This window comes from Salmo trutta, chromosome 25, assembly GCF_901001165.1.
Source record: "Salmo trutta chromosome 25, fSalTru1.1, whole genome shotgun sequence".
Classification (NCBI taxonomy): domain Eukaryota; kingdom Metazoa; phylum Chordata; class Actinopteri; order Salmoniformes; family Salmonidae; genus Salmo; species Salmo trutta.
This window is the reverse complement of record NC_042981.1, coordinates 26,449,817-26,503,890: the sequence shown is the minus strand read 5'-3', so window position 1 is coordinate 26,503,890 and position 54,074 is coordinate 26,449,817. Positions and strand designations below refer to the sequence as shown.

The 54,074-nt window shown below is 44.1% G+C and overlaps 1 protein-coding gene and 1 long non-coding RNA gene across 3 annotated transcripts; one reads left to right on the top strand and one right to left on the bottom strand.

The window, feature by feature from the left end:
• The first annotated feature begins 2,009 nt into the window (after window positions 1-2,009).
• On the top strand, window positions 2,010-47,549 carry LOC115162269 (BTB/POZ domain-containing protein 7). The gene is made up of 11 exons (XM_029713419.1): window positions 2,010-2,396; window positions 21,391-21,623; window positions 23,232-24,368; window positions 41,240-41,448; window positions 42,054-42,129; window positions 42,398-42,558; window positions 42,721-42,864; window positions 42,994-43,183; window positions 43,285-43,463; window positions 43,616-44,011; window positions 44,141-47,549. The coding sequence occupies exons 2-11, from the start codon at window positions 21,542-21,544 to the stop codon at window positions 44,894-44,896; spliced, it is 3,330 nt and encodes a 1,109-aa protein (XP_029569279.1). The 5' UTR covers window positions 2,010-2,396; window positions 21,391-21,541; the 3' UTR covers window positions 44,897-47,549.
• A 492-nt stretch (window positions 47,550-48,041) lies between these two features.
• On the bottom strand, window positions 48,042-50,175 carry LOC115162270 (uncharacterized). Of its 2 annotated transcripts, none has more exons than XR_003869506.1 (2): window positions 49,014-50,175; window positions 48,042-48,724 (listed from the first exon to the last, which is right to left on the bottom strand). It is a non-coding gene; the product is annotated as an uncharacterized LOC115162270 (long non-coding RNA). The 2 variants fall into 2 exon arrangements; XR_003869507.1 differs by having other exon boundaries at window positions 49,711-50,175.
• Between the last annotated feature and the right edge of the window lie 3,899 nt (window positions 50,176-54,074).

Here is a 54,074-nt window from a genome sequence, read left to right as displayed (position 1 = left end):
CCTAAACCTTCCTCACCCTACAATTCTGACATTGGATGGTAATATAGTGTACCATGCACTTTAAAATATTTGCAGACAACAACAAAAAAAGAATGAAAAAGATGTAAATAAATTCTTAACATTGACATAACGAAATAAATGCCAAAAGAGACACTTCCAAAACAATGTTTTTTTGGTAATAAGATGACCTTTTATATATATAAAAGGTTAGACAGAGACATGGGAAGCTTTGTTTCCTACACCAGGCCCAATCTTGTCCTTTGGTGGCTTGCTGTAGATATTTGATCTGTGGTCCAGCAGAACCGCCTTTGTTCGAACAAGGAACCCAGTAAGTCCCCTAAAAAGAGCAAACATTGCTCTACTTAGTCCAATGTGGCTAACGTCAGGTTCTCTCAGCTTCTGGACAACAGACCCTTTCTTAGTAACATCTTAGTAACACAAACACTTTCCAGCAGCACATCCTGTGTGATAGAATCAGATAGACACTGGGCCTTTATCAAGACTTCCCATCATCATCATCCTCCAAAGTGAGGAGTCACTATGACAGGGCCCAGACTAAAAAACACACCATAGTCCAAAAAACATACTATACATGCAATCATATTGTGGACTGGTTTTATATAATTTTGTTTAATTGCAATCAAATGGTATCGAAAAAAATCCAATGAAATTTTTCACCTTAAAATGAAGCCTGCTTGCTTGACACCTTGAGAAAATAAACACTGACTGCAGCCCACTATGGCAATGGTTCACAGTTGATGAATTCTACATGAATATTTAGCTAGTGCAGAATGACCATATCACATTTGTAATGTATAATCAGATTACATGGGTCAACACAACAAAAATAACAGCAAGCTGTGTCATGTGTCATAGGTCGCTAGGAACCAGGAGATTGTGGGTATTACTGAAACATATGTTCGTCATTATGAGACTCTTAAAGAGTAAACATATAGCCTGGTAACTGTAAACATACTTATCTAAAGATCTAGATATGATGCACTCAAGTTAGAAAGCGCTATTCTCAGGGCATGTGCTACAATACAGTTTGTGCAGACAAACTCAGACATGTGACATCCATAACAACACATTTGACCAGATTGTATTGCTCTAAATGCACATTCATATTGTCATTCAGGAAATGTTATAGGATGTCAGCATGAATAGAAGAGTGCAGAAGAGAATGGATTTAGGAACGGATGGCCTGTGCCAACCACATGATAATCATTGTAAAAATGTAATATTTTATTCACCTAGGCTTTTTTGATAAGAAATGAACTTACGCAATCGGGAAGAATGCACATTTTCCTTTATAAAAGAAGTATAATTTTGAAAATAGTTACAGAAGCCGAATTCTCTTTCTCTGGAGAAGTCAGAATCCATTGTCAGGATGAATTTTATGTAACCGGTCGCCCTCATTTGGAGGATAGTGGTACTTCAGTGATGACTGTAAATTCCACACTGAAGACCATTAAGTGCAATCAACTATCATTGTGGCCTAGCCACTTATTTTGTAAGAATAGACATAAGACAAAACACACAAGTAAATAATGTATTAGGTATATAGCATATTATTGAATTACTTAGGCTTGTTTGATTGTTTAAAAGGTTCTGATCTACAATCTTCACACGGCAACTGCACAGGTGTCAGTCGGTAAAGAATCTGAAATCCCTAGAGAAGACGCAGGTGTATGTATGCACACTGTGTGGTCTTCATGGTAGCTCATTGTTGCTCTCATGGAATGCAATTCCCTGTCTACAAATAGGCCTATAACAGAGATATCCAGTGAAAGTGCATGTATAGCTGTCATTGCATGCATTTGCTCCATTATTAACATGTTGGTAACACACTCTTTGATTGTTTACAATTTTCCAGACTGTGGCTTTTAAATACTCATAAACTGCACTTTAAATATTTCATGAGTACTGGAGGCCTATTATATGACCTACCTATATTGCTCGCACATACAGCTAGACGGCGCTCGCAAACTGACAATTCCCGACTCATTACAGATTTGAACCAGTCAGCAAACAGCCTCCGGATAGGCCACACCACCCACCCAACCAAGCGCCGCGCAAGGATGGGTTTTTTTTTTCTCAGGAAAACAAATCCAAGCAAAGGGTCACGTCTTGAGTTTATTTTCTCGCAAAAAAAACATGCAATTTGTTGAAAAGTCGAGGCAAAGTGGATCTAAAGGCACATACTGCATTCTCTCGTTGGATATGGCGTCGATCTATGCGTGATGCTCGGTGTTACAAAGGGGATTTGTGCCGTTGACAAAAAAAAATCTAAAAGGAATTATCATAACTTGAGTCGGGAATCAACTTGAAAGGAAGAATAATTTCTGTAAGAAGAGAAGGAAAGGAAGGCTCGAGCATATTGAAGTCTGCTCAAGGTATGACATCTCAAACTATTCAATCAACGACCTATATTATTAATGAACATTTACAAAACTTGTCAAGTCTCCGCGCACTAGTCAAAGCGGACGTAGCAACCGACATGTAATTACAGGGTTATGAACGTGGCTAACAGGCTACCGAAATGTTTCTTTGCGTTTTTGCACTGAACTTGTTTACTTTAAAGGCCACTTTTACTGTGATTAATTTCCGATTCAGCCGAACCTATTCCACACGAGGAATGGGCATGCGAAGGTTTTAGCAGGAATAATCGAACTGCTGTCAGCAAGGCAACAGTAGCTCCGTATGGCTAATGGATTACGATAGTTTACTAACAAAGCCTTTCAACTGCATTATTCTGGCTTGTTATGTAGCCTTTTTGTAGGCAAAGTTGCAGCGACACAGAACGGTCTGATGCGTATGCTATTCCCCTAACTAGAACACCTCTTGTTAAATTGTGCATGCAAAAGAATAAAAATAAAGGCCTCTACTATTATTCAATAAAAAGTGAAACGTTGTTATTTATTGGTAGCCTATACATCGCCTCTTTACTGTTGAAGTGAAGGAAGCGGCGTTGCAATGAGTGGTGTCCCAATTTCGTCAACGTCAAACATTTAAATGTATTTTTTTTTCACGTTGGCAGATCAATGTATTAAACTTACATTTGACTCCAACAGTAACGCCATTTGAATAACCTATTTTCTTCTATGGCAACTTGAATGTAGTTTTTGGGCTTATCTCAGGTAGCAGAGTGTTTACTTGTCTGCTTTAGGATGTTTCGTGTATAGGAGGACCCTATGGAGTGTGAAATCCACCAGTATGTTATTGAGTTGCGTCACAATGTCTCACACAGGCATCTGATTAGATTATTATTATTTTTTATTTTAAATGTATTTCACCTTTATTTAACCAGGTAGCCTAGTTGAGAACAAGTTCTCATTTGCAACTGCGACCTGGCCAAGATAAAGCAAAGCAGTTCGACACATACAACGACACAGAGTTACACATGGAATAAACAAACATACAGTCAATAATACATTAGAAAAGTCTATATACAGTATGTGCAAATGAGGTAGGATAAGAGAGGTAAGGCAATAAATAGGCCATGGTGGCGAAGTAATTACAATATAGCAATTAAACACTGGAATGGTAGATGTGCAGAATATATATATATATATATATATATATATATGAATGTGCAAGTAGAGATACTGATGTGCAAAGGAGCAAGATAAATAAATACAGTATGGGGATGAGGTAGTTGGATGGGCTATTTACAGATGAGCTATGTACAGGTGCAGTGATCTGTGAGCTGCTCTGACAGCTGGTGCTTAAAGCTAGTGAGGGAGATATGAGTCTCCAGCTTCAGTGATTTTTGCAGTTCATTCCAGTCATTGGCAGCAGAGAACTGGATGGAAAGGTGGCCAAAGGAAGAATTGGCTTTGGGGGTGACCAGTGAGATATACCTGCTGGAGCGAGTGCTACGGGTGGGTGCTGCTATGGTGACCAGTGAGCTAAGGCGGGGCTTTACCTAACAAAGACTTGTAGATGACCTGGAGCCAGTGGGTTTGGTGACGAGTATGAAGCGAGGGCCACCCAACGAGGGTGTACAGGTCGCAGTGGTGGGTAGTATATGGGGCTTTGGTGACAAAACGGATGGCACTGTGATAGACTGCATCCAATTTGTTGAGTAGAGTGTTGGAGGCTATTTTGTAAATGACATCGCCAAAGTCGAGGATCGGTAGGATGGTCAGTTTTACGAGGGTATGTTTGGCAGCATGAGTGAAGGATGCGAGTGAAGGTTGCGAAATAAGAAGCCGATTCAAGATTTAATTTTGGATTGGAGATGCTTAATGTGATTCAGGAAGGAGAGTTTACAGTCTAACCAGACACCTAGGTATTTGTAGTTGTCCACATATTCTAAGTCCGAACCGTCCAGAGTAGAGGTCGACCGATTAATCGGAATTGCCGATTAATTAGGGCCGATTTCAAGTTTTCATAACAATCGGTAATCGGTATTTTTGGCCACCGATTTGCCTATTATTATTATTTGTTATTTTTTTATAATAATATTTTTTAACTAGGCAAGTCAGTTAAGAACACATTCTTATTTTCAATGACGGCCTAGGAATGGTGGGTTAACTGCCTTGTTCAGGGGCAGAACGACAGATTTTTACCTTGTCAGCTTGGGGATTCAATCTTGCAACCTTACGGTTAACTAGTCCAACGCTCTAACCACCTGCTTTACATTGCACTCCACGAGGAGCCTGCCTGTTACGCGAATGCAGTAAGAAGCCAAGGTAAGTTGCTAGCTAGCATTAAACTTATCTTATAAAAAACAATCAATCAATCATAATCACTAGTTAACTACACATGGTTGATGATATTACTAGTTTATCTAGCGTGTCCTGCGTTGCATATAATCGATGCGGTGCGCATTCGCGAAAAAGGACTGTCGTTGCTCCAACATGTACCTAACCATAAACATCAATGTCTTTCTTAAAATCAATACACAAGTATATATTTTTAAACCTGCATATTTAGTTAACAATGCCTGCTAACATGAATTTCTTTTAACTAGGGAAAATGTGTCACCTCTGCAACAGAGTCAGGGTATATGCAGCAGTTTGGGCCACCTGGCTCATTGCGAACTGTGTGAATACTATTTCTTCCTAACAAAGACAGCCTACTTCACCAAACGGGGGATGATTTAACAAAAGCGCATTTGCGAAAAAAGCACAATCGTTGCACGACTGTACCTAACCATAAACATCAATGCCTTTCTTAAAATCAATACACAGAAGTATATATTTTTAAACCTGCATATTTAGCTAAAAGAAATCCAGGTTAGCAGGCAATATTAACCAGGTGAAATTGTGTCATTTTGCTTTCATTGCACGCAGAGTCAGGGTATATGCAACAGTTTGGGCCGCCTGGCTTGTTGCGAACTAATTTGCCAGAATTTTACATAATTATGACTTAACATTGAAGGTTGTGCAATGTAACAGGAATATTTAGACTTAGGGATGCCACCCTTTAGATAAAATACGGAACGGTTCCGTATTTCACTGAAAAAATAAACGTTTTGTTTTCGAGATGATAGTTTCCGGATTCGACCATATTAATAATGACCTAAGGCTCGTATTTCTGTGTGTTTATTATATTATAATTAAGTCTATGATTTGATATCTGATAGAGCAGTCTGACTGAGCGGTGGTAGGCACCAGCATGCTCGTAAGCATTCATTCAAACAGCACTTTCGTGCTGCCAATTAAATAAAGGTCTAAAAAAAAAATATCGGCCAAATCGGCGTCCAAAAATACCGATTTCTGATTGTTATGAAAACTTGAAATCGGCCCTAATTAATCGTCCATTCCGATTAATTGGTCGACCTCTAGTTGCCATACCAAGCTGTGATACAGCCCGACAGGATGCTCTCTATTGTGCATCTGTAAAAGCTTGTCAGGGTTTTGGGTGACAAGCCAAATTTCTTCATCCTCCTGAGGTTGAAGAGGCGCTGTTACGCCTTCTTCACCACACTGTCTGTGTGAGTGGACCATTTCAGTTTGCCTGTGATGTATACACCGAGGAACTTCAAACTTTCCACCTTCTCCACTGCTGTCCCTTCGATGTGGATAGGGGGGTGCTCCCTCTGCTCTTTCCTGAAGTCCACGATCATCTCCTTTGTTTTGTTGATGTTGAGTGAGAGGTTGATTTCCTGACACCACACTCCGAGGGCCCTCACCTCGTCGTTGTTGGTAATCAAGCCCACTACTGTTGTGTCGTCTGCAAACTTGATGATTGAGTTGGAGGCGTGCATGGCCACGCAGTCACGGGTGAACAGGAAGTACAGGAGGGGGCTGAGCATGCACCCTTGTGGGGCCCCAGTGTTGAGGGTCAGCGAAGTGGTGATGTTGTTTCCTACCGTCAGAAAGTCCTGGACCCAATTACACAGGGCGGGGTTAAGACCCAGGGCCTCCAGCTTGATGATTACCTTGGAGGGTACTACGGTGTTGAATGCTGAGCTGTAGTCAATGAACAGCATTCTTACATAGGTATTGCTTTTGTCCAGATGGGATAGTGCAGTGTGATGGCGATTGCGTTGTCTATGGACCTGTTGGGTCGGTATGCAAACTGAAGTGGGTCTAGTGTGGCCGGTAAAGTAGAGGGGATGATATGATCCTTGACTAGTCTCTCGAAGCGCTTCATGATGACAGAAGTGAGTGCTATGGGGCAGTAGTCATTTTGTCCAATTATCTTTGCCTTCTTGGGTACAGGAACAATGGTAGCTGTCTTGAAGCATGTGAGGACAACAGACTGGGATAGGGAACGATTGAATATGTCCGTAAACACACCACAGGTGTGTGTCAAGTCTCAACTCAGCAGAAGTGTCAATGGTGAAACCACTTGCTCATTCTCCTGGAGCAGACAGCTGATCTACTGATGGTGAACCAGCTGTTTTAGTACATGCTCCGCAGCTGGCCTGGGGAGTGGGGATTTGGACTGTCTGCCATCCTGCCTGATATGATGCTGTGAAGTTAGAGTCCGGCTCATTAGTTAGCACAGTAGTAAAGCAAAGCTCTCAACGAGAATGACGCAGAGAGAGCCTACTTGTTATTCCCCCAGCACTCCCCTAGTCAACAATCAGCTGAGATGTGTTGGTAGAAGACCAGTACAGAGTTTCTCTTCTGAGGTTTGGTGTCCCAAACCTCCATTTCCAGGTCAGGGAGCCACACGTCCTGACTTTTTTGACAATAACTTGGGACAACATTGCTCTAAGATAATGCTAATTGGATGTTCGAGCAATGACCTGGTAGGGCACCTTAAATGATTAGAGAAGACCTTAGAAATCAATAGCCTTCTTCTACATCTTCATTGTAAGTAAATGAAGAGACAATCCCTGTGGGTTATGGAGCGCTAAAGCCTTATGAATGACTGAACTGTTATAGTGTACTATCAATTCAAGGCTTTGGTGTTTTTGTAACGAGTGTGCTGAGAGTCGGGAAGCAAGTTCAAGGAGTGAGTGGAGTCCAGGTGAGTGTCATGAGGCGCAGGTGCGTGAGACGATGGTGACAGGTGTGCGAGACGATGGTGACAGGTGTGTGGGATAATCAGCAGCCTGATGACCAGCTTCTAGAATAGTTTTATTGATGGCAGGGAAAATAATATAACCTAGCATAAATTTGATAAGGTGCTGAAAGAGAACCTTGTCTTTGACACTTTTTAATGAGGATAAAATGTGCTACTGGGTACCTTACAATGCAGTGAATGTATGTATTTTTCTACTGCTGGTGTTTGTCATCTGCTTTCTTTCTTTGTGTCAATGGCATGTTGATTGATCCTGAAGAGATTTTGAAGCTCTTTCAAAAGAGGAATATATGAAGTGATTTAATCCTCAATTTTATTCAGTGCAAATTCTGTATGGGTCAGGTGAGGTCACCAGCACACACATGTCTTTGACATATCCAAGCGTGTGGAGTGTTTATGCATGTGTGTGTGAAGAACACTGATTCAATGAGAAAATCTCAATGCGCAGTGCCTTTTGGTTTGTAGAACTAATTGGCACAGCAACCATATGAAGAACTAGACCAATCTGCAACTCTGGACTATCTGGGGCATTGCATAAACAGTAGTCGAATCGGCATTTGGCCTCTGCTTTAACTATAGAACACTTAGTAGGTCAAGTTATCCCAATTGTTACTGTCTACCTTATGCAAATTCATGGCTGTGTGCATGTGTGAGCTGTACTGTGGTGTGAGATGACAGTCACTGTCAATGATCTGATAAAGGTTGAACAGGAGGGTTTTGGGAGAGCTGAAATTTTAGGAGGATATGAATAGGACCTAGAGATCGCCCAGACACGAGACGTATGTGGAAGGGACTACAAAGTGAAAACCAGCCACTTCGCGGACACCGACGTCTTGCTTCCGGACAAGCTAAACACCTTCTTCGCCCGCTTTGAGGATAACACAGTGCCACCGACGCAGCCCGCTACCAAGGACTGTGGGCTCTTCTTCTCCGTGCCCGATGTGAGTAAGACATTAAAGCGTGTTAACCCTTGCAAGGCTGCCGGCCCAGACGGCATCCCTTGCCGTGTCCTCAGAGCATGCGCAGACCAGCTGGCTGGAGTGTTTAAGGAAATATTCAATCTCTCCCTATCCCAGTCTGCTGTCCCCACTTGCTTCAATATGTCCACCATTGTTCCTGTACCCAAGAAAGCAAAGGTAACTGAACTAACCTATCCCATCTGGACAAGAGGAATACCTATGTAAGAATGCTGTTCATTGAGTATAGCTTAGCATTCAACACCATAGTACCCTCCAAGATCATAATTAAGCTTGAGGCCCTGGGTATGAACACCGCCCTGTGCAACTGGGTCCTGGACTTCCTGACGGGCCGCCCCCAGGTGGTGAAGGTAGGAAACAAAACCTCCACTTCACTGATCCTCAACACAGGGGCCCCACAAGGGTGCGTGCTCAGCCCCCTCCTGTAATGCCGGTTCACCCATCTGCGTGGCCACGTACGTCTCCAACTCAATCATCAAGTTTGCAGACGACACAACAGTAGTAGGCTTGATTACCAACAACGACGAGACAGCCTACAGGGAGGAGGTGAGGGCCCTGGGAGAGTGGTGCCAGGAAAATAACCTCTTACTCAATGTCAACAAAACAAAGGAGCTGATTGTGGACTTCAGGAAATAGCAGAGGGAGCACGCCCCTATCCACATCGACGGGACCGCAGTGGAGAAGTTGGAAAACTTCAAGTTCCTCGGTGTACACATCACTGACGATTTGAAATGGTCCACCCACACAGACAGTGTGGTGAAGAAGGTGCAATAGCAATAGCACCTCTTCAACCTCAGGAGGCTGAAGAAATTTGGCTTGGCCCCTAAAACCCTCTCAAACCTTTACAGATGCACAATTGAGAGCATCCTGTCGGGCTGTACTACCACCTGGTACGGCGACTGCACCGCCCTCAACCGCAGGGCTCTCCAGAGTGTGGTGCGGTCTTCCAAATGTATCACTGGGGGCAAATTACCTGCCCTCCAGGACACCTACAGCACCCGATGTCACAGGAAGGCCAAAAAGATCATCAAGGACATCAACCACCCGAGCTACAGCCTGTTCACCCCGCTACCATCCAGAAGGCAAAGGTCAGGTGCATCAACAGGTGCATCAACGCTGGGACAAGAGACTGGAAAACAGCTTTTATCTCAAGACCATCAGACTGTTAAATAGCCATCACTAGCCGGCTTCCACCCAGTTACGCAACCCTGCACCTTAGAGGCTGCTGCCCTATGTACATAGACTTGGAATCACTGGCCACTTTAATAATGGAACACTAGTCACTTTAATCATGTTTAAATAATGTTTACATACTACTTTACTCATCTCATATGTATATACTGTATTCTTTTCTACTGTATTTTCGTCAATGCCTCTCCGACATTGCTCAATCTAATATTTATATATTTCTTAATTCCATTCTTTTACTTTTAGATTTGTGTGTATTGTTGTGAATTGTTAGATACTACTGCACTGTTAGAGCTAGGAACACAAGCATTTCGCTACACCCGCAATAACATCTGCTAAATATGTGTATGTGACCCCCCAAAAAATATTTGATTTGATTTGAGTCTTCTCTTTTGTCTTTCTGCGATTTCGGAGAAAGAAATCCATATAAATTATTGATAAAGTGACTTCACTGTAATTTGAATAATGCATTGATCCTATTTCTGCCTGGCGTTTTGTATGGTAATGTGCTGTGGGAGGCTGAGGTACTCGGTCTGCCCTGTAAATTTCTGATTTAAATACAGAGACCCAACCCACTCTGGTGAGATGTGTGTGTGGTGTGTGTTTGCGAGCTACAGAATGAAAAATGGTGGATGGGGAGTGCGGTGGCGTGTAGGCTAGCCTTTCCCCTGTCACCTCTCATTAGTGACACATAGCCCAGCTATCCTTGCCACTCCCCTCCCCAAACCCACCACAGGCCCATCCCAGTCCCAGTCCCAACACCCTGCTCCAGCCCAGCTGTCTCCCTCCCCCACACCCCCAGACGTCCTTCGTCTTCCCGTTCAACATCAGCGAGAAAGAGAGCGTGTGGGGTTAGACTTAGGAAGCTGAGGAGACACTGAGTGTCCAGGTCTCAAGAAAATAGTTGTTTTACAAACATTAAGATGTGCTTCCAGGATCCTAGTTGAATATGTGGTAATTGTGGTTCTTGCAGTTGATTGTTGTTTGGGCTCTAGCTGTGTTTGGTTGGGGGGGGGGGGGGGTGTATTGTTTAGCTGGCGTTAAGGGATGTATTGTTTACTCTATGTCTATCCTGCCCCTCAGAGGACTCTTGTCTGCAAACAAGACGGCACATCTCAGGGGTTTTCTCTTCATCCTGGATATTCAAATTCTCTACACAAATCCCTCTTAAGCCTGGCACAGTTTTATTAGGTTTTAGTGTATTGCAGTGTGGATGTTTGGTTTACCGTTGTGTGTATTGATTAAGAGCGTGTGGTTTTTCTGGGAGCCCCTGGGAGGCTGGTTAAAGTGCTGCTCAATGGGAGCAGACACAGTGATTTATTAGTGTGCGGGAGGAAAAACTGCCTTCTGAGATAAAGCAGATCTCCCATCACATTGGAATTCCCCGCCAGCCTCCCAGAGGGTCAGGAGCTGCTAGACTGTGTGTGTGTCTTTGTTGGTTTTGGGGAGATGGGGTTGTTGATGGTTATATAATCTTTAGTTTTGTATCAAACATTGTTTTGCTATAGGCAATGTAATTTATGTGATGTATTAGGGCAATTCCATTGAAACGGAATTACACTTCGACTCAGTTTATTCACTTTAAAATGTATGCCAAACAAAAACCATTTGATTTCAAAGTTTAACAAACCATACAACTCTATTAACAATTTCCACAGAAACATGTACAAAAACTAATTCAGTAGAAGAACTGTGCAGATGCAAACTTTGGTAATGTAATTACAGTAACTTTGGTAACGTAATTACAAAAACTCTTAAATATCTGCTCTGAATTAAGATTCAAAGATGACTGCAGAAATAACTGGGTGTTAGCTATTTTTACTTTATGTTTCTTATTATATATATATTTTTTTGTGTTTTTTACCCTTTTTTCTCCCCAATTTCGTGATATCCAATTGGTAGTTACAGTCTTGTCCCATCACTGCAACTCCCGTATGGACTCGGTAGAGGCCAAGGTCGAGAGCCTTGTGTCTTCCAAAACACGACCCTGCCAAGCTTGCACTGCTTCTTGACACACTGCTCGCTTAACCCGGAAGCCAGCCGCACCAATGTGTCGGAGGAAACACCGTACAACTGCCGACTGTGTCAGCATGCATGAATCCGGCCCGCCACAGGAGTCGCTACAGCGCGATGGGACAAGGACATTCCGGCCGGCCAAACCCTCCCCTAACCGGACAACTCTGGGCCAATTGTGCGCTGCCTCATGGGTCTCCCAGTCACTGCATAATTATTCTCCTGATGTTTCACAAGTTTGGACATCACAGTACAGCATAGATTACTGAACTATACACTACTTTTCTTCACTGTAGTACTGTACTGTACTCTATTGTACTCTACTGTGCTCTACTCACTGTACAGTACTGTACTGTACTATCCAAACTTGTGAATCATACACTAACGGTCAAAAGTTTAAGAACACCGTTCTCATTCAAGGGTTTTTCTTTATTTTGACTATTTTCTACATTGTAAAATAATAGTGAAGACATCAAAACTATGGAATAACAAATATGGAATCATGTAGTAACCATATACAATATATTTTATATTTGAGATTCTTCAAATAGCCACCCTTTGCCTTGATGACAGCTTTGCACACTCTTGGCATTCTCTCAACCTGCTTCACCTGGAATGCTTTTCCAACAGTCTTGAAGGAGTTCCCACATATGCTGAGCACTTGTTGGCAGCTTTCAGTCACTCGGTGGTCCGTCTCATCCCAAACCATCTCAATTTGGTTGAGGTCGGGGGATTGTGGAGGCAAGGTCATCTGATGCAGCACTCCATCGCTCTCCTTTTTGGTGAAATAGCCCTTACACAGCCTGGAGGTGTGTTGGGTAATTGTCCTGTTGAAAAACAAATGATAGTCCCACTAAGCCCAAACCAGATGGGATGGTGTATCACTGCAGAATGCTGTGGTAGCCATGCTGGTCAAGTGTGCCTTGAATTCTAAATAAATCACTGACAGTGTCACCAGCAAAGCACCCCCACACCATAACACCTCCATCATGCTTTACAGTGGGAAATACACATGTGGAGATCATCCATTCACCCACACTGCGTCTCACAAGGACACTGCGGTTGGAACCAAAAATCTCCAATTTGGACTCCAGACCAAAGGACAGATTTCCACCGGTCTAATGTCCATTGCTCGTGTCTCTTGGCCCAAGCAAGTCTCTTCTTCTTATTGGTGTCCTTTAGTAGTGGTTTCTTTGCAATAATTCGACCATGAAGGCCTGATTCACGTAGTCTCCTCTGAACAGTTGATGTTGAGATTTGTCTTTTACTTGAACTCTGTGAAGCGTTTATTCGGGCTGCAATTTCTGAGGCTGGTAACTGTAATGAACTTATCCTCTGCAGCAAAGGTAACTCTGGGTCTTCCATTCCTGTGGCGGTCCTCATGAGAGCCAGTTTCATCATAGTGCTTGACGGTTTGGTGACTGCACTTGAAGAATCTTTCAAAGTTCTTGAAATGTTCTGAATTGACTGACCTTCATGTCTTAAAGTAATGATGGACTGTTGTTTCGTTTTGCTTATATGAGCTGTTCTTGCCAAAATATGGAATTGGTCTTTTACCAATAGGGCTATCTTCTGTATATCCCCCTACCTTGTCACAACACAACTGATTGGCTCAAACACATTAAGAAGGAAAGAAATTCCACAAATTAACTTTTAACAAGGGACACCTGTTAATTGAAATGCATTCCAGGGGACTTCCTCATGAAGCTGGATGAGAGAATGCCAAGAGTGTGCAAAGCTGTCATCAAGGCTAAGGGTGGCTACTTTGAATAATTTGTTTAACACTGTTTTGGTTACTACATGATTCCATATGTGTTATTTCATAGTTTTGATGTCTTCACTATTATTCTACAATGTAGAAAATAGTACAAATAAAGAAAAACCTTTGAATGAGTAGATGTTCTAAAACTTTTGACCGGTAATGTACGTCTATGATAGGTTCGTATTTTGTCCGGTCCGTTTTTGGACGTTAACATAACAGCCAAGGTGGACTGACCAAATTTCAACTACTTTTCAACGTCCATGGATGCCCGATGTCGGTCGGTACTCCGTGGGTGTAGATGCTGGTTACAGTAAATGGAAAGAGAGGTGGCACCTGGGTAGGTGTCAGTAAGAGCTGGGAGAGGTGACATTAACTTAACCTCTCTAGGGTCGGCGGGACGAAATCGTCCCACCTACGTAACAGCCAGTGGAATCCTGTGGCGCGTTATTCAAATACCTTAGAAATGCTATTACTTCAATTTCTCAAACATATGACTATTTTACAGCATTTTAAAGACAAGACTCTCGTTAATCTAACCACACTGTCCGATTTCAAAAAGGCTTTACAGCGAAAGTATTTTCACGGCCGGATAAAAAACGTACACGATTTAATCTGATTATTACTCCTGCCCAGAAACTAGAATATGTATATATTAGCTTTGGATAGAAAACACTCCAAAGTTTCTAAAACTGTTTGAATGGTGTCTGTGAGTATAACAGAACTCATTTGGCAGGCCAAAACCTGAGAAGATTCCAAACAGAAAGTACCCTGTCTGACCATTTCTTGGCCTTCTTGATTATCTCTATCCAATACAGGGGATCTCTGCTGTTACGTGACACTTCCTACGGCTCCCATGGGCTCTCAGAAGGCGGCAAAAAGCTGAATCGTGGCTTTGCAGGCCCTGGTTGAAAAACATTAGCGCGTTTGGATAGTGGCCGGTCAGAGTACTATGAGACTATGGCTCGTGCACGAGTCGACTACATGTTACTTTCTCTCTCTCTTTGAATGAAAACCACCACTCCCGGTCGGAATATTATCGCTTTTTTACGAGAAAAATGGCATAAAAATTGATTTTAAACAGCGGTTGACATGCTTCGAAGTACGGTAATGGAATATTTAGAATTTTTTTGTCACGAAACGCGTCGTGCTCGTAACCCTTCTTTACCATTCGGATAGTGTCTTGAACGCACGAACAAAACGTCGCTGTTTGGATATAACTATGGATTATTTGGGACCAAACCAACATTTGTTATTGAAGTAGAAGTCCTGGGAGTGCATTCTGACAGAGAACAGCAAAGGTAATAACATTTTTCTTATAGTAAATCTGACTTTGGTGAGTGCTAAACTTGCTGGGTGTCTAAATAGCTAGCCGTGATGGCTGGGCTATCTACTGAGAATATTGCAAAATGTGCTTTCACCGAAAAGCTATTTTAAAATCGGACATATCGAGTGCATAGAGGAGTTCTGTATCTATAATTCTTAAAATAATTGTTATGTTTTTTTTGTGAACGTTTATCGTGAGTAATTTAGTAAATTCACCGGAAGTTTGCGGGGGGTATGCTAGTTCTGAACGTCACATGCTAATGTAAAAAGCTGGTTTTTGATATAAATATGAACTTGATTGAACAAAACATGCATGTATTGTATAACATAATGTCCGAGGGGTGTCATCTGATGAAGATCATCAAAAGGTTAGTGCTGCATTTAGCTGTGGTTTGGATTTATGTGACATTATATGCTAGCTTGAAAAATGGGTGTCTGATTATTTCTGGCTGGGTACTCTGCTGACATAATCTAATGTTTTGCTTTCGTTGTAAAGCCTTTTTGAAATCGGACAGTGTGGTTAGATAAAGGAGAGTCTTGTCTTTAAAATGGTGTAAAATAGTCATATGTTTGAAAAATAGAAGTTTTTGTATTTTTGAGGAATTTGTAATTCGCGCCATGCCCATCATTGGCTATTGGAGCAGGTGTTCCGCTAGCGGAACGTCTAGATGTAAGAGGTTAACAACTTCTCCAGAACTAAATATAAGTGTTTATATTAGTTGGCAGGGGTGTTTACGTCAACATAAACCCAAGCATTTACTTATGCCGAATTTTTAACCTCTCTGGGAAATGCGGGACACACTATTCAACAGCCAGTGAAATAGCAGGGCGGCAAATTCAAAACAACAAAAATCTCATAATTCAAATTTCTCAAACATACAACTATTATATGCCATTTTAAAGATATACTTCTCGTTAATCCAACCACATTGTCCGATTTCAAAAAGGCTTTACGGCGAAAGCATAACATTAGATTATGCTAGGACAGCGCCGAGACAAGATAAACCACACAGCCATTTTCCAAGCAAGGAGAGGCGTCACAAAAACCAGAAATACAGCTAAAATTAATCACTAACCTTTGACGAGCTTCATCAGATGGCACTCATAGGACTTCATGTTACACAATACATGTATGTTTTGCTCGATAAAGTTCATATTTGTCAACGCCGTGTGTGTAGGTGGCAGGGAAGTCAGGCGCAGGAGAAACCAACTTGGTATCACTGGAATTGTTTTAATAATATAATAAACAAACAACGAACTCCAAAACCAAAATGTCCATAAAATAACATGGGCAACAATACCCGTAGCTCACTACTACAAAAATACACGACACAAAATAACATACAAACCATCTCGGACAAGGACATGAGGGGAAACAGAGGGTTAAATACACAACAGGTAATGAATGGGATTGGAAACAGGTGTGTGTGAAAACAAGACAAAACCAATGGATAATGAAAAATGGATCAGTGATGGCTAGAAGACCGGTGACGTCGACCGCCGAGCACCACTCGAACAAGGAGGGGCATCGACTTCGGCAGAAGTCGTGACAGTATTTATATCCAAAAACCCCATTTTACATTGGTGTGTAATGTTCAGAAATGTTTTGCCTCCCAAAACTTCCGGTGAATGAGCACATCAATTTACAGAAATACTCATCATAAACGTTGATAAAATATTAAACTGTTATTCAAAGAATTATAGATACACTTCTCCTTAATGCAAACGCTGTGTCAGATTTTAATTTTTTTTTTACAGCGAAAGCACACTTTGCAATAATTTGAGTACAGCGCTCAGACAACAACAACAAGCAATACAGATACCCGCCATTTTGGAGTCAACTAAAATCAGAAATAGCATTATAAATATTCACTTACCTTTGATGATCTTCATCAGAATGCACTCCCAGAAATCCCAGTTCCACAATACATGTTTGTTTTGTTCGATAAAGTCCATCATTTATGTCCAAATACCTCCTTTTTGTTCGCGCGTTTAGTCCACTACTCCAAATGCAGGAAGCGTGCGCAAAATGTCACGACGAAAGTAAAAGAAAGTTCTATTTACGTTCGTAGAAACATGTCAAACGATGTACAGCATCAATCTTTAGGATGTTTTTTTGATAAATCTTCAGTAATATTCCAACCGGACAATTCCAATGTCTTCAGAAATGAAAAGGAACACAGCTAACTCTCACGGGAGTGCGCGCCACTGAACTCATGTCATTCTCTGTCATCTGACTCCAGGACCTCTTATTCTCTCCCCATTCACAGTAGAAGCATGAAACAACGTTCTAAAGACTGTTGACATCTAGTGGAAGCCTTAGGAAGTGCAAAATGACCCCACAGACACTGTATACTGGATAGGGGATCACTTGAAAAACTACAAACCTCAGATTTCCACACTTCCTGGTTGGATTTTTCTCAGGTTTTTGCCTGCCATATGAGTTCTGTTATACTCACAGACATCATTCAAACAGTTTTAGAAAAAATCTACTAATAATATGCATATCCTACCTTCTGGGCCCGAGTAGCAGGCAGTTTAATTTGGGCACCTTAATCATCTGAATTTCCAAATACTAACCCCCCTGTCACCAAAAAGTTAAGATGGAAAATTGTTGAAAAATGTATCTATGCATTTTCCCCCCCAAAATATAGACTCTTAAAGGCAGGATTAGGCGGCCGCCAAAGGTGGCAGATTTCTGAGCTAAACTGTCCAAGACGCACCTCCAACAACAACACATAAACCCTCACAATTCTGCCCAAAAACAATGACAATTTCCCATGATTGGGGTCTTATAACCCCTCCCCTTCTATTAATACAACATAGGCATAATCAATTATTCTAATACATCATTTGGTACATCCCCAATCATGACCCATAGGTGAACTCCTGACACATTCATAAATGACTTCTTTTGAATTCAGAACCAAAAATTAGCTTGATTTCAAAATCCAGAAAATACATATTTTCATCGTCTGGAAAATACGTATTCTTCAATGTCCAGAAAAGATGCCTCTTCAACATCCTTGAAAATATGTATTTTAAACATCCGGAAAATATATTTTCACCTTTCATTCAGAACGTTAATTTAATCGTAACTCAAAGTCTGGAAAATATGTATTTTAGACGTCTTTTCAATGTCATTTTGCTTACTGGGGGACTATTGTATTTTTTTGAGGGGGCTGCATCTTTTGGTCTCGCCTAGGGCGGCAGAACAGCAAGGACCGGCCATGCTCCACATATTGGTGCTAATTGGTCCTTTTCTATGGAAATCCCCATTTATTGTTTGAAAACTGACAGTAGCAGACCAGTAGCAGACCACCGTGACTTGTACTTGCCAACAGACATAAAGACTTGCAGATGGTTTACTTCATATTTCAGATCTCAAACTGCTGTCAACCACAGTTCAAAGTAGGGTTAGGTCCAGGTTTGGTCAATGGAGGAGCTACAGTGCCCAGTGAAAGTCTACACACCTCTTGCACAGTTGTCATTTTGCTGCCTTAAAATTACATCTAAAAAGGGATTCAATTAGATTTTTTTTCCTCCATATCTACACAACCTGCTCCACATTTTCAAAGTGAAAGAAAAAGTATAGAAATGCTTAAAATTAATGGTAATGTCTTCACACCCCAGAGTTAATACTTGGTGGAAGCACTTTTGTCAGCAATTACAGCTGTAAATAGTTTTGAATAAGATTCTACCAACTTTGCACAACTCTTAGGGCAACATATACAATGTCGCCAGAAAGTATTCAGACCCCTTAACATTTTCCATATTTTGTTACGTTACAGCCTTATTCTAAAATTGATTCAATTGTTTTTTTCCCTCATCAATCTACACACTATACCCCATAATGAGAAAGCAAAAACTGTTTTTTAGAAATGTGTGATTCGTTTCAGGAAACTAGGCATATGTCGCGGGTCACTACTTCACAGGACAGCCATTTGTATGTAACCTTTCTTTTCAAATCAAAATGCGTTTTTTGGCAGAAATGCCTTCTGGAACATGTGAACTTGTACGTGCCTTAATAACAGACTTGTATGCCATCTGTAAATACGAATCAAATTGTTAAATTACGAGACTGGTTGGTTTAGCCACAGAAAACGACAGCAACCTTCCCGCTAGCCGTGATTGGCTGAGATAATGAGTTGGCTGGACATGCCGTGAGATGAGTTCGAAGCACGCTTCTGTCTATTTGAGCTGGTCAGTATGTGTAGGTAATCCTGTCTAACGCGGCTTTAATTTTTTTTTATTGCGTAGTAGAACTGCATTAGTGTTGCTCTCCACATTCTGGAGGACCGAGTTTTTAAATCAGTGGAATTAGAGTATGATAGCTAAGGAGATGGAGAAAACACCTGTCTCCAGATTACATCTTCACACTAAGGGCAACCATGGCATTCGTGACATCGAGAGGCGTCCATCCATGATGTATATGGGTAAGATAGTCTAGCTAGCTATATTTTCAGATATTACACATTTCTAATTTTGACAGTCATTTCAAGTTAAAGTGTACTGTTAGCTAACTAGCTAACGTTAGTTAGCTGGCTCACTAGCTAACGTTACGTGTATTGTCTTATTATTCGTATGTTAGCTAGCTAACATTAAACCTGGTTGGTTAGCTACCTGCAGATTCATGCAGGGTAGTAACGTCATGAGTTGGGATCATGGTTCATTGTTTAACGTAAACTCACTCACTTTTGTACATCGCCTTGGTCCGTACAATTGACCTTATTTTAGCGCCCCAAAAACATAATACTTTCAGATCAATTGTAATGTCAATACCATTGTAAAGCACAATTTCTCCCCTTTCCAACAAAATCAATGACATGACCTCCACGCTGCCCGTTTCTGCATAATTCAAGAAGGCAATGAGCGCCGCCGGGTCTTTTTAAAAATGATGGTTGGGGAAGCGAAACTAATGCTTGATAGTGAGAAGGAGAGATGTCGTGTGGGAAAACGTATTTTTTTCACTCGATCTGTCCAATTTATCGCCTCTAAAATGTAAATAAAACACTATAAAGAGTTTATATAATGTGTCATTACATACCTATTTGAAGGTTTGTGTCGAATTTGAATCGGGTTTTTAGGGCGGTGCTAAAGTGATCTTCAGAAGTAAACATTGACAAGGTATCCCCCATTACCCCCGTCACTGTCCGTTTCTTGTTTTTAAACGATGAGAGAAGTGCTACACCTGGTGGCGAGAGATTGTAAGACAGAAATAGTTGCTTTATGCGTGCTGTACGTTACGGCATGACATGTCACGATGTAACAGAGGGTCAGTTGTTTTCAACTTTTCTCCAATACTATAGAGCCATTACCATGTCGATCAACGCTTGAATAGAAACGTAGTTCACACCCCAGATTTTGAAGTCAACAGTCGCTACAGTCCCATTAGTTTTCTTTGCAGCCTCGTTTGAATGTCACGGTTGCGCACATTTGTACAGAATGGGGTGAGTTTACTTTATCTAGCTAGCTAGTTACATGTCGGTTCTCTCACATTAGGCAGTAATTTATTTATTTATTTATTAAAATAACTATGAAAGGAGCAAAGCCCAGGTAAAAGGTTAGAGGAAAACCTGCCTCAGTCTTCTGAATACCTAACCCTGGATGAGAGTTTTTATTTTTCAGTGAGACAATTACACACATTTTAATGCCAAAGACCAGAATGGCTTTCCAAGAGTTGTTGAGCGTTCCTGAGGGGTCCAGTCTCAGTCCTGACTTAAAGCTGCTTGAAAATCAGTGAAAAGGTTTAAATATTGCTGCCCTTAAATGATTCCCAACCAAATGTACTGAGCTTCAGCAATTTTGAGTTGTGCAGAGTTGGTAGTCTCTTATTCATTTTCAGCTTTAATTGCTGACAAATGTGCTTCCACAAAGTATTAACTTTGAGGGTGTGAAGACATACGCAATCAAGCGATCCTTGTTTTTTATTCATTTAAAGAAAATCTATACTTTTTCTTTCACTGAAAATATGGAGCAGATCATAGCTCTGTAGGGAAAAGATCTAATTGAATCCTTTTTAGATTTTGTTTTAAGGCAGTGAAATGTGACAACTGTGCGAGGGGTCTGTAGACTCACTAGGCACTGTATGTCTAACAGATCGAGTGAGGTTGGTTGCAGGGGCAACTTGGGGCTAATGCTGAGGCTGCGGCTGCAGAGAGGGGTTGAGCTGGGCTTTGTACGGGGCTTTTGGTTTAAAAGAGGTGGGCTGGACAGGGCTGGTTCCCCACAAAGATCGCCATACATCTGTATTGCATTTATTGCCTGCGCGAGTCAACATTTTGTGAGGGGCAGGAAGAGAAAGTGCCCGAGATGAAGATATAACATAAAATCAACATTTTTATTTTTCATATTAGCCTTTGCACATATACAGCACATACAGAAGTTAATGATATGATTTTTAAAAGGAATTTTCATCCTCTATCTGAAAAATACTGTATATATTGTTATTTTTTAACAATGGGGGGTTGAGATCAGTCGAAGTAACAGGATGTATGGTTATGCATTGACTAATACAATTCAAACAGACCAATTTCATCAGGCCTTAATCCCCATGGCACGTTACTCAGTAACAGAGTTACTCAAAGCAATCCAATCACTCCATGGCTAACCCCCCTGCTCCCTCTCCTCTCCCCCTCTCAGGCATGGCAGGCTGGGCTTGGGTGTCTAAAGAGGCTCCAGAGGACCAGGACCTGAGAGAGAGAGCCGACGGCTGAGGTACTAAGCACTTCTCCTGGGCAGAATGAAGATGCAGGAGGCGAGATCCCGGAACAACAAGTGAAGAAGAGTGACGATGGGTGCTAATGCATCCAGCTACCCGCACTCATGCTCGCCTCGTACAGGGGGAAACACACAGACACAACAGACCTTCATAGGTAAGTTTCAATGTTCTTACTTTACTGTAATATTGTATGTATCTTCAAAGTCCTCAGTGGGACATATCATCAGTGTCCAGAACAGACCCTCATGGCAAGGATATGAACATAGATAAACGATATGCTTAAAATATGATGCATGATACAGCGCAGGAGGTTGGTGTCACCTTGATTGGGGAGAACGGGCTCGTGGTAATGACTATCGGAATCTGTGGAATGGTATCAAATACATAAATCACATGGTTTCCAGGTGTTTGATGCCATTCCATTTGCGCCGTTCCGGCCATTATTATGGGCCGTTCTCCCCTCAGCAGCCTTCACTGCGATACAGGAATGTGCAAGTCATTGTGGAGGGGGGTTGGTTGGAGTTGATCTTTTCAGTTCCAACAACTGATTTAGGCTGTAGTTTTTACAAATCGAGTTCTGTCAGTCAACTTTATTTTGTTGACTTATGAAGTTGAAGCAATCCGTGTCTGGTTTGTTGGAAGTGTACAAGCTGCATTCTATTAGTTTTATTCTCTCTAGCAGAGACCTGCTCAGGCATCCACCGCTGCCTCTATGTTCATTTCCATTTCAGACTCCAAGCATCAATCCCTCATTCATTTTCTAGGCCTTATTGATGGCCATTTATGAGTGGCTGCTTATGAATTTACTCATATTTTATAGGCTTTTTCAGACAGTTTTGGATTCAATCAATGTCTGCTTAAGGAAAACCCCAGGCTTTTATATTCATTTTCCAGTTACGCCTTTCTTGTCCGTAGTCCTAGAGACATACAGTAGGTCCAAGCTCAGGGAGATTTGATTGACATTGAAAGCCCTGTAGATTTCAGAAATAAACTGATGTTGTTTCCAGTTCTAAGGGTTGTTGGTTGTAAGCTGAAGTCGCTGCTGTGCAGGCATAGATGGAGGATGATTCACAGTATTAGAATGACTGCTATGTGGGTCACTGTGATGGATGTTCAGGGAAGGAAGGCCATAGAGAGACTTTTCTATTTGGCAGTGCTGCCTCTGACGCAAGAGTCCCCTCTCTCCAGCCAAACATCACTGCTATTAGGGGTAGTTAATTTGTGTATGGCTGGACAAGTGTATTCCATAAGACTGCAGAGGAGGGGGGACTTTCCTACCCCAGACTGACAATCCAAAACGTTGTAGTCCATGTTCTACTTGCTGTTGGCCTCTAATTCCATCCATGCCTTAATCAAAGTCAACTTTATTGATGCTTGTGATGACATCTGATGGAATTTTGACAATGATGGCCTGTTCCTTGACACAGACAGTTGAATTATCTGTGAAATGAGACTGGGCCACTAGATCAAGGGAGTGCCAAGCACGCTATGGGGGAGTTAGAGGAGAGTGTCTAGACTGCCAGGTCAAATGACCAGCCTAGGAGGAAATACCGCTTGGGTTTCATATGGTCATGATTTCAGAATAGAACAGGCAAACTGGATAATATCAAGCCCGAGGATTTGACTGCATTTATAAAACAGCTGTGGAAAAACAAGATACGTGTATCATATTAATAAAATCCTGACCTGACTTCTTTCCCATTTCAGAAAACAACCACAACATTTGAACCAGCTGACCTCTGTGTTATGTTATGTGTTGCAGGGACGTCGTCATACTCCCAGCAGGGCTATGGCTGGGAGTCCAAGCTGTACAGCCTGGAGCAGGGTCACGACAAGCCCCATGACAGGAAGAAGAAGAGCCTGGGCCTGGCCACCCTCAAGAGGAGGTTCATCAAGCGCCGTAAGTCCAGCCGTTCTGCCGACCATGCCCGCTTGATGCGGGAGCTTCTGTCGGGGTGGGATGTGCGTGATGCCAACGCCCTGGTGGAGGAGTACGAGGGCACATCCTCCCTCAAGGAGCTAAGCTTCCATGCCAGCCTGGCACGGGCCGAGGCACCCAGCCTGCAGCGTGACCTGTCAGCCCTCTACCAGCACAAGTACTGCACCGACTTGGACCTCATCTTCCAGGACACCTGTTTCCCCGCCCACCGCGCTGTGCTGGCTGCCCGCTGTCCGTTCTTCAAGACCCTGCTGTCCTCCTCCCCGGGGTACGGTGCCGAGGTCCTCATGGACATAGAGACGGCAGGCATTGACGTTCCCATGTTCTCTGCACTGCTGCACTACCTGTACACGGGGGAGTTTGGGGTGGGCAGGGCGGAGGACACCAGGCTGCAGAACGTGGACGTGCTGGTGCAGCTGAGCGAGGAGTTTGGCACGCCCAACTCCCTGGAGGCAGACATGAGAGGGCTGTTTGACTACATGTGTTACTATGATGCCCTGCTCAGCTTCTCCTCGGACGCGGAGCTGGTGGAGGCTTACAGCAGTGGGGGGACTGGAGGGGGCGTGGCCACAGGGGGCGGTGGGGGGCTGGGCTCCCCTGATGAGGACCTGAGGGCCCACAAGGCCGTGCTTTCGGCCCGCTCACCCTTTTTCCGGAACCTTCTGCAGCGGCGCATCCGCACGGGGGAGGAGATGACTGAGCGCACACTCCAGACACCCACGCGCATCGTGCTGGATGAGTCCATCATCCCGCGAAAGTACGTGCGGGTCATCCTGCACTGCATGTATACAGACTTGGTGGAGCTGGGGCTGGTGATGAGGGGGAGCCCCTCGGCCGGGAGCCTGGGGGAGGTGCAGGTCCTGGTTGCCGGGGGCAGGGGAGGAGCCAGCACCTGCACTGAGGAGGCCATGGAGCTCTACCACATCGCCCTCTTCCTTGAGTTCAGCATGCTGGCACAAGGTAAGCTACAGTATCAACCATGAATGAATGGTTCTCAGTAGAGAGCTGGTGTTTACATTCAACCTGGCGGTACATGTTGAGTTCATCCCAGATCCCTTTATAATCTGTCCAGTATATGAGGATGAATGGTAGTCTGGGAGGCTGCCTGTAGCAGCCAGTGAGAATATACTTTGATGCTTTTTATCCTTTTAAATCGGGTCTGCTAAGGTTAACAAATGGGCTGCGTTATGAATTTGAATGTCAATCTGTCATGCTAGGAGTGTTATTTTAATGGCATGGGAGTCCATATGATATTGCCCTTAGCTCTGTGACAGTATGGGTCTGACTGGGGATGGATATCCTCATATAACTGCGTCTCTGCATGCTGAAATCTATCATAGGTTAGCAGGACAGGAGTGTGTGCCAACATCAAGGCTTTAATGTAGACTGGGCATTGGCACAACTGAAAAAGCTATCTCAGTTGATCCATCCATGCCCATCCATCCCTATAACCCAAGGTTAGGAAATCATTTTGGTGGAGGGCTGCACAGATTGTTTTGGGGGACCGATTTGTTCATCAAAATCAATTTGCAGGCCATTATAATTTCACCGTATTTCTATCTAGTTTTAGATGTTTAAGAGTGGCCTGGAGTGTTTTTTTTATCCAAAATAATCATTTACAAGAAGATATACCGTAAAACTTAAATCAATAGCCCATGTGTTTATTTGCTTCAATCACTGAACACAACATTAGAGACAGGCTTCTATTTGAGCCAGGTGCCTATTTCCTTAATGCACACAGCTTTTGCTCATTTGTATAGTTAATTGTTTAATTCCAGCATTTGCTTCCAGCCTTTTAATAATTGTGTTCATTTCCTGCACTAATTTATAATTTACACACTGTCCTGTTTATTTTGTCTCAGTATGCCTCTGTCTCGAGATAATTATTATTCTGTCACGAAAAAATCAAATGATTATTCTCCTCTTTGACTGTGCATGTTTGGCAGTTCTTACTTTCACCACTAGAGGGTGATCAGACGATTTCTGGGGGTCTGTTAGTGGTGCTTGAGACAGCCGTTTGTTCACCCACACCCATCCGCAACCGCTCGACTATATGTGAAAAGTGAAAATCTGAGGCCTGCAACCAACCCTAACCCGCTAATATAGAAAGTGAAAGATTTTTTGACGGGGGTGCAATTTTTTTATGTCTGATTTTAAGGGTCGTCCATACCAAGGACGATAACAATAACGGTCACTATAACGAATCAGAAAATAAAATGTGTTCAAATTCAAGTGAACAGGAGCGTTCAGACTACAGCGATAACTACAAAAAGAGTGGAAAACGATAACGACAGTATCGTTTGTATCACTTTCAGAGTGATTTGTATTTTTCCCTGTCCCTTTAACTATAAAATCTTGACAATCGATCAAAAACGCGTTCTATTGAAGCGGTCTAGGTGCGTAAGGCTGCTCAGAGAGGAGAGAAGGCAGAGCGCACGCTAAGCTTGCCTGAATAACTGGGCATGTGTGAGCATATTGGTGGCCACATTAATTATAGTACGACTTGGGAGAATGATGTGCCTTTCTGTACCTTAGCTGTCGAGAAAATACCCATTACTGATCCAAGTGATTGCCAAATCAGGCCAAAACTAGATTATTATTATTTCGGAATGAAACATGCATTTAAAACTCAGGGATTTTTAGCAGATATTGAAAGGGCATATTCACTGTAGTTTACAGCCTAGAATATAATTATTTATAAAATGCATTATTGCATTGTGTTGTTATAGCCTAGGTGTCATAATTTTCTTGTCCCTAAAAAGTTTAATCAATTGGGGAGATTTCCGAACTGCGTGCCTGCGGGGACTGGGAGCGCAGCCTAGGGAGCACACTATCCTAGGCTACCTGTCATTTCATAATCTGATGTAAAAATATCTATTTCACTGTGTAAATCCATTGGCTATAGGCTATTCACTGCAGTATTAGGCCTAATATTTAGCTAATGAATGATGGGTTGCATACACTTCTAACTTATGCTACACATCTCTACCAACTGGGCAAAAGTGGTTGAATCGACGTTACCAAGTCATTTCAACCAAAACAATGTGATGACATTAAATCAACGTGGAAAACTGATTGGATTTGCAAAAAGTTAACATAAGGGCATTTTGTAATTTTTACACCTAACTTTTAACCTAAATCCAATGACATGGTGACATTTTTTTAAAGTTCACGTTAGTTGAATTCACATTAGTTGAAATTACGTCTGTGCCTAGTGGGTAGTCTGTCTTCACTGTTCTCTTTGCGCAGTTACGCACCGCTTCTCAGCTACAGCTATTCCTCCTAACACTTGGAGTCCCAGGAAAAGCTAGACTACAATAGCTTGTTGTACATTTCATTCAAGCAGTTTATTTACTACTAGCCTATCAAGGAGAGATTTCAGCTTGCTGAATGTAAAATAGGGGAGTTTTAAAGGAGAGAGAGCACACGATGGTGTGATCAAAGTACACCATATGAGTAGCCTGCTAATGTACCTTTCTGGAACTTGTAAACTGTCGAGAATAGAACCAAACTGATCCATGTGGGTGCATAATCAGGGCTAGGCCGTATGCAGTTTTTTTGGCATGAAGCATTCAAAACTGTCACGGTTGTCGTCGGTGAAGGAGGACCAAAACGCAGCAGGTACGTGTAGGCTCATCTTGACTTTTATTAACTTTCAAAATGAACGTACAAAAATAACAAAACACGACCGATCAACAAAAAAAACAGTCTGGTAAGGCACAATGCGAAACACAGAACAATCTCCCCCCAAAAGACAAACACAAACACACCCACATATATGGGACTCTCAATCAAAGGCAAATAGACAACACCTGCCTTCAATTGAGAGTCCCAACCCCAATGAATCCAAACATAGAAACAGAAACAGACACACTAGACTCAACATAGAATTCATGAAACTCACCCAGTGCCCAAAACCCCGGAATACTAAATCAAATGCCCTCCTAACTCATACAACACCCAGAACCACATAAAACAAATACCCTCTGCCACGTCCTGACCAAACTACAATACTAATTAACCCTTATACTGGCCAGGACGTGACAGTACCCCCCCCCCTTAAAGGTGCTAACCCCGGAAGCACCTTAAACAAAAAACAAAAAAACAACAACCCCAAACAACAACAACAAAAAAATTCCCCTTACTAAAGGGAGGGAAGGGAGGGTGGCTGCCGTCAACGACGGCACTGTGCTACACCCCCCCTCCCCAACCCACCTATATCAGGAGGTGGCTCCGGTTCTGGCCGTTCCAGGCAGTCGGGCCACTCTGGCAGTTCGGGGCAGTCTGGCCAGTCTGGCCGCTCGGGGCAGTCTGGCAGCTCGGTGCAGTCTGGCAGCTCGTGGCAGTCTGGGCAGTCTGGCAGCTCGGGACAGTCTGGGCAGTCTGGCAGCTCGGGACAGTCTGGGCAGTCTGGCAGCTCGGGACAGTCTGGGCAGTCTGGCAGCTCGGGACAGTCTGGGCAGTCTGGCAACTCGGGACAGTCTGGGCAGTCTGGCAACTCGGGACAGTCTGGCAACTCGGGACAGTCTGGGCAGTCTGGCCGCTCCGGCAGTTCAGGGCAGTCTGGCCGCTCCGGCAGTTCAGGGCAGTCTGGCCGCTCCGGCAGTTCAGGGCAGTCTGGCCGCTCCGGCAGTTCAGGGCAGTCTGGCCGCTCCGGCAGTTCAGGGCAGTCTGGCCGCTCCGGCAGTTCGGCGCAGTCTGGCCGCTCTGGCAGTTCGGCGCAGTCTGGCCGCTCAGCGCAGTCTGGCCGCTCCGGCAGTTCAGCGCAGTCTGGCCGCTCCGGCAGTTCGGCGCAGTCTGGCCGCTCGGCGCAGTCTGGCCGCTCCGACGACTGTTGACTGGCGGGCAGCTCCGACGACTGTTGACTGGCGGGCAGCTCCGACGACTGTTGACTGGCGGGCAGCTCCGACGACTGTTGACTGGCGGGCAGCTCCGATGACTGTTGACTGGCGGGCAGCTCCGACGACTGTTGACTGGCGGGCAGCTCCGACGACTGTTGACTGGCGGGCAGCTCCGACGACTGTTGACTGGCGGGCAGCTCCGACGACTGTTGACTGGAGGGCAGCTCCGACGACTGTTGACTGGAGGGCAGCTCCGACGACTGTTGACTGGAGGGCAGCTCCGACGACTGTTGACTGGAGGGCAGCTCCGACGACTGTTGACTGGCGGGGCTGGGTTTACGCACTTGAAGGCTAGTGCGGGGAGCGGGAACAGGACGAGTCGGACTGGGTTGACGCACTTCCGGGTCCGCACGAGGGACAGGAGCTGGAAACCCAGGGCTATGGAGGCGCACAGCCGGTCTAGATCTTACCTCCTGCACAACCCGCCTTGGCTGGATGGAACTAGTAGCCCTGTACGAGCGGGGTGCTCGTACAGGGCAGACTGGGCTGTGCAGGGGCCTGATGGTAGCCGTGCGTAGAGCGGGAGTTGGGTAGCCTGGTCCTCGGAGGCGTACCGGCGACCAGATGCGCTGCGCAGCATCCTCCTACCAGGTTGGATGCCCGCTCTAGCACAGCACCTGCGAGGGGCTGGAATAACTCGCACCGGACTGTGCGTGCGTATGGGTGAGAGTGCGCTCCTCAGCGAAACATAGCGCTCTCCACCCCATACGCTCCTCCATATAACCACAAGTTGCTGGCTTCCGGCTCTTCCTACGCCTAGCCAAACTACCCGTGTGCCCCCCCAAAAAAAATTCTTGGGGGTGCCTCTCGCGCTTCAACGCTAGTCGTGTACCTCGGAAACGTTCCCGGTCCATACCAGCCTTTCGCATTTCCTCTCTCTCTCTTACCACCTGTCCCCATGGAAGGCGATCTTTTCCGGCTTGGATCTCCTCCCAAGTGTAGGAGCCTTCTCCCTTCAAGATCTCCTCCCAAGTCCATCTCTCACCATAGTACAACTCAAAATCCCACTGCTCCTTCTTCTGCTGCTTGGTCCTGGTTTGGTGGGAGATTCTGTCACGGTTGTCGACGGTATGTGCAGGCTCATCTTGATTTTTAATAAATACAAAATGAACACCAAAATAACAAAAAAAACGAAACCACGAACAACAAAACAGTCTGGTAAGGCACAAGGCGAAACACAGAACAATCTCCCCCCAAAAGACAAACACACCCACATATATGGGACTCTCAATCAAAGGCAAATAGACAACACCTGCCTTCAATTGAGAGTCCCAACCCCAATGAATCCAAACATAGAAACAGACACACTAGACCCTCCTAACTCATACAACACCCAGAACCACATAAAACAAATACCCTCTGCCACGTCCTGACCAAACTACAATACTAATTAACCCTTATACTGGCCAGGACGTGACAAAAACAGGACGTTTGAGCAGTTCTTCAAATTAGCCTACATCATTGCAGTTTACAGCCCTAGACAATAATTGTGTACTCACTTGATAACAATAATACTTTCCTCATTGCAGTGTGTTGTTGTAGCCTAGGTAGAATAATGTTATTGTCTCAACGTAGGCCTAGTGGTTAGAGTGTTGAACTAGTATCCAAAAGGTTGCAAGATCAAATCCCCCAGCTGACAAGGTAAAAAATCTGTCGTTCTGCCCCTGAACAAGGAAGTTAACCCACTGTTCCTAGAATTTCATTGAAAACTAGAATTTGTTCTTAACTTGACTTGCCTAGTTAAATAAAGGTAAAATAAATAAATACAATTATCTAGGTAATATTTAGCTTCTTACTTCAGCTACACATATCCAGCTGTTCCTGTGCATAATAGGCTATAGGCTATGCAAGCCACTCTGATATTCCTCTTCATGTGAAATCTCAGGAAAAGCTATAGGCTACAAAAGCAATAGGACATTTATTTTGAGCTTTTTTTATAGTAGGCCTAATAGCCTTTTCATGTAGAGAAACACGCTTGCTCTTGCAAATTGCTGAATGTAAAATAGGCCTAGGCCAAAGGAACTGTCAGGGAACGTTAAGGAGAGAGAGAGAGTGCGTTGGTGTGATCACTTTGGCCAGTGATCATAACATTGTTGCACTGATGCATTACAAATGGTTCTCGTCCTTGGTGTGGACGGTCCTTTAGATATGTTTCTGTTATATAATTTCTGACATTTTTGTAGGCTATTTGTTAGTCAACATGTCTGTAATTAGATATATGCAGCTTCTCCTCTGTCATTATCTGTTGCCCTAGAAGACTAAATAAACCCTTACTCACCAGAATAATGTCATAAATGATAGAATGAAGGCTTTAATCTAGTTGACATTGGTAAAGTTGTCTCTGTCATCTCTGCTTCTTTCACGGAGCAAAGACGTTTATGGACCGTGGAGAAATGCAATAACAAAAAAAAGACTGGAAAGATTTTCTGTGCAAAATGTCCAAATGACATCAGTTTGACCGGTTGTAAGGAAAACTGATCAGATTTCAGTTTGGCTTTGATGCCTATTTTATGTGGTAGAAATACAATCAGCTTGTATGATTCTGATAAAGATAGCACCCACACAGATGGTATCTAACTGCACATTCACATTCTCTCAAGATGCTGAAAGAAAGAAATCATATTTCTCCACTCCTGTTCCCAAGTCAAAATTTGCCTACATCTGGTTTATAATTTTACTGCAAGAAATGTTTCATTCTGTAGGAGTTAATATTAAGACTGCGAGAGGTTACAGACCTACTGTCAGTGTCCAGATTTCAGTTTCCATTTAACCCATCTGAACAGTAGGCTACAGTTCCCTTGACATGCCATAGGCTTATTTAAAGTCCCGTATTGTGACTGTGGAATTTGTATAGAGCCTCACAATCATCACATATAACACAGCCGGCACTACTATCATCCTCTTTTACCAAATCTTTCCCAAACATTACTTTCCTGGCCGTCCCTTCTCTTTATTTTCAACTCTCCATTTTGCAGATTTTCTCTTATTGAACTTCGACATTGCCCCTGTGTATCGACTTTTTCTGCCCGTCCCCAAAAGCATTTGACGATTGGCGTGTAGACTATTTGGCACACATACAGATTGGCGTATAGGCTATTTGGCACGCGTACAGATTGGTGTATAGGCTATTTGGCACGAGTACAGATTGGCGTATAGGCTATTTGGCATGCGTACAGATTGGCGTATAGGCTATTTGGCACGCGTACAGATTGGCGTATAGGCTATTTGGCATGCGTACAGATTGGCGTATAGGCTATTTGGCATGCGTACAGATTGGTGTATAGGCTATTTGGCATGCGTACAGATTGGCGTATAGGCTATTTGGCATGCGTACAGATTGGTGTATAGGCTATTTGGCACGCGTACAGATTGGCGTGTAGGCTATTTGGCATGCGTACAGATTGGCGTATAGGCTATTTGGCACGCGTACAGATTGGCGTATAGGCTATTTGGCACGCGTACAGATTGGCGTATAGGCTATTTGGCACGCGTACAGATTGGCGTATAGGCTATTTGGCACGCGTACAGATTGGCGTATAGGCTATTTTGCACGCGTACAGATTGGCGTATAGGCTATTTGGCACGCGTACAGATTGGCGTGTAGGCTATTTGGCACGCGTACAGATTGGCGTATAGGCTATTTGGCATGCGTACAGATTGGCGTATAGGCTATTTGGCACGCGTACAGATTGGCGTATAGGCTATTTGGCACGCGTACAGATTGGCGTATAGGCTATTTGGCACGCGTACAGATTGGCGTATAGGCTATTTTGCAAGCGTACAGATTGGCGTATAGGCTATTTGGCACGCGTACAGATTGGCGTATAGGCTATTTGGCACGCGTACAGATTGGCGTATAGGCTATTTGGCACGCGTACAGATTGGCGTATAGGCTATTTTGCACGCGTACAGATTGGTGTATAGGCTATTTGGCACGCGTACAGATTGGTGTGTAGGCTATTTGGCACGCGTACAGATTGGCGTATAGGCTATTTGGCACGCGTACAGATTGGCGTATAGGCTATTTGGCACGCGTACAGATTGGCGTATAGGCTATTTTGCACGCGTACAGATTGGTGTATAGGCTATTTGGCATGCGTACAGATTGGCGTGTAGGCTATTTGGCACGCGTACAGATTGGCGTATAGGCTATTTGGCACGCGTACAGATTGGCGTATAGGCTATTTGGCATGCGTACAGATTGCTGTATAGGCTATTTGGCACGCGTACAGATTGGCGTGTAGGCTATTTGGCATGCGTACAGATTGGCGTGTAGGCTATTTGGCACGCGTACAGATTGGCGTGTAGGCTATTTGGCACGCGTACAGATTGGCGTATAGGCTATTTGGCATGCGTACAGATTGGCGTATAGGCTATTTGGCATGCGTACAGATTGGTGTATAGGCGATTTGGCACGCGTACAGATTGGCGTATAGGCTATTTGGCATGTGTACAGATTGGCGTGTAGGCTATTTGGCACGCGTACAGATTGGCGTGTAGGCTATTTGGCACGCGTACAGATTGGCGTGTAGGCTATTTGGCACGCGTACAGATTGGCGTGTAGGCTATTTGGCACGCGTACAGATTGGCGTATAGGCGATTTGGCATGCGTACAGTTAGGTCTTAAAGCTTAGGCTTATGCACTAATAAAAGATAATGAAAGAAAAGCATTAATGTAGCCTATATATATAAATGGCACAGGAATGATACATTTGTGGATTTTGTAAGTTATTGTTTTCTCTTTTATTCAACCCGCCCACCCACCACCCACCTGCCCTTCATATACACAATATTTCATGACCCTAAACCCCCCCCACACCACGGATATAACCATGCGGACTGCGAGTCCAACTAGGGTCTGTGCTCCGAAGATGTTGACTGTTTTTATGCTTGCCAGTTAGCTAGTTTTTCTCAGCTGTGGATAATGGATAACAGTTTCCTACTGGCGAAAACATTAAACCTCATAAAATAAGTAATGATAATTCACGGTAGCCTCGTAAACAATTAATTTAGACATGCCGTTTATTTGAAACTGGCATTTATTTGATGAAATGTGTGCCATTACCCAGCTATTAAAAGGGACAGGCAGCTATTTGAGACTCAGCGTTTAATTTAAGTTTTACGGTACAGGGCTATATATATATATATATATATATATATATATATATATATATATATATATATATATATACATACATTACATGATGAAAAGTATGTGGACACCTGCTCGTCGAACATCTCATTCCAAAATCATGGGCATAAATATGGAGTTGGTTCCCCCTTTGCTGCTCTAACATCCTCCACTCTTCTGGAAAGGCTTTCCACCAGATGTTGGAACATTGCTGCGGGGACTTGCTTCCGTTCAGCCACATGAGCATTAGTGAGGTTGGGCAATTAGGCCTGGCTCGCTGTTAGCGTTCCAATTCATCCCAAAGGTGTTCAATGGGGTTGTGGTCAGGGCTCTGCGCATGCCTGTCAAGTTCTTCCACCGATCTCGACAAACCATTTCTATATGGACCTTGCTTTGTGCACAGGGGCATTGTTATGCTGAAACAGAAAAGGGCCTTCCCCAAACTGTTGCCACAAAGTTGGAAGCACAGAATCGTCTAGAATGTCATTGTATGCTGTAGCATTAAGATTCCCCTTCACTGGAACTAAGGGGCCTAGCCTGAACCATGAAAAACAGCCCCAGACCATTATTTCTCCTCCACCAAACTTTACAGTTGGCACTATGGATTTGGGCTGGTAGCGTTCTCCTGGCATCTGCCAAACCCAGATTTGGCCGTTGGCGTGCCAGATGTTGAAGTGTGATTCATCACTCCAGAGAACGCGTTTCTACTGCTCCAGAGTCCAATGGCAGCGAGCTTTACACCACTCCAGCCGACGCTTGTCATTGCGCATGGTAATCTTAGGCTTGTGTGCAGCTGCTCAGCCATGGAAACCCATTTCATGAGGCTCCCGACAAACAGTTATTGTGCTGACGCTGCTTCCAGAGGCAGTTTGGAACTCGGTAGTGAGTGTTGCAATCGAGGACAGACACTTTTTACACGGCAGTCCCGTTCTGTGAGCTTGTGTGGCCTACCACTTTGTGGCTGAGCCGTTGTTGCTCCTAGATGTTTCTACTTCACAATAAAAGCCCTTACAGTTGACCGGGGCAGCTCTAGCATGGCAGATATTTGACAAACTGACTTGTTGGAAAGTTGGCATCCTATGATAGTGCCACGTTGAAAGTCACTGAGCTCCTCAGTAAGGCCATTCTACTGCCAATGTTTGTCTATGGAGATTGCATGGCTGTGTGCTAAATTTTGTACACCTGTCAGCAACAGGTGTGGCTGAAATAGCCGAATCGACCAGTTTGAAGGGGAGTCCACATACGTTTGTATATATAGTGTACTTGTTTTTTTTCTCAAACCTCCCGCAGGCCAGATTGAATGGGCTCGTGGCCCAGATTCAGAGCCGTATGTTCCCAACCCTACTATAATTCCTATGGCTGTATTCTCCATATATCCTCATCTCAAATTCCCTGCTTGTTTTGGTAATGTTTTTGTCATTTGCAGACATTAGGCCAGTTTAAATGGGGAAAAACAGGACTGTTTCTCTGCCCTCCCTCCCAGTAACAGATTGCTCCAGGCAGGGGGTTGTAGGGGTCTCCAGTGACAGACAGTCTTATTGATACACAGCTCTGCTGAGTAGAGAGCCAGCCAGCGCTGCTGTCAGGGCTCCATCACTCCTTTATTTATCACAAGACAGCTGTCCTCTCTCCTTTGCTCTCCCTCTCTCTGGCTGCTGTCACTCTCAGCACTCTGAGTTGACCCCCAGAGCTCCCTAGAATGTCAGATGGAGACGAAAGCGGAGCTGTTGTCAGTTTATTACCGTCACCTCCCATTTCAATGAGAGATGGTGTTTTAAACCTGAGGGGGGGTTGCTCTCTTCATGACTGAGAGGTTCAGTTGAATATAAATGTACTAAGTCACACATGGGAGGTATGTTTCTCACCTCCGCTAGGCAGCGGTCATGATGATGTGTGGTGTGCTGCTAACAAAGACCCCTCACACCTTTCTCTGACAGCTGAGTGACAGGTTGAATTATTTGAAAAACTTGCCCCTCCGTCAAAATACGCCTTGAAATATCAATATAGAAGACTGAGGGTGAATAGATTCCATTTGCCCATCTGTCTTCAACAGCTACATTCCATCTCTCTTGGAGATCGGTGTGGTTTTGCCTGTGTTACAGATTCAGTAGTAAAGTCCCTGATTATGGCCATTGCCCACCCACTCCATCACACAGGCATAAGGATTAGTGTATTGTGAAAGTGGTCTCTGTCACACTACTGTCACTAGCAGCATCACAGACAGGAAATGATGTGCTACTGGGCCGTAGAGAAGATTAAAACATCAATCTGTCAGACAACAAACACAAAATGTTAATAACAATAACATATTTTTATTTCTAAAAGGTTTCATGTAAATCTCAAAGTGTAGGGTGATTCCTCACGATACTAGAAAAAAATACCATGATTTTGGTGGATTTTCACAACATTGTATCTTAAAGCATAGTTAAGAAATAATGAATTGAAGTTGGAACATTTGTGACATTTTGGCCTCAGCCAGATCTCCTTTAAGACTCTATAAGGTTTCATCTCAAGGTGCTACAAAGCATAAAATGGTGTCATATGACGCTTTACCGCTCGCTCTGTAATATGAGTAGTTTTTTTATTTCAATAACGATTGTCTTACATTCATTTAGGGATTAGTGTATTGTGGAAATGGTCTCTGTCACACTACTGTCACCAGCAGCATCACAAGCAGGAAACTACTGGGCCATAGAGGCAGAGACAATGGGATGATTAAAACCTCAATCTGTCAGACAACAAACACATTATGTTAATAACAATAACATTTTTATAAAGCTTTTCATGTAAATCCCAAAGTGACTGTTAAAAGAACATAGGGCACAAAGAACACAAATGAAGTCACTGCACATAATACACAACACTAATACATGGACAACTTGAGAATAGATAAGGGGTAGGGGGAGTGGAGTAGAGCAGTCAGTTTGCTGGTTATGAAGGCACAGTGGAAGAGATGGATCACACACACAGCTGGCCAGATCCTCCTTCCCCCTCCCTGCGTTGTCACTCTCAGGGTCGCCAAAGCAGCTTTAGCACCAGGCAAACTGTCATCCCTTCAAACCTCCCCTCCCCCTACTCCAAGCCCCTACTCTAGGGTATTTATATCTCCTCTCTCTCCCACAGAGAAGCAACATCAGTTCCCATGAAACCCCATGTTCTGTGGAATGGCTGTGGTGTATGTTGAGTATCAAGGTCCTCTCATTTTGTCTGTGCTATAGCCCTCTATTTACTTCCCTGCTTTTCATCTCTCCATATTCCTTTTTTTCTTTCTCTTTCCTGTGTTAGTTATCCTCCTCTCAGTGACACACTAACCTTTTAACATGCACACACACACACACACACACACACACACGCAAAAAGACATGCTCACCCAAGTGTCAAATGAGCTGGAAAGGCCCATGATTGCATTTCCATGTGAAAACCTTAAGTGACCTCAGCTGCCTGTCAGAGACCTGGGTAGCTGCAAGCTATCTCAGGAGACACTTGGTATGCTGATGTCAGAGGCTGAGGTGGAGCTCTGTCATCTGGCAGTCTCTTCCTTCTCCTCCTCTATGTGACTTCACTGCTTCCTCTCCGTCTAGTTGAGGCCAGGGTACACTTTCACTAGAGGTAGGGGTCAATCTGATATCCTCTTTATCCATCAGCAATTATCAACCTTATTAGGGAAAAGGGGATACCTAGTTAGTTGTACAACTGAATGCATTCAACTGAAATGTGTCTTCCGCAATTAACCCAACCCCTCTGAATCAGAGAGGCGCGGGGGGCTGCCTTAAACGACATCGTCAGCACCCGGGGAACAGTGGGTTAGTTAACTGCCTTGCTCAGGGGCAGAACGACAGATTATTACCTTGTCAGCTCAGGGATTCAACCCAGCAACCTTTCAGTTACTGGCCCAACACTCTAACCACCAGGCTAAATGACTACTAGACAGAGGAGATCACTCACTCTTTTACTCACTCTCACTTAACTGACATTAAAAGCCTTTCAAGCACAGTGAGAGTGATGATAATGAGTGGCTCAGCACACAATGCAGATTTTCTCTCTACTTCCTCTCTCTCTTTACACACACACACACACACACACACACACACACACACACACACACACACAGAGAGAGAGAGTAATGACTCATCTGTGGAGACCTACGGCCCATTACAATCATAATTCATGTGCGGTGAGTTTTTTTGTCATTGATTAATACGATTAATGACCATACCGCCGCACACCTTGGGAGGAAATAAAAAATGTTAGTCAGTTAGTCTTCAGAGCTGCTTGCTGATGTGAGTGTTAAGAGTGGTAGTGAATGGGATCTGAATTTAAATCTAAACTTGGCGTTGCATCTACGAGGCTGTTGCTCGGTCCTGTGTCTGACTAACAGCCTTCCATTAGGAGAATCAGTCAGCTGTTGTGTTATGTTTTAAGGATAAGTCTTGGTCTGTGATATTGCTGTCTGATCAAGTCATTTCTCTGGTTAACAGGCAGAGCTTGACCTATGACGTGAGTGAACCCTAATGCAATTGGACCAAGAGAGACTGAATCTCCACAGATATCAGTCCAGTAGTGTTTTTGTTAGCCTTGGGCCTACTTGTGTTCCAAGCAGAGAGGATTTCCAGTTGCTCCTGGGCAGAACTTCAGCTTATCGGTTAACTTAGAAGTTGGACTTAAACCTCAGGTGGTCGGACAGAGCCCGTCATTCTGTTTAAGTCTCTCCTCCTTCCTTTTTGTTTTGTTTGAGACAGCAAAGAGCTAGGTCCTTGAGTAATTAGACACGATTCAAGTCCAGCACAGTGTTTACAGGTCTTGAGTGCGGCTGATGTTTAAGTGGGTCTGGAAATGTTGTGTTCCATAAACACAGAGCTCCAAATAAAAACAGCAAGACAAAATGCCTCATTTATTGCAGTGTCAAATATGTGGTTGCCATAACACTCATTGTGTTGATATTCTTGTCAGTCTACTAGGCTCCAGTGAATGCATAGTGCCACCCGTGGAAGGAGAGAGGAGGGGAAGGAGGAAGGGGGAAATGGCTTTAGTATTACATATAATGCTGATTCGAATCTCCGGCTCATAATAAAAGTGCAAAGCTTTCTTTATAAGGCTGAATGGTGCTGTGAATTGTAATGGGCTAATAGAGAACAGAGCCGTCTGCTTTCATGTGCTGCTGGTCCCCAATTGGGAATCTTTACCTTTCAAAAGGAACGTGTGTGTGTCTGTCTATGTGTCTTCCCCTGCTCAGAGTGCGAGCAGAGATAAGGACAAAATGAGAGGGATACGGTCGTTACTAGTTACCACAGCCACAAAGTCATAATTATGTCTAAACCCCGCCTATTTCTACTATTTCTATTCTTAAAATCTGATTTTAAACCTAATCTTGACCTTAACCACACTGCTAACCTTATGCCTATCTCTAACCTTAAATTAAAACCAAAAGCTAATTTTTGTTTTCATACATTTTTACAATATAGCCAATTTTTACTTTGTGGCTATGGTTACAAGTGACAACTGAGGGATACAGAGAGTGGAAGGGGGGGAGGGAGAAGTGTGGAATCCATTCCCTATTCTAGGCTGTTTATGGGAGATAAAAAGGCAAAATGCCTGTGTCCACGTTTCAACTTAATCTGTTCTCTTAACGATTTCCATCCTGCATTTAAAACACTGTGGGGGTCTGCTAGAATCTCTGCCTAGCTAATAAAAGTAAAGGAAGGGACCAAACATGTAGGAACATGTAGGTTTAAGTGTGTGTGACAGTTGAAGGGAAATAAACCTTTTAAATGCCAAAGTAAGAGGGCAGGAGTCAATTTCCCAGAGTGCATTTTCAAAGCAGTTTCAATGGCGAAAGGTAGTGCAGCAGATCAAATCAAATTGTATTTGTCACATGCTCCTTATAGTGAAATGCTTACATACAAGCACATAACCAACAATGCCGTTTTGAAAAAAAAGGGGGGAAAAGTGTTAAAGTATTTACTCAAATAAACTGTAGTAAAAAAAATTATAATAACAAATAACTAAAATAGAAAAATAACAAATAATTAAGGAGCAACAATAAAATAACAGTATGGAGGCTATATACAGGGGGGTACCGGTACAGACTCAATGTGCGGGCCACCGGTTAGTTGAGGTAATATGTACATGTACGTAAAGGTAAAGTGATTGCATGGATAATAAACAGAGTAGCAGCAGCGTAAAAATGGGGGTGGGGTGGGGACAATGCAAAAGTCCGGGTAGCCATTTGATTAGCTGTTCAGGAGTCTTATGGCTTAGAGGTAGAAGCTGTTAAGCTGTTGTGCGGTAGTGGAGAGAACAGTCTATGACTAGGGTGGCTGGAGTCTTTGACCATTTTTATGGCCTTCCTCTGACGCCGCCTGGTTTAGAGGTCCTGGATGGCAGGAAGCTTGGCTCCAGTGATGTACTGGGCCGTACACACTACCCTCTGTAGTGCCTTGCGGTCAGAGGCTGAGCAGTTGCCATACCAGGCAGTGATGCAACCAGTCAGGATGCTGTCAATGGTGCAGCAATATAACTTTTTGAGGATCTAAGGACCCATGCCAAATCTTTTCAGTGTCCTGAAGGTGAAAAGGCGTCATTGTTCCCTCTTCACAACTGTCTTGGTGTGTTTGGACCATAATAGTTTGTTGGTGATGTGGACACCAAGATCTCACACAGCACACAGATAAGAGTCCCATAGGAGCGCTGGTACTAGAGCTCATAACCCAGCTATTCCCAGGGCAGGGCAGGCTGCTCGGCTCCACAAGCCCCATACAGAGCCAGCAGCAGCAGGGTCAGGGCTGGGCAGGGGCCACTATAAAGTAGACTAGTATCTCTGTCTGTCTGTCTGTCTGTCTGTCTGTCTGTCTGTCTGTCTGAGGCACACGGTGTGGCACTATCACTGACATCACACTGCCTGGTATCATTTCCACTGTGTTGACTGTCAAAAAGAAAGCCAAATTATTGATGTGCCCTTGTGGACATGTACTAGTTTCCTATCTACGTTAATATAATTTGATTGTTTGATGTTTATTCTGCTTGTATCTCGATTACAATTGCTACTATGACTACCACTATAGCCATTTCTGAAATTCGATTTCACCCCAGATTTGTTCAAATAGCTACAGTATATCAGGTACCTAATTCATAAACCTTCTGCGACTTTTAATTCGTTTTTGATTCATTTGTGTGTGTTTGCATGTTGCTCGAGAGTGTGTGTGCGTTTGTCCATGTTTTTTTTGTGTGTGCGGATGTGCACACATGCATGTGTGCTTATACGATGTGTGTGTCTGCGCAGCATTCTTCCCTCTGGCTGCTGTGTTTACTTAGTGTGGTGAATGGGAGGTAGAGTGACTGAAACACATGAAGGTATCAAAGGCATTTCTGTGGGGTTGTGTGTAACAGAGTTAAACCAGTATGTGCTCTGATTTGGAAAATGCAAGGAGGGGGTTGTGGTGCAGGGGGCCGAGGGGAAGGGGAGTTCTCCCCGTGGTGGTAAATAGGAGGGGAACTACTGCAGCCATCTGAATGGCTCCAGAAGTGACCGCTGTGTGACTGTATTGCGGGATATTTATGGTTCAATTAAATCACCCATTAAAACTCTTACCACCATTCTAACAGAGTATGACTTCCCATATAATAGATATAGAAAATGTAGCCTGGGCCCATATTGTACATGCTGTAGCCACAGAGAGGAGTTGGTTGAAGCACAAACTGACTGGACAACCAGGCTATTAAAGAGGCTGTTCACTCGGTGATATGAGTGTTAGACTGAGGTATCTAACCACTGTGGTGTGTGTTCCTGTCTCCTCTCCTAGGCTGTGAGGACATCGTGGTGGAGAGCCTGTCCCTGGACTCTCTGGTCCCCATCCTGAAGTGGAGCTCTCAGCCTTACGGCTCCAAGTGGGTCTACCGCCAGGCCCTGCACTTCCTGTGTGAGGAGTTCAGCCAGGTCGTGACCTCTGAAGTTCTCTACGAGCTTAGCAAGGAGCACCTGCTCACCGCCATCCAGTCAGACTACCTGCAGGTGACCACCGCTGTCTGTGTGATTAGACTGAATGCATTTACCAATTATGTATCCTGTCTAAATTACTCATTTGTAGACTGTGCTTTGATTTGAATGTCCAAATGGCTCATTTGTAGTCAGTGCTTTGATTATAATGGCTGACAAAATAAGAAAAAACGTTTTTATGTATTTTCAACCATCCAGTTTTCACGTAAATCTGCGAGGCAGCTAGGGTATGATTGGTTTGATAAAATGATTTAGTGAAGTGGCAACACGCACGCAGATGCATAAACACAAACACAAACGCATGTAGTCTGGAGCACAGACAGAGTGAGAACATTCCCTGGAGGCATTGCCTTCAAGGATGGACTCTAATTGAAGCTGAGCTCTGGTCTGCTCTGCTGTGCCAAACTCCCTGGGTATCACACAGGACGGCTGAGGTGAAACGCTGTAATCCAACCAGACAAATACAACACTCAGCCACAACTACACCATGTCACACCATCAACCACATATGCAAGCATCCTCACTGCAATGTTTAACCTTGTCCTTACTCTTTTCCTTCCCTATCACCATCCCCCAATCTTCTTCTTTTGCACCCCTGCCCTCCTCTCTCCCTTTCACAGGCGAGTGAGCAGGACATTCTCAAGTACGTAGTTAAGTGGGGCGAGCAGCAGCTTATTAAGAGGATGGCAGACAGGGGTAAGATAATACACTCCATAATTGCCCTCAGAGCAGGCCCCCTAATGGCTCTGGGAAAATACACTCTAAAGGGCTATAAAAGAAGCCAAGTTCTATCCTTAAAATGGGAGACTCTGAAGCACCTCAATTGTAGATTGCAGTATTTTGTTTTTGTGTAGCTCTGAACCCGACTGAAAATACTGTATCATAAAACAATAATGAGTGTAGTGTGTATGTTGGCCGTCCAACTACGAACTGTGTGTTTTTTGCGTCTGGTTTCTTTTCCCAGAGCCCAACGTGCTGAGTGGGACGGCCCACAGTGTGAACAAGCGGGGGGTGAAGAGGAGGGACCTGGATGTGGAAGAACTGAAGGAGATCCTGTCCCCGCTGCTGCCCTTCATCCGCACCGAGCACATCCTCCCTGCCAACAGTGACGTCCTCTCTGACGCGGTCAGTAGTCATGGATGATTCATCATATGTTGGCTTCAATACAGTTTCTGCTGCCAATACGTAAAGTGCAATCAATCTATCTATCATGTTGACTGACCTGTCCCTCTAGGTGTGTTCTTTTGTGTTCTCTTTAAATCACCCCCCTCCTCTTCCCGTCCACAGACGAAGAGGGGTCTGATCAGCACCCCTCCCTCGGACATGCTGCCCACGACAGATGGGGGCAAGGCCAATTCTTGGTTGCGACAGAAGAACTCTGGCATCTACGTCCGGCCCCGTCTCTTCTCTCCCTATGTAGAGGAGGCCAAGGTAGGACACTCAGCATCGAGGGGTTAATGACGATTAGCAGTGCAGGTTATCTCTGTTCGATCTCATCTCTGAGGGTTTGGGTCAGGCCGAGGTCATACAGACTCCTAACCCGTCTCCTTCTCCCCTCAGTCTGTGCTGGATGAGATGATGGTGGAGCAGACAGATCTGGTGCGTCTGCGTTTGGTGCGCATGTCCAACGTGCCTGACACCCTCTACATGGTCAACAACGCCGTGCCACAGTGCTGTCACATGATCAACCATCAGCAGATGGCCAACAACCAGACCACCGTCCCGTCCGTGGTGGCAAATGAGATCCCAGGTTAAAGGAGAAGACTGGTGTCAATAAGGAAGCCATTTTGTATAACATATTAGTAACATTGACATGGTCCACTAATCCTCTGTGTGTGTGTGTCCTGTCAGTACCCAGACTGGCGGTGGTGAAGGAGATGATCCGGAGGCTGCAGGAGCTGAGGCACACAGACCAGGTGCAGAGGGCCTACGCCCTCAACTGTGGCGAGGGGTCCACTGTCAGCTATGAGCTGCAGCTGCGTGTACTGAGGGAGTTTGGCCTGGCGGACGGGGCTACTGAGCTATTGCAGGTGAGGGGAAACATTCTCGGGTACAGGGAGGACCAGGTCTGAGAAAGTAACCAGGCTATAGACTGATAGATGGTGTACTATGCTGATGACTTGTATGCATTGTAGTTGTAGACCATTTAGATGCCAATGCTAAATCTTTTGTTTATTCTCAGAACCCCTTCAAGTTCTTCCCAGAGGAGCGTTTTGGAGACGAGAGTCCGGTTCTGGCCCTGCGCCAGGCAGGACGTTGTCGGGTCAACAGCAGCCCAGCGATGGACAGCATGTTCTCAGACCTGGAGGGCCTGGCTGGGTTTCACCCCCCTCTGCCTCCCCCTCCACCCCCATACCACCCCCCTGCCACCCCCAGCCATGCCCAGCTGAAGGGGGCATGGAGGCCCCGTGTGCCCATCCCACCCCCCACCCGCTCCTTCTCCTACCCCTGTAACCGCACCCAGCTCCACGCCTCAGCCAAGCATGGTAGCCCAGACTACCCCTCTGCCCCCAGGCCTCCACCTCCAGACTGCACCAATCCCCAGGCCATGGGCCGAGCCCTGCTCGTAGAACCACAGGTGAAGGTCCACATGTCATGCTGTGTGTGTGGATTGCATTTGGTCAGTGTAGCTGTAGAAGTGTATTGTGCTGTGGTCATGTATAGCTCTAACTAGCTGTGTTTTGTGTGCTTCTTTTTGTTTCTCCAGCTGAGCATGGAGCCTGTGATGAGGGAGTTCATGCCTGACATCGCTCTGGGCGTCTCTGTCATGACCCTGAGGGAGCACCATATGGGGAACAGGGACGGTGACAACCCTCACCCTCATGGCCCCACCCCCACCCCACACCTCCCTCCCGGACCCTGTCCCTCAACTCGCCTCAGCCATGGCCACGCTCACTCCTGTAAGAGGCACGCTCCAGAGCCAAAGCTGGAGGCCCAGGCAGAGTTTCCTGACCTCTACGACTTCTCCTGCCGACCAGCCACTCCGACCTCCAGCCACCCCCTGGCTCCTCCCTTCGCAGGGCCAGACCTCTACAGCCACAGCCCCTCCAGCAGCCTCCCTCCCTCCTACGTGTCTGACACCCAGGGATGGACAGCTGAGGCACGCTCTGACCCCCTGCGCTTGGACGTGCTGGGACTGCCCCCCCAGCGGCAGGATGGAGCTCTGGCTAATCCCTCTGGTTCCCATGCCAAGGCAGGACATGTCCCCAGAGGACGATCAAACAATGAGACTGACCTCACTCACGGCCTTGGCCACTTGTGGGGCTCCGCTAGTGGAAACCCAGAAGGGTATGAGGAGAAGCTGTCGGCCCACAGTGAACCCCAGGAGGAGATGGGGGTTACTGGCGAGTCCACAGGGTCAGGGGCCCAGCAGCCTCATAGAAATAGTGTTAGCGAGGAGGCTAACAGAGACCGCAGGTCGCCTAACAAGCCTGACTACCCTTACAAGAAGTCAGCACTTTAACCCCTGGGGAGGAGTGGGGGTTGAGTTGTCTGAAAGGGAAAGGTGGGGGAAATGACCTCCTGTCATGGACAGCAGCGCACTAATGAGTGTGTGAAGGGTTGGCTAATGATTTCTATTTATAGATTGTGTGTGTAAATATCCCACCTCCTCCAGCCCTCCCTTTATGACATAGTGCTGTCTTCACCTCACGTCTCCTCTGATTGTTACAGACAAGCGGCATCCAGTCTGTAGGTTAGAGAAACAGCAGTGACTGTAGTGTTGCTGTCAGACTGTTGAATTGAAGCTTGCTGAAGCTAACCTCAGTGCTGCAGTTTTACAAAATCATTCCAGCAGTACTGTTTAGGAGGGGTTTTGCCTATTTTCCTTGAGCCTTGTTGCACACAGAGGTTTGTTGTAACCTCTTAGATGTGGGAGTCAGAAAGGAAGATCATATCATTACGATCCGATGTGTTATGATCGTAACAATTGTGTAATATAGCTGAAATATGTGCTGAGGACATGTGATATACATAAGGACTATAGTCATCAGCATATACTTTACCTGGGAGATATATACATAGGATCTCAGTATAAACTATTGAACACCAGCACATAGCTCCAAACAGCGTTATCTTCATGATAAAGTTATGTAAAAACATGTCTGTATTTTCTTGCTCCTCTCATTTGTATTTCCTCTCTCTTCCTTGTAGCATTCCTCCAGTACGTACCTCACCTGATTGGTTACATTTGATTTCCCCTTCCTGGTGATGAGTACTAGGCTCTGGCTGGTTCGGATCAGGCAGGAAGTGGATCAGACGGGAAGTAGGTCTGTGGAGGCTGTCATTGTTCTCTCTGGATACCGCTGTTGTCTTCTGGGTTATTGTTTGTGTCCAGAACTCACCAGTGCTGCTTCTGCACAGTCTCTGGCTTTTATATTCTCACAAAAGCATGAGCCTAGGATTTTCAGAATGAGACAGGAGGGTGAGGGCATAGGTTGATGACTGAGGTACACTGGGAAAGATAAGGGTGCCATGGCAACTGTTGTACAGTGGTGTGTGATTGAATGCGCTAGTCAGGAGATGTTTGTATTCAGCAGAATGTGTGTGTGGTTTCGTACTCCCAGGCAACTGTTTAAACAGTATCAGTACTGTAGACTCAGTATCCATCTTTAATCAGGTCTGTATTTACATATCAACACGAGGCTCTGAGATGATTAACCAGTGACCGACCATAGAATGGTATGGCCAATATGCTTGAAACCACCTTGCTCTTTCAATGGAATTAACAATTAGAAGCCTTAATCCACATTTTGAAGTGACCAAACGGGATTCATCACAAGCGTGATGCCACCACTGGCTCTCCTAGTTGTCAGTGTGACTCTTCTGTACACCCTCTACACACACACTCCATTCCAATGTACTCTGTCTAATGTTAATTTTGGTTGTTCCCATGCACTCCGTGACCACCATCACGCCACCTTTTGGCCAATCCTGGACCTGCTCTTTCTCTCTCTGTCATCAGAGGTTATGGCATATTGAATGAGAGCTATCGGGCCTGTTGCTACAGAAACCAAAGTGCACACATCAGAGCCTGTAAGATCAGCCACACCTGTCTCTCCTATGACAAACTCATGATACATAAAGAGGAAACATTGCACTGTAGGAACAATCCATTTCACATGGGAGCAGGGGGGAATATGAACAAATGAATTTAGAACAAAAGGGATCCAGAACACCTAAATCATTCTTTAGTAAATAAAATTGTATGGCCTCCATCACCTGCATTCTACCATTCAGAAATCCTGAGCATTGTCTGTAAATAATAATTTGATATACTGTACAACAGAAATCCTTGTTATTACATCTTAGTGGCTTTAGATGAATTATTCAGCTGTTTTGTAGCTGTGGAGGACTACAGTGTGAAGTTGTTTCGAACCACATTTCACCTAGAAAGAATAATCAGACTCAGATTTTTGTTCTTAAATGTTTTGTTTTATGTAAATTGTTTAATATTGTTATTGGTGAGAATACCACGATTGTGTAGATTTTATACATTTTATTTTTAAATCTAGCACAGGATTTTAAAATTAGCACAGGAACATGTAGATGATCTGTAGATATTCACTCTGCCATGTATTAATGAAGTTGCAGGGCAGAAACATGTTTTTTTCCATCCAGTTTGCTTTGGGGAAAAAAATTCAAAACTTCAGATTGCTCATGTTCATGTTGGTTAGTTGCTTTATTTTCCAGGACAGTGTTCCCTTTGAATAAAAAGCATCTACATTCTCTTTTTGCTCTTTGCTGTCAGTGCCTTCCCCTGCCAGAAACTGGGCTTTTGTTGGAGAAGTGACTGATATCCTATGCAAGCCTTTTCTACAAGCTTACCAACCTGCATCAAATAGTCCTTCGTAAAACTCATATAGCTAATTATTTGTTTACATAGTGGGTTTTTTGGTACCTTTGAAATTGAACCCTCTGGAACTGTGATTGGTTATTTGTTGAGAACTTTATAATTGAACAGGTACTTTGTACTCGTTTGATCTATATAAACACTTCTGTAGATTCCTGTACTAAGTTGTATTTAGTTTCACTGGTTCTATTTTTCTACTGTTACCTTAAAAGGTGCATAACAGTGATGAACTTGGGCATCTTTGAAATAAACTGCTTCAATATAATTCTAGACTGTGTTAAGTCATTGCGTTCAACCTAGAATAACAATGAGTCAGGCATCTAAGAAGTACTTTCTGGTTCAAGAAGCAGTGCGACTTCGCGGGGTCGTGTTTCGGAGGACGTATGGCTCTCGACCTTCGTCTCTGCCGAGTCCGTACAGGAGTTGCAGTGATGGGACAAGACTGTAACTACCAAGTGGATATCACGAAATTGAGTTGAAAAAGGGGTAACACGTTTTTTTAAGAAGTACCTTCTGGTATTTGGATGACAAGTAGCCACATAATTTTTACCCAATTTTATTTAACTAGGTAAGTCATTTAAGAACAAATTCTTATTTTCAATGACAGCCTAGGAACAACGGGTTAACTGCCTTGTTCAGGGACAGATTTGTACCTTGTCAGCTCGGGTATTCAAACTTGCACCCTTCCGGTTACTAGTCCAATGCTCTAACCACTAGGCTACCCTGCCGCCCCAATCATGTCACGGAGTGTGCTGGATGAACTATTCAAATGTTTAATTAACAGGAATGCTAGTGACAACATTAAATGGTCACATACTGATCTGTTTCAATATGAATGACAGTGATAACATCAAATGGTCACATACTGATCTGTTTCAATATGAATGGCAGTGACAACATTAAATGGTCACATACTGATCTGTTTCAATATGAATGACAGTGACAACATTAAATGGTCACATACTGATCTGTTTCAATATGAATGGCAGTGCATCCTCATCAGGTGTCACATTATTATGAAATTCTAATGACAACTTAGACATAATTGACCAAATAACAGTAAGTCCATGACTAAAATGACTAGATTCCATCAGCATCTCTCCAAGCCTGCTAACAGTATGCTACTTGCATGGTCCTTCAGCTTCTCATAAGACATGGAATGCCATTTGAAATCCATGGAGTACCATTCGAGAACAACTTGTTGGACAAAACTTTCAACTTCATAAACCTCAGTAACAGCATATTTTATAGCAGCACTGTTATTTCAAGCAGAAGGTGTTTGGTGGACAGAACTTTTTTGCTATGAACCCAAAGTAACATTACAAAATTGCACAAGTTAACAACAGGACACCGTGGGACAGAATGACATCAGCTGTTCATCTGTCGCCTCTTCTTCATCAGCTCCCCAAAGAATTGGTGGATGGCTTCTGCTGTGATGACCTGAGAGGGAGAGGGGAGGAGTGGTTCAATGGGGATTAGAGGTGAACGACCAAAGTAGTAAGTCTGCAGTACTTGTTTTGTTTTTCAGCTACTGTTTGGGCCCAAGCAAATCAATTATATACATTCAATCATTCAGTGCTGACATGTCAAGTAACCTGCAGTATGGACTGCTGCTCATAGATTTTGGTTTCTTATGCTGTGTTTGTGTGCTCTCAGAATTATTGGAAATATTCTGGAACTATCACCAGACATTCTGTCCTCGGAGAACAATAAACATACAGCACCTCACCTCCATCAGCAATCTGCTGTAGGAAAGCCATCAGTTCAGTCTCCATCTCAATAAACTCAGAGATAGAAGGAACAACATTTTACTTTCATCAATCAGGTTCATCAAATGGTATAAACCCTGTGTTAGGTTACATCTACAGTTAATAACTGCCAAACAAATAAATGAAAAAGATGGTCCCCATCCTTAAGTTAAACAATCTCCAGTTGCTGAATGCTGTCCAGAGTACTCTGGCCTGACATAAGCAGACTGTTGAGACTAGCAGATCCTTGCTCTATAGTGCCTCGGTTCTCACAGGCCAGGACCATGTCTGACTCATCCAGCAGGCCCTCTGAGCAGAAATGCCAACACATATTCAATGGAAACAGCTCTCCACCTTTATCCAATCCAAAGGGCTGAGACGACAATGTGCTGAAGAGCCCGTAAAGTCTATTGCTACCTCATACAACCCAATGAAACGGTTAGCTACAGCAATCTGTTCCACATCAAATAGCTAAAAACAAGTGGCTGCACTGTGCTTTGAATAAATCATGGCAAAACACACAATCTCAAGAGAGAAGCATCTTTACTGGTCCACCTTGCAGCTGACGCAGGTGCACAGCTTGACTCTCCAGTGGTTAGGCCAAAACACAACACCTTCCCTAGCGCTCTCCAAGCCGTGGGCCTTCAGCTTCCTCAGCCTGCACTACACAATACTGACCTGGCTCTTCACAGGAAGACCTGCGTTACCTTCCCTGCCTCGCCTCCAGACCGTAGTCGGGACGGCTCAGGGGAGCCTTCACTTGCTAGCTCCAGGGCCAGAGCAATTTACAGATGTTCTGGGGTAATTCCCACATTTGGGGATCTTATCCGCTGCTAATGACGAGTTAGTCTGGAATTCCACTGAAGTAGTTAGCTTTTATTAAAACTTTTACATAATTTGAGGTTGTCCGTATGACAAAATAATATAGTGGGCTAACGGAGCAAAAACAGCGTGACTCACAGTTCGGGCTACATCCGCACAATTGAATCCAAAACCGAAAGTTAATTTACTACGTTACCCATAACGCACTTCAGTGTTTTAAAGCTATACCCCCATTTTACCAACACTACCCCCATTCTGGATGGTGATTAGACCTAACACCACTCATACAAAGGCACAACACCCAATGGTTTTCATTTCAGTTACATGGACATTAGACATGTTACCCCTTTGGGATCATGAACAAAAAAAATTCTTCTTCTTTTCAGTCCACAAAGTTCCCTGAACTTGTCCTGTTCAGTAATAACTTCACTTGACAGAGAAAATAGTCTATACAGTCCATATTCCCTAATTGCCCGAAAGCACATGGAGCGGTGGGTAACAGCATACAAGGGCTGTTGGTTTAAGAGGAGGATACCTAGAGAAAAAGGCAAGTCAGTGGTTCCAGTACATAGCAGTACATTGTGTCGTTCCAGTGTGAATGCAGGAACTCAATTTATCTCTCCTGAAAAAGTAAGAAGGTTAACACTGTTCTATTTCAAGAATGTTACTTTCCGTTTACAGAAATAGCTGGCTTTCTTCCCATACAAAATAAAATAGTTCCCAAGCATAAATGGCCCACGTCTCAATGCATAGAATATAAAACTGTCACAATTTACAGTCCCACCTACTTCAGTCTGTTTATTTTACATTTTTTAACAACAATAATGCAGCAATAAGTAAATGCCCTTTTTTTACCTCCCAGAACAGTTTGTATGTAACCATTCAGTTCATCATCAACACCCAATCACCTAACCAGTCTTTTGTTCCTCTTTGGCCTCCCTGTGGGAGTCTGATCCAAAGCAGGGTGAGTAACAGTCCATGTTTGGCCTTGTTGCATTATGCTACCCCCACTTGACTGAACTCCATCTGCAGACCCACTCACAAAAGAAGTGGTATCAGAAGCAAGCTCTGCGTCCTTCTCACTACCATTGTCACTGTTTTGTTCGTCTATGAACAGGTTGGGTAGATCCAGATCAGAATCATGGAGGCCTGCATCCAGATCAGGTGGCAAGACCTCTGCAGGTTGCCACGCTTCGGCGTGTGTGAACACTCAACTGTTGTCTAGAGTCGTGCGGGAGTTGTACGGCTTGAGTTTGTCATGATGAATAACCTTCACCTTTGTTCTCGGGCTCTTTTGAATCCGGTAAACCAAGTCGTCCAGCTGTCCCAGTACGAAGTAAGGACCCTCAGAGGATGGTAGGAACATACTTTGTCCCGCACCCGCTTGTTCCTTTAATTAAGTATTATACTGTGTCACCAACGTTGTAGTGTGTCCTTGCGATATTCTTGTCATACTGCTTTTTGACACGCTCCACAGACTGACCAAGCGCTTACCTTGCAATCTGGTAAGCAAGTTCCAATCTGTCTCGTAGATGTGCCACATACTGTGGAGGGGTCTTGGCGTGCTCATGATGAGGTGGCAAACCTGCCACAGGGCAATGGGTTCTGTTACTTCTCTTCCAAAGAGCATCATGTTCGGAGTGAACCCTGTTGAGCTGTGCATTGTTGCTCTAAATCAAATCAAATTTTATTGGTCACATACACATGGTTAGCAGATGTTAATGCGAGTGTAGCGAAATGCTTGTGATGTTGAGAGTGAGGTTATTTTCCTGACACCACACTCCGAGGGCCCTCACCTCCTCCCTGTAGGCCATCTCAACATTGTTGGTAATCAAGCCTACAACTGTAGTGTCGTCTGCAAAGTTGATGATTGAGTTGGAGGCGTGCATGTCCATGCAGTCATGGGTGAACAGGGAGTACAGGAGAGGGCTGAGAACCTACCCTTGTGGGGCCCCTGTGTTGAGGATCAGCGTGGTGGAGATGTTGTTTCCTACCCTCACCACCTGGGGGCGTCCCATAAGAAAGTCCAGGAACCAGTTGCACAGGGTGGGGTCGAGACCCAGGGTCTCAAGCTTAATAACGAGTTTGGAGGGTACAACGGTGTTAAATTCTGAGCTGTAGTCCGATGAACAGCATTCTTACATACAGTTGAAGTCGGAAATTTACATACACCTTAGCCAAATACATTTAAACTCAGTTTTTCACAATTCCTGACATTTAATCCTAGCAAAAATTCCCTGTCTTAGGTCAGTTAGGATCACCACTTTATTTTAAGAATGTGAAATGTTGTAGTATTTGGTAGTATTGCCTTTAAAGTGTTTAACTTGGGTCAAACATTTCAGGTAGCCTTCCACAAGCTTCCCACAATATAATGGGTGAATTTTGGCCCATTCCTCCTGACAGAGCTGTTGTAACTGGGACAGATTTGTAGGCCTCCTTGCTCGCACACGCTTTTTCAGTTCTGCCCATTAATTTTCTATGGGATTGAGGTCAGGGCTTTGTGATGGACACTCCAATACCTTGACTTTGTTGTCCTTAAGCCATTTTGCCACAACTTTGGAAGTATGCTTGGGGTCATTGTCCATTTGGAAGACCCATTTGTGACCAAGCTTTAACTTCCTAACTGATGTCTTGAGATGTTGCTTCAATATATCCACATAATTTTCCTACCTCATGATGCCATCTAATCTGTGAAGTACACCAGTTCCTCCTGCAGCAAAGCAACCCCACAACATGATGATGCCACCCCCGTGCTTCACGGTTGGGATGGTGTTCTTCGGCTTGCAAGCATCCCCCTTTTTCCTCCAAACATAACGATGGTCATTAAGGCTAAACAGTTCTATTTTTGTTTCATCTTACCAGAGGACATTTCACCAAAAAGTACAATCTTTGTCCCCATGTACAGTTGCAAACCGTAGTCTGCCTTTTTTATAGGGGTTTGCAACAATGGCTTCTTCTTTGCTGAGCAGCGTTTCAGGTTTTGTCGATATAGGACTCGTTTTACTGTAGATATAGATACTTTTGTACCTGTTTCCTCCAGCATTCCTCCAGCATGTTCTGGGATTGATTTGCATCTTTCGCACCAAAGTACGTTCATCTCTAGGAGACAGAAGACGTCTCCTTCCTTAGCGGTATGATGGCTGCGTGGTCCTATGGTGTTTATACTTGCGTACTATTGTTTGTACAGATGAACGTGGTACCTTCAGGCATTTGGAAATTGCTCCCAAGGATGAACCAGACTTGTGGAGGTCTACAATTTTTTTCTGAGGTCTTGGCTGATTTCTTTTGATTTTCCCATGACGTCAAGCAAAGAGGCACTGACTTTGAAGGTAGGCCTTGCAATACATCCACAGGTACACCTCCAATTGACTCAAATTATGTCAATTAGGTCCTGTGTGGCTCAGTTGGTAGAGCATTGTGGTTTCAACACCAGGGTTGTGGGTTTGATTCCCACGGGGGACCAGTACGGGAAAAAAATAAAATAATGTATGAAATGTATGCATTCACTACTGTAAGTCGCTCTGGATAAGAGCGTCTGCTAAATTACTAAAATGTAAAAAATGTAAATGTAAATTAGTCTAACAGAAGCTTCTAAAGCCATGACATAATTTTCTGGAATTTTCTTAAAGGCACAGTCACCTTAGTGTATGTAAACTTCTGACCCACTGGAATTGTGATACAGTGAATTATAAGTTAAATAATCTGTCTGTCAACAATTGTTGGAAAAATTACTTGTGTCATGCACAAAGTAGATGTTCTAACCGACTTGCCAAAACTGTAGTTTGTTAACAAGAAATTTGTGGAGTGGTTGAAAAACGAGTTTTAATGATTCCAACCTAAGTGTATGTAAACTTCCGACTTCAACTGTAGGTATTCCTCTTGTCCAGATGGGCTAGGGCAGTGTGCAGTGTGATTGCGATTGCGTCGTCTGTGGACCTATTGGAGCGGTAAGCAAATTGGAGTGGGTCTAAGGTGTCAGGTAGGGTGGAGGTGATATGATCCTTGACTAGTCTCTCAAAGCACTTCATGATGACGGAAGTGAGTGCCACGGGACGATAGTCGTTTAGCTCAGTTACCTTAGCTTTCTCGGGAACAGGAACAATGGTGGCCCTCTTGAAGCATGTGGGAACAGCAGACTGGGATAGGGATTGATTGAATATGTCCGTAAACACACCAGCCACCTGGTCTGCGCATGCTCTGAGGACACGGCTAGGAATGCC

Excerpts from the sequence above, each read along its gene's own strand:
- LOC115162269 (XM_029713419.1), top strand. The coding sequence starts at position 21,542 with ATGGGTGCTAATGCATCCAGCTACCCGCACTCATGCTCGCCTCGTACA. Across the intron at positions 24,369-41,239 it reads GTTCAGCATGCTGGCACAAG|GCTGTGAGGACATCGTGGTG; the intron begins GTAAGCTACAGT and ends CTCCTCTCCTAG. Across the intron at positions 43,184-43,284 it reads GGTGGCAAATGAGATCCCAG|TACCCAGACTGGCGGTGGTG; the intron begins GTTAAAGGAGAA and ends GTGTCCTGTCAG.